Consider the following 62,568-nt stretch of genomic DNA (forward strand, 5'->3'; position numbering starts at 1 on the left):
AATAATAATAATAATAATAATAATAATAATAATTATTATTATTATTATTATTATTATTATCCCGCATTTCTCCCCATTGGGATTAAAAGCGCCTGACAGCCACACCACATATAAACATCTATCTATCTAGACATATAATAAATGTGAAAATGTGTATGTATCTGTGTGGCTGGGATGTCCACTTACAAAGACAGGCTCCTACTTCCACAGACAGCTATTAGCTCCCACTATTCATGAGACACCAATGGTCCTCCCGCCAATGACATTGCAGGTTATAGTGAGCACCATGAACATGTCCAAGAGCCCTGCCAACGTCCTCCACAAACACCATCCTGACCACCACCCAAGTGAAGGCATTCATACAGGAACAATTTCATCCTAGATTTTGTTTTTCCTCCACCACAGACATCCCAGTGTTCCTTTCTCTCTCCATTGGTGTGGAATTTGCATGACTCTGCCCACTGCCTCTCCCATAACCCTTTCCTACTCTTTTCTATGACACACAGCAAACAGAGGAATTGATCAGCAAATGAACATATTAAGGTTTGGTGAGAATTCACCATGATTTATAGGAGTTGTAGTCCTGGGATGTATAGTTCACCTGCAGTCTAAGAGCACTCTGAACTCCACCAATGATGAACCTGGAACTCACTTGGCACACAGAATCCCCACAACCAAGAAAAAATACTACAGGTCTTTGGAGGGATTGATAGGAGTTGTAGTTCACTTACATCCAGAGCGCACTATGAACCCAAACCATGATGGATCTGGACCAAACTTGTCATGCATACCCAATATGCCCCAATTTAAACACTGGTGGGTTTTGAGGTGAATTGGCCTGGACATTTTGGAGTTGTAGATACTGGGATTTACAGTTTTGTTTTTTATTTTATTTTTACTTTTTGATACATCATAACAATTAACTATTTTTGCCATACATAACTTATTTCAGTATACATTGTTCCAAAGGATTGTTAAACAATCCTTAGAAATGCATCACCACCCCCACCCTCCCCCCATACCCCCCACCCCCCTGGAACAGCCATTCAAAATTGTCAATACATCAATTTAATCGTGTGGAACGCCTGGTTCAAGGTGCGGTATCTTTCGTCTCCGTCTATTTTGTCGATTAGAACAGTCCATTTCCTTAACCAGACTTGATCTTTTAGGCTATTTGTATATATTTTTTTCTTTTGAATGATGAAATCGTTAATTATATATTCTGATATATAAGCCCACCAGGCTTCTACATCCCATTTTGTCTCATCCCTCCATCCTCGGGCTATCGTGGCTTGTATTGCGGCTGTCATATATTTTAGAATCTCTCTCCAATTATTGTTATCTTCCCTTACCTTTACTGTGAGAGACATGTATCTAGCTTTGTCCCATATTAATTCTTTCCCTATTATTTCTTCCATTATTTTTCTTATTTTTCTATAAAAGTGCTGAATTTTTCTACAGTCCCACCACATGTGGGAAAATGTACCTATTTCCCCACAGTTATGCCAACACTTATTTGAAGTATTTCCCGTTATATGTGCTACTTGGAGTGGGGTTCTATGCCATTTAGATATTATTTTCCTTTGGGTTTCCTTAATCCTTATATGTTTAATTTTATGAATATTTACAGTTTACTTGTAATCAATGAGCACTCTGAACGCCAACGAAGATGGAATTGGACCAAACCTGGCACACAGAGCCCCAAGACCAGGGGTCCCCAAACTTTTTAAACAGGGGGCCAGTTCACGATCCTTCAGACCGTTGGAGGGCCGGACTATAGTTGGCCACCGAGCAATAATTAATAATAATAATAATAATAATAATAATAATAATAATAATAATAAAGAGGGTTGGAAGAGACCCCTTGGGCCATTGAGTCCAATTCCCTTCTGCCTTTGTGCACCAAAATCACTAGCAAAGCACCCCCGACAGATGGCCTCCCGGCCTCAATGTTGTTGTTAATAATAATAATAATAATAATAATAATAATAATAATAATAATAATAAAGAGGGTTGGAAGAGACCCCTTGGGCCATTGAGTCCAACTCCCTTCTGCCTTTGTGCACCAAAATCACTAGCAAAGCACCCCCGACAGATGGCCTCCCAGTCTCAGTGTTGTTGTTAATAATAATAATAATAATAATAATAATAATAATAAAGAGGGTTGGAAGAGACCCCTTGGTCCATTTAGTCCAACCCCCTTCTGCCTTTGTGCACCAAAAGCACAAGCAAAGTATCCCTGACAGATGACCACCCAGCCTCAATGATGATGATGATAATAATAATAATAATAATAATAATAATAATAATAATAATAATAATAATAGGGGTTTTAAGAGAAGAAGAGACCTCTTGGGTCATTTAGCCCAACCCCCTTCTGCCCTTGTGCCGTAGGGGCCGGATAAATGGCTTCGATGGGCCACATCCGGCCCCCGGGCCTTAGTTTGGGGACCCCTGCCCAAGACCAGTAAAAAAATGCTGGAGGTCTTTGAGGGAAATTCACCTTGATTTGGGGGAGTTATAGTTCACCTACATCCAGAGAGCACCATGAACCCAAACCCTGATGGATCTAGACCAAACTTGGCACACATATCCCGAAATTTGATTATTGGAGTGGTTTGGAAGAGAAACTGACCTTCCTTTCTGGGAGTTGTAGTTCACCCACATCCAGGGAAACTGTGACCTCCACTGATGATGGACCTGGACCACAATTGGCACATAGATTCCCATGACTAACTCAACTTACTGGAGGGGTGTGCGGGGACTGACTCACCATAGTGGGAGTTGTAGTTCACCCTACAGCCAGAGAGCACTCCGAATCCCACTGATGATGCATCCAGAGCAAACTTGCCCAATATCATAAATTTAAATACTGATGGAGTTTCTTGAGGTTCACCTGGTATGATGTCAGTTGTAGCTAATCCACAACCTGATGCCTTTTGTACAATTTTGTACAATTAAAGCATTGACATTTTCTTTTCTTTTCTTTTTTTAAATATATATTTTTACTGAAGTTTTACCTTATAAGATAGAGTAAATTAACATCAAAAGAGTGAGAACATTTAATTGTATAGAAAGTAGAAAAACTGCGATATATATATATATACACACACACACACACACACACACACACACATACACATATACAGTAGAGTCTCATTTATCCAACACTCGCTTATCCAATGTTCTGGATTATCCAACACATTTTTGTAATCAATGTTTTCAATATAACGTGATATTTTGGTGCTAATTTTGCAAATACAGTAATTACAACATAACATTACTGCATATTGAACTACTTTTTCGGAGAGTAAATGTTCTATGCTACTCCCCCCCGATATTTATCCTCTAGACTGGTTCACTATCTGATGTCCCGTCCCTCGAGGTTTTATTCTGATCCCTTTCTCACCCAGAGTTTTAATTTTTAATCTAGTTTTTAAATGTAGTATTCATGCGGCCCGCTCGTGTTATATTGCTGTTTTGATCTTATGTTGTACTGTTTATTTTATGTAATGTATTATTTAATTGTATTATGTTATGGTTTATTGTATTGTCTTGGGCATGGCCCCATGTAAGCCGCCCCGAGTCCCCATTGGGGAGATGGTGGCGGAGTATAAATAAAGTTTTATTATTATTATTATTATTATTATTATTATTATTATTATTCTGTCCAATTTGTTGTATAACATGATGTTTTGGTGCTTAATTTGTAAAATCATAACCTATTTTGATGTTTAATAGGCTTTTTCTTAATCTCTCCTTATTATCCAACATATTCGCTTATCCAACGTTCTGCCGGCCCGTTTATGTTGGATAAGTGAGACTCTACTGTATATATATATGAACAAATGGCAATATAAAAATGCAAAAGTACTTGGCAAAGAAACACACCAAAAAGCAAAAGCAAAAAAGCATTAGCACTGGCATCAAACACTTCGAGTAAAATCGCTAGGTTAGAAGCAGTTGACATTGATAATGTTCTAACGAAGAACTGCCAAAAACTGTTAAACTAAATAGTCATTGTTGTTCCAGTACAACAGTTGGAAAATATATAATAATAATAATAATAATAATAATAATAATAGTCAGGATTTCCAAGAAGTATGTCATCATTTGGTTAACAGAGAGATATGATAACAGAGAGTTAACAGAGCATTTACGATAAGTCTATATTTCATTAAGGCTAGTAATAAATTATGTTCTTACTCCTAGAATGGTATATTTTTGCTTTTTAGTACATTAAAAATACTTTTTAATGTATTTCCTTAGATGGTAGAATATAAATGCCTGCAATTCAGGCAGAATTATCCTATGGTCTGTTGTATCACTTTTTTTAATTTTAGGAATGTTCTTTTATTATATAAAATAAAGCATAATAAATTATAACATGTAGGCAGCGAGTCAGAGCATTTCTACAAATATATAGACTAGGATGTCTTAATGAAAATACCAACGTTGAATCCAACCTGTTCTAAAAAGCATTGACATTTTCAATGCTGGGGACCCAAGCTAGTTTAAAATAAATTCAAGAAATTTTAAAAGCAAATGAAATATTAGTGCATAGATAAATAATATAAAAATGCAATTAAATTTACATTTAAAACTCACCTTAGGCATCCCGGCATCCCTCAATGCTGTGACCTTAGTACACTTACACTGTCATTTTTCAAGGTCTTTAGTATTCTCTAAAAGTCCCAGTGCTTCATTAAACTATAACTCACAGGACTTCACCGCACTGAGCCGTGGCAGTTAATGCGATGTCAACCTGCATCAATTCAACAGTGTAGATGCACTCTGAGACATTCATTCCTTTGTTCCTCTCTCAGAGATCCTGAATCTCCTTGAGCCTCGTGGCTTTATTTCACTGGCGGATTAAATGAATGCAAGCTATTAATCATTTATGGCTTCTAATAAAGGCATTCAAGTAAATGAGAGCTCTTCCATCCCTCTTGCATTGGGCACAATGAAACAAGGGTTAAGCTACACTGCAGTTTGACCCAGCTTTAATTGCTGTGGCTCAATCCTATGGAATCCTGGGAGTTGTAGTTTCACAAGCTGCAAATCCCAGGATGCCATAGCATTCAGCCATGCCAATTGAAGTGGGTCTGAACTGCATGAATCCTAGAGTGTAGATCAAGCCAGGGCCAACTTGGTCCCTCCAGGTGTTTTGGACTTCAACTCCCACAATTCCTAACAGCCGGTAGGCTGTTAGGAATTGTGGGAGTTGAAGTCCAAAACACCTGGAGGGACCAAGTTGGCCCAGGCCTGGTGTAGATAATAATGATGATGACAATAAAGTAATAAAAGTAAAAGTCTGGGAGTTGGTGCTCATCTCAATTTCCAAGCCAAAGAGCCGGCGTTGTCCATAGACACCTCCAAGGTCGTGTGGCCACTGGCATGACTGCATGGAGCGCCAATGTTACCTTCCCGCCGGAGCGGTACCTATTGATCTACTCACATTTGCATGTTTTCGAACTGCTAGGTTGGCCAAAGCTGGGGCTTACAGTGGGAGCTCACCTTGCCTCCTGGATTTGAACCGCTGACTTTTTGATCTAAGAGCACTCTGTTCAGCAGCTCAGCGGTTTTACCCGTTGTGCCTCACTATTATTATTACTTGAGACAGGGACACAAAATAGCCAAATGTTGACAATATAATGTTAATATATTACAGGGGTCCCCAAACTAAGGCCCGGGGGCCGGATGCGGCCCATCGAAGCCATTTATCCGTCCCCCAAGGCACAAGGGCATAAGGGGATTGGGCTAAATGACCCAAGGGGTATCTTCTTCTCTTACAACCCTTATTATTATTATTATTATTATTATTATTATTATTATTATTATTATTAAGGATAGGTGGCCATCTCTCAGGGGTGCTTTGCATCTGCTTTTGGTGCATAGAGGCAGAAGGGGGTTGGACTCAATGGCCCAAGAGGTCTCTTCCAACCCTCTTTATTATTATTATTAACATTGAGGCTGGGTGGCCATCTGTCAGGGGTGCTTTGCTTGTGCTTTTGGTGCACAAAGCAGAAGGGGATTGGACTCAATGGCCCAAAGGGTCTCTTCCAACCCTCTTTATTATTATTATTATTATTATTATTATTATTATTATTATTATTATTATTAAACATTGAGGCTGGGTGGCCATCTGTCAGGGGTGCTTTGCTTGTGTTTTCGGTACACAAAAGCAGAAGGGGATTGGACTCAATTGCCCAAAGGGTCTCTTCCAACTCTCTTTATTATTGTTGTTGTTGTTATTATTATTATTATTATTATTAAACATTGAGGCTGGGTGGCCATCTGTCAGGGGTGCTTCGCTTGTGCTTTTGGTGCACAAAGGCAAAAGGGGGTTGGACTTAATGGCCCAAGGGGTCTCGTCCAACCCTCTTTATTAATAATAATAATAATAATATTAATAATAATAAACATTGGGGCTGGGTGGCCATCTGTCAGGGGTGCTTTGCTTGTGCTTTCGGTGCACAAAGGCAGAAGGGGACAGGACTCAATGGACCAAAGGGTCTCTTCCAACACTCTTTTTATTATTATTATTATTGTTTTTGTTTATTATTATTATTATTATTATTATTATTATTATTATTGCTCGGTGGCCAACTATAGTCCGGCCCTCCAACGGTCCAAAGGATCATGAACTGGCCCCCTGTTTAAAAAGTTTGGGGACCCCTGCTATATTATATTGTATATACATATAATATCGATAATAGCATTGTAATGTAATACAATATAATAATAATAATAATAATAATAATAATAATAATAATAATAATAATACACTATTATAATTGTATGTTATATATTACATGTAATATTTCTAATAATATTGCAGTATAGTGGTATAGTACAATATAGTAATATATAATGCTGATATTATGCTATGCTAATAACACACGGTGGCACAGTGTGTTAAAGCGCTGACCTGCTGAACTTACAGACTGAAAGGTCGCAGGTTCAAATCTGGGGAGCAGGGTGAGCGCCCGCTGTTAGCCCCAGCTTCTGCCAACCTAGCCGTTCGAACACATGCAAATGTGAGTAGATCAATAGGTACTGCTCCGGCGGAAAGGTAACATTGGCGCTCCATGCAGTCATGCCAGTGGCCACACGACCTTGGAGGTGTCTATGGACAACGCCGGCTCTTGGGCTAAGAAATTGAGATGAGCACCAACCCCCAGAGTTGAACTCGACTAGACTAAATGTCAGGGGAAAACTTTTACCTTTACTAATAATATAATATATTCTATGCACATGTAACTTGTAAGCCACCTTCAGTCCCCTTCGGGGTGAGAAGGGTGGGATATAAATGTTGCAAATAAATAAATAACCACACCTATAAAACCAAATACACCTATAAAGCCAAATACACCATAAACATATCATGGGATTTAAATAGTCATAGTTACAAACGAACTGGGGAAAGCCTGCCACAAGATGTACCCTAATAATAATAATAATAATAATAATAATAATAATAATAACAACAACAACTGATGACCCAAAATGCAGACTCTGCAAGGAAACCGACGAAACCATTGATCATCTCCTCAGCTGCTGTAAGTAAATTGCACAGACAGACTACAAACAGAGGCACAACCATGTGGCCCAAATGATTAATTGGAACGTATGCCTCAAGTACCACCTCCCAACAGCAAAGAACTGGTGGGATCACAAACCTGCAAAAGTATTGGAAAATGAGCACACAAAGATATTGTGGGACTTCCGAATCCAGACTGACAAAGTTCTGGAACACAACACACCAGACATCACAGTTGTGGAAAAGAACAAGGTTTGGATCATTGATGTCACCATCCCAGGTGACAGTCGCATTGATGAAAAACAACAGGAAAAACTCAGCCGCTATCAGGACCTCAAGATTGAACTGCAAAGACTCTGGCAGAAACCAGTGCAGGTGGTCCCGGTGGTGATGGGCACACTGGGTGCCATGCCAAAAGATCTCAGCCGGCATTTGGAAACAACAGACATTGACAAAATTACGATCTGCCAACTGCAAAAGGCCACCCTACTGGGATCTGCACACATCATCCGAAAATATATCAAACAGTCCTAGACACTTGGGAAGTGTTCGACTTGGGATTTTGTGATACGAAATCCAGCATATCTATCTTGTTTGCTGTGTCATAATAATAATAATAATAATAATAATAATAATAATAATAATAATAATAATAATAATAATAATAATACATCACACAGTCCTAGACACTTGGGAAGTGTTCGACTTGTGGTTTTGTGATACGAAATCCAGCATATCTATCTTGTTTGCTGTGTCATAATAATAATAATAATAATAATAATAATAATAATAATAATGATAATACATCACACAGTCCTAGACACTTGGGAAGTGTTCAACTTGTGGTTTTGTGATATGAAATCCAGCATATCTATCTTGTTTGCTGTGTCATAATAATAATAATAATAATAATAATAATAATAATAATAATAATACTTCACACAGTCCTAGACACTTGGGAAGTGTTCGACTTGTGGTTTTGTGATATGAAATCCAGCATATCTATCTTGTTTGCTGTGTCATAATAATAATAATAATAATAATAATAATAATAATAATAATAATAATACATCACACAGTCCTAGACACTTGGGAAGTGTTCGACTTGTGGTTTTGTGATATGAAATCCAGCATATCTATCTTGTTTGCTGTGTCATAATAATAATAATAATAATAATAATAATAATAATAATAATACATCACACAGTCCTAGACACTTGGGAAGTGTTCGACTTGTGGTTTTGTGATACGAAATCCAGCATATCTATCTTGTTTGCTGTGTCATAAAATAATAATAATACTTTATTTGTATTCCACCACATCTCCCCAAGGGGACTATCTCTCCTTCTCATTTCCAATATTGGGGGGACTACATCTCCCATCATCCCTCTTGAGAGATACAGTTCCCAAATACAAATGTGCAGAGTTTATTTTGGGATGGGAGACCAAAGTGAAGTGGGAGCCAGAATAACATTGACACTTTCCAAGTTGCCAGCTGACTTTTTGGTTAGCCTTTTGGAAAATGTGCTCATGCCCTTCACACCTCTTTCTCCTTCCCCTGGGTCTCTCCAAAGCACATAAAAGTCATGCAGCCCAGGCTAGAAATAACCTCTGCAACCTACAACTCCGGGCGCCTTTCCCTTCTCATTCTGCAGCACTTCGGGGACAATGGGAGTGATGGGATTTAGAGTTGATTCTGACCTGTATGTTTATAGCATGGCTGTCCAGGTGTTTTGGACTGCAACTCCCACCATTCCTGGCCTCAGGCCCTTTCCTTTTGCGCCTCAGCCGCTTAAGCGGCTGAGGCGCAAAAGGAAAGGGCCTGAGGCCAGGAATGGTGGGAGTTGCAGTCCAAAACACCTGGAGAACCAACCTTTGCCCATGCCTGATCTTACTGTTTGTTGTCCAAAAGCTACCTTTTCCAAGGGCCTAAGTTAGCAACCCAGTTGGAGAAGGTAAACCGATCTGTCCGGCACGGGGCCCCTGGACAGTATTTTTAGCCGAAGTGACCATCGGTCACTGTCAAATGTCAGGCATTCGGGTGAGTCAGGCCCAGGCTAGAGGCATCCCAGATATCTACGGGAATGGGTTTAAAGCAGGGGTCCCCAAACTAAGGCCCGGGGGCCGGATGCGGCCCTCCAAGGTCATTGACCTGGCCCCTGCCCTCAGTTTTATAATATAATTTATAATATTTGTATATCAGTTTTAATAATATAATATTGTATATACATATAATGTTGACAGAAATATTATAATGTACCGTAATACAATGTAATATATTATATATTACATGTAATATTACTAATAATATTACAATATAGTGGTATAATTCAATATAGTAATATATAATGCTAATATTGTTCTATGCTAATAATATACCGTAATATATAATATATAGATATAAATTGTAAGCCGCTCTGAGTCCCCTTCGGCGTGAGAAGGACAGGATATAAATGTAGTAAATAAATAAATAATAAATAAATAAAAAATTTACTTAGGCTCGCCCAAATCTGAAATGACTTGAAGGCACACAACAACAATAATCCTAATTAACAATAATCCTATTCTTATTTCTTTCTCACCCCGAGTTTTAACTTTGTGTTCATGTGGCCTGCCCTGGTTTTTATTGCTTTTCTGATTTTGTGTTGTAATGTATATTATTATCTATTGTATTGTTTAATTGTGTTATGATGTGTTGTTTTTATATTTTGTTATATTGTATTGTTCTGGGCATGGCCCCATGTAAGCTGCCCTGAGTCCCCGTTGGGGAGATGGTGGCGGGGTATAAATAAAGTTTTATTATTATTATTATTATTATTATTATTATTATTATTATTATTATTAACTTGACTATCTTGTTGGCCAGAAGCAGGCCCACATTTCCCATTGAAATCCTGATAGGTTTATGTTGGTAACAATTGTTTTCATTTTAAAATATTGTATTGTTCTTTCATTGTTGTTGTTGTTTTGCACTACAAATAAGACATGTGCAGTGTGCATAGGAATTTGTTCATTTTTTCTTCTTCAAATGATAATTCGTCTCCTCCACAGTCTGAAGGATTGTGGACCGGCCCTCGGATTAAAAAGTTTGAGGACCCCTGGTTTAAAGCATGGAACTTCTCTGCCCACCACTTCCCTGTCTTTGGGAAAGGGACACAAGGACCCCAAGAATAATCCCAGTAAAGCCAGTCAGATAGTCTCCAGGACACTGGGTCCTTCTGTCTCCTTCAGCAAGGAAATCAATTCCAGAAATACGTGGGAAACATTGAGTCAAGCAATCTCCTGACTCCAAAATACAAAATAAACCTCCTTCTCTGGAGGTTTTTCAGCAGAGGCTGGATGGCCATCTGTCTGGAGGGCTTGGATTGTGCCTGCTGGGAGAAGGGGGTGGGACTGGATGGCTTTTGGGTGCCCCTTTGAACTCTATTATTAGTATTAGTATTATGGCATAAAGGGATTGGACTGGATGGCATTTGGGTGCCACTTTCAATTCTATGTTGTTGTTGTTGTTGTTGTTGTTATCATTATTGTTATTATTATGGCGGAAGGAGGTTCAACTGGATGGCCCTTGGGTGCCCATTTTAATTTTGCTATTATTATTATTATTATTATTATTATTATTATTATTATTATTATTATTATGACAGAAAGGGGTGGACTGAATGGCCTTTGGGTGCCACTTTCAATTCTATGTTGTTATTGTTGTTGTTGTTGTTGTTATTATTATTGTCATTATTCTTATTATTATGGCAGAAGGAGGTTGGACTGGATGGCCCTTGGGTGCCCATTTTAACTTTGCTATTATTATTATTATTATTATTATTATTATTATTATTATTATTATTATGACATAAAGGGGTTGGACTGGATGGCCTTTGGGTGACCCTTTCAGCTCTATGTTATTATTGTTATTATTAATGTCATTATTGTTGTTATTATGGCAGAAGGAGGTTGGACTGGATGGCCTTTGGGTTCCACTTTAAATTCTATGTTGTTATTGTTGTTGTCGTTGTTATTATTATTGTCGTTATTCTTGTTATTATGGCAGAAGGAGGTTGGACTGGATGGCCCTTGAGTGCCCATTTTAATTTTGCTATTATTATTATTATTATTATTATTATTATTATTATTATTATTATTATTATTATTACAGAAAGGGGTTGGACTGGATGGCCTTTGGGTGCCACTTTCAATTCTATGTTGTTGTTATTATTATTATTATTATTATTATTATTGTCGTTATTCTTATTATTATGGCAGAAGGAGATTGGATTGGATGACCTTTGGGTGCTCCTTTCAACTCTATGATGATGACAATGATGATGATGATGATTATTATTATTATTGTCATTATTATTGTGGCAATAGAGGGTTGAACAAGATGGCCTTTGGGTGTTCCTTTCCATTCTACGCTCTCATTATTGTTATTATGACTATTATTTATTATTGCTATTCCAGACAGCCAGGGCCAGCTAACACCTCCTAACAAATGATTCCCCCAAGCAGGAAGCAGCCAGGCTTCGAAGCTGCAAGGCCATTCAATGCTAAACAAGCTGGCCAGTTACAACATTCCCACTTGCCATATATACCTCACTTGCCTAGTTTCCAACAGATCTCACAACCTCTGAGGATGCCTGCCATAGAAGTGGGTGAAACGTCAGGAGAGAATGGTTCTGGGGCATGGCCAGACAGCCTGGAAAACTCACAGCAACGCAATGATTCCAGCCATGAAAGCCTTCGACAACACATTGCTATTATTATTATTATTATTATTATTATTATTATTATTATTATTATCAACACAACGACGTTGTATGGCACAGCAAACAAGATAGATATGCTGGATTTCGTTTCGCAAAACCACAAGTCGAACACTTCCCAAGTGTCTAGGACTGTGTGATGTATTTTCTGATGATGTGTGCAGATCCCAGTAGGGTGGCCTTTTGCAGTTGGCAGATGGTGATTTTGTCAATGTCTATTGTTTCCAAATGCCGGCTGAGATCTTTTGGCCAAGCACCCAGTGTGCCCATCACCACCGGGACCACCTGTACTGGTTTCTGCCAGAGTCTTTGAAGTTCAATCTTGAGGTCCTGATAGCGGCTGAATTAGGGTAATATTATTATTATTATTATTGTTATTATTATTATTGTTGTTATTATGCAAGGGGTTGGAATGGATGACCCTCGGGTGCCCCTTTCAACTCTATGCTGCTGCTGCTGATGATGATGATGATGATTGTTATTATTATTATTTTTATGACATAATAGTTATTATTATTGTCATTATTATTATTGTTGTTATGGCAGAAAGGGGTTGGATTGGATGGCTTTTGGGTGCCCCTTTAAACTCTATTATGATGATGATGATGATGATGATGACATAATCGGATTGGAATGGATGGCCCTTATGGCTTCCTCCAACTCTATGATTGTATAAAAATAAGTCCAGGTTCCGGCATGCCTCTGAGCATGTGTAGAGTGCTTTTTCTCTCTAGACCACCCAACTAGATAAAAGGATACCATTTACAACACCAGTAACCACTTACTATTATCATTCCCAGTTAATTGCATTTTGCATTTATCACTATTCCTAGCAACACCAAGACCTTGTCAAACTACAACTCCCAGGATTCCATAGCACGGAGCCATGGCGGTTAAGGTGGTGCCAAACTGCATTCATTCCTCAGTGTGGATGCATTCACAATACAAGGGAACTTGTATTGCTTCTGCACCCGAACAACATAACTGACCATCGTGAAGACCTGAAAAACCCGTATCCCATGATGCAGAGATTTGGAAATTTAGGGCAAGGGGTGCGATTTGCATCTTTCTGGATCCCTGCGATTGTGCAGACATGCTTTGCACCTGAGGCTTTCATAGCTTCAAGTTACCTGTTGATTCTATTAATTTCACAGGCAAGGAAAGGTGCATCTACACCAGGTATGGGCAAACTTGGGCTCTCCAGGTGTTTTGGACTACAACTCCCACCATTCCTGGCCTCAGGCCCTTTCCTTTTGCCCCTCAGCCGCTTAAGCGGCTGAGGGGCAAAAGGAAGGGGCCTGAGGCCAGGAATGGTGGGAGTTGTAGTCCAAAACACCTGGAGAGCCCATGTTTGCCCAAGCCAGGCCTTGGATTGCATATGCAATGGTATTTATTGCAGAAACTATAATGCCAAATGATTCGAAAGGGCCACATGGGAGTCCTAGTGGGCGTGTTATATGACCCATGAGCCACGTGTGGGGGATAATGTCATCTCTAATCCCTTTTCTTTCAAGCCCGAGGCTGGGAAAAGCACCTGTCCCAAACCTCTGAGCCTTTTAAAATAGGCCTTGCCAAAGCCCGACGGTCATTTAAAATAAAATTGAAATAAAAGGTCATCTCAGGACATGGTGTGTGTGTGAGACCCAAAGCCTGGCTCATCTCCCTAATGTCTTCCCCTGAGCACGTGCAAAGTGCTTTCGGGGTCCCAGTTTTATTTCTGACCATTCTTTCTCAGCAGGGTTGGCCCCGGTTGGGATTTGGATGGGAGTCCGCAATCAAGTACCTGGTCCTTTAAGAAGGTCTGTTTTAGATACAAGAACTACCAACATTTGCCATTCATTATCATTATCATTATATTTATTTATAAAACAAAAGTTCTGGGAAGGCTAAGCAGGGTCGGCCCCGGTTGGGATTTGGATGGGAGTCCACAATCAAGTACCTGGTCCTTTAAGAAGGTCTGTTTTAGATACAGGAACTACCAACATTTGTCATTCATTATCATTATTATTATTATATTTATTTATAAAATAAAACTGGGAAAGCTAAGCAGGGTGGGCCCTGGTTGGGATTTGGATGGGAGTCCGCAATCAAGTACCTGGTCCTTTAAGAAGGTCTGTTTTAGATACAAGAACTATAAACATTTGCCATTCATTATCATTATTATTATATGTATTTATAAAATAAATGTTCCAGGAAAGCTAAGCAGGGTGGGCCCTGGTTGGGATTTGGATGGGAGTCCGCAATCAAGTACCTGGTCCTTTAAGAAGGTCTGTTTTAGATACAGGAACTATCAACATTTGCCATTAATTATAATTATTATTATATTTATTTATAAAATAAAAGTTCTGGGAAAGCTAAGCAGGCCCTGGTTGGGATTTGGATGGGAGTACGCAATCAAATAACTGGTCCCTTAAGTAGGTTTGTTTCACATATAGGAACTACCAACATTTGCCATTCATTATCATTATTATTATATTTATTTATAAAATAAAAATTCCAGGAAAGCTAAGCAGGGTGGGCCCTGGTTGGGATTTGGATGGGAGTCTGCAATCAAATACCTGGTCCTTTAAGAGGTCTGTTTTAGATAAAGGAACTGCCAACATTTGCCATTCATTATTATTATAATATTTATTTATAAAATAAAAGTTCTGGAAACGCTAAGCAGGGTGGGCCCTGGTTGAGATTTGGATGGGAATCCGCAATCAAGTACCTGGTGCTTTAAGAAGGTGTATTTTATTATTAATAATAACAACAACAACAACAACAACAACAACAACTGCAATCTTGTACCCCACCTCCATCTCCCCGAAGGGACTCGGGATGACTTACATGGGAAAACAATCCAACCACAACATAAAATTAACATATAATCCATAAATTTAAAACACAGTGTAATAACATAATTATAAAACAACAACATAACATGACAATTATTAAAACCAAGACATAGATTTGATTGTTCTAGATAAAGGAACTACCAACATTTGATATTATTATTATTATTATTATTATTATTATTATTATTATTATTATTATTATTAGGACAGTGTGTATGCAACCCAATGTCTGGCTCACAAGTTCTTCTTCCATGGTGCATGTGCAAAGTGCTTTTGCTCCCCAATATTTATTACTAGTTTGGGTATCTAGTGATACCCCGGTTAATTGAAAAAGTCAGTGTTTTAATTGTCCAAAATGCATAAGGTTGTGGGTGAACTACATTTCCCATCATGCCAGGTTAACCCCCAAGAAACTCCAATACATAAAGTTTGCTTTGTTGGGCAAGTTTGCTCTGGGTGCATAATCGATGGGGTTCATTGTACTCTCTGGCTGTCGGGCAAACTACAACTCCCACTATGGTGAGTAATTCCCCTCAAACCCCTCCAGTAGGTTGAGTTCGTCATGTGGGTTCTGTGTGTCAAGCTTGGTCCAGATCCATCATTGGTGGAGGTCACAGTTTCTCTGGTGGTGGGTGAACTACAACTCCCAGAAAGGAAGGTCAGTTCCCCACAGACCCCTCCAGTAATCAGATTTCAGCATATCAGGTCTGTGTGCCAGGTTTGGTCCAGATCCATCGGTGTTTGCGTTCACAGTGCTCTCTGGATGTAGGTGAACTACAACTCCCTCAAATCAAGATGAATTTCCTCCAAAGATCTCCAGTAATTTTTGCTGGTCATGGGGTCTCTGTGTGCCAAGTTTGGTCCAATTCCACCTTTGGTGGAGTTCAGAGTGCTTATTGATTGCAGGTGAACTATATATCCCAGTATCTACAACTCCAAAATGTCCAGGCCAATTCCCCTCACAACCTACCAGTATTCAAGTTTGGGAATATCAGATATGCATGCCAAGTTTGGTCCAGATCCATTATTGTTTGGGTTCATATTGGATGTAGGTGAACTACAACTCCTATCAATCCCTCCAAAGACCTGCAGTATTTTTTCTTGGTTGTGCAGGTTCTGTGTGCCAAGTGAGTTCTAGGTCCATCATTGGTGGAGTTCAGAGTGCTCTTAGATTGCTGGTAAACTATACATCCCAGTACCTACAACTCCTATAAATCATGGTGAATTCTCCCCAAACCATAGTATGTTCAGTTGCTGATCAATTCCTCTGTTTGCTGTGTGCTGTAGAAAAGACTAGGAAAGGGTTATGGGAGAGGCAGTGGGCGGGGTTATGCAAATTTCACACCAATGGCGAGAGTCAGAAACACTGGGATGTCTGTGGTGAAGGAAAAACGGAAAATCTAGGAGGAAATTGTTCCTGAATGAAAGCCTTCACTTGGGTGGTGGGCTGTGTGGTGTTTGTGGAGAACATTGGCAGGGTCTTGGACATGTTCATGGCACTCGCCATAACCTGCAATGTCATTGGAGGGAGGGCCATTCGTGTCTCCTGAGTAGTGGGAGCTATAGTATTTGTGGAAGTGGGAGCTTGTCTGTGGAATTGGACACCCCAGCCACACACATACATACATATTTTCACTTTTAATATGTGTATAGATTTATTGATTTATTTATTTACAGTATTTATATTCCACCCTTCTTTCTCACCCGGAAGGGGACTCAGGGCGGATCACATTACACATATAAGGCAAACATTCAGTACCTTAACATAGAACAAAGACAGAGACAAACGCAGCTCCGAGCTGGCCTCGAACTCATGACCTCTTGGTCAGAGTGATTTGTTGCAGCTGGCTGCTCACCAGCTTGCGCCACAGCCCGGGCTGCGATTATTATTATTATTATTATTATTATTATTAAATACCCAACTTTATCTCTCCTGCAGGAGACTCAAAGCAGCTTAACATAAAAGCATCAGCATGCTCAGATGCCCAATTTAAAATATACAAATATGCAAACATTAAAACAGGATTAAATATAAACAGTATTTAAAAATTCCAAGTAAAATGTATTCAGTTAAAGTGAAAAGCATTTCAATACATCTTATACAAATATTAAAACAGAATTAAATATCAATAGTATTTAAAATAATTCAGTTAAAAAACATAAAAAAACATCCCAAACTAAAAAGTCACACGCACAAGAGAGTTTTCAGTATTACACTGTGAGAAGTCAAGGGTAAGTTCCATTATTTTGGACTACAAATTATATAATATTAATATAATATTACATTTAATATATAATATTAATTATATATTATATATTAAATGTAATATTACTAATAATATTACCACATAATGATATAGTACAATATAGTAATTTAATGCTTATATTGTGCTATGCTAATAATATATTGTATGTTCATTTGATTTGTAAGCCGCTCTGAGTCCCCTTCAGGGTGAGAAGAGCGGGATATAAATGTAAATAAATAATAAATAAATAATACAACAGCCAAGGCAATTATCTTTTTTGCAGTTTTCTGGGTAGAAGCTCTGGACCGCTGCAATAGCAACACCTAGTGGCCAATTGCCGAATTGCATCAAAAAGATCTGTCTCCCTGAATCGATTTATTAGAAATCCAGTCCGTGTTTTCTGAAATTTTATCCCAACCTGGTGAAAGAAACGTCGTGATCTGAGACAGCGGGTTATCAGGAAAACCTGGACTGGATTAATTCCCAATACTCAATATTCCTGCTAGGGTTAATGGGAATATACCTTAGATCAGGGGTCCCCAAACTTTTAAAGCAGAGGGCCGGTCCACAATCCTTCAGACTGTTGAGGGGCCGAATTATCATTTGAAATATATATATATAAACAAATTCCTATGCATACCTCACATGTCTTATTTGTAGTGCAACAACAACAACAACAAAAGAACAATACAATATTTAAAAATGAAAACAATTTTAACCAACATAAACCTATTAGGATTTCAGTGAGAAGTGTGGGCCTGCTACTGGCCAATGAGATAGTCAGGTTAATTAGGATTGTTGTTGTTGTTGTGTGCCTTCAAGTCATGTCAGACTTTGGCTGAGCCTAAGTCTAAAATTAATTATTTATTTACTAAATTTATTTACTACATTTATATCCCACCCTTCTCACCCCGAAGGGGACTCAGAGCAGCTGTATGTACATACGATATATTATATTATTAGCATAACACAATATTAGCATTATATATTACTATATTGAACTATACCACTATACTATTATATAATATGTAATATATAACATATAATTAATATTATTATATGGTATTACTATTAGTATTATATTGTATAACATAAGATTATTATCAATATTATATGTATATACAATATATTATTAAAACTGATATAAAAATATTATATTATAAAACTGAGGGCGGGGGCCAGGTAAATGACCTTGGAGGGCCGCATCCGGCCCCCGGGCCTTAGTTTGGGGACCCCTGCCTTAGATACTCGAATATAAGATGACCCGAATATAAGCTGAGGCGCCTAATTTTACCACAAACCATTGGGAAAACATTGACTCAAGTATAAGGTGAGAGTGGTAAATTTCAGAAATAAAAATTGATACCAATAAAATTAAATTAATTAGTAGATTAAATGCTTTTGAATATTTACATAAAACTGTAATTTAAGATAAGACTGTCCAACTCTGATGAAATCATTATTCTCATCTTCTTCAATGTAAATGTGCTTATGTAGCCTTTTAATAATAATAGAGTAAAATAATAAATGTAAGAATAACAATAGAGCAGAGGGTCTGGAGAACAAGCCCTATGAGGAGCGGCTTAAAGAGCTGGGCATCTTTAGCCTGCAGAAGAGAAGGCTGAGAGGAGACATGATGAGGCTTTGAAACAGAGACTGGATGGCCATCTGTCAGGGGTGCTTTGAATGTGATTTTCCTGCTTCTTGGCAGAATGGGGTTGGACTGGATGGTCCACGAGGTCTCTTCCAACTCTAGGATTCTATGATTCATTGGGACCCAAATTAGGCAATGACATTTATAACCCAGGAACAATGGGCCACCAAGTTGTTATGTTATGGGCCTCCCAGTTGACTCAGTCTTCAAAGGTTTTCTTGGCCAGATTTACTTTGAAGTTTGCTGTTACCTTTCCAGGAAAGAGTTGCCCAAGAGATTGGCAAGCTGGGACATGTTTGGGAGAAGGGAAACTAAATGGTCAAAGGTCTAGAGACTGGGACACAATGGAGCCATGGGTTCGCATGACAGGAAAAGAGATTCCACCTATACATTAGGATAAACTTCTTGATTGTAAGAAGTGCTGTTGAACAGTGGAACTCTCTGCCTCAGAGTCTGGTGGAGTCTCCTCTAGAGGCTTTTGAACTACAGCTGGGTGGCCATCTGCCGAGAGGGCTTGGATTGTTTCTTTCCTGCCTGACTGAAGGGGGTTGGACTGGATGGTCCTCATGTGTCTCTTCTAGCTCTAGGATCATCATCATCATCATCATCTGAATGGCCATCTGTCTGAAGGGCTTGGATTGTGTCTTCCTGCTGGTAGAAGAAGACGGGACTGGATGGCTTTTGGGTGCCAGCTTTCAGCTCTATTATTAGTATAAGTATTAGTATTGTGGTAAAATGGAGTTGGACTGGATAGCCCTTATGTACCCCTTTCAACTCTATGCTATAATAATAATAATAATAATAATAATAATAATAATAATAATAATAATAATAATATGATCCAAGGCTGGATGGCCATCTGTCAGGAGGGCTTGGATTATTCTTCCTGCCTGGCAGAAGGGAGTTGGACTGAATGGCCCTTGTGTGTCTCTTTCACCTCTAGCATTCTAATAATAATAATAGTAATAATAATAAGTATTCTGGTAATGATGATGATGATAATGATGATAGGTTGGACAGCCATCTGTCAGGAGGGCTTGGATTGTGTCTTCCTGGCAGAAAGGGGTTGGACTGGATGACTCTTGTGTGTCTCTTCCAGCTCTAGCATTCTAGTGATGATGATGATGATGATGATGATGATGATGATGATGATGATGATGATGATGATAGGTTGGATGGCCATCTGTCAGGAGGGCTTGTGCCTTCCTGGCAGAAATGGGTTGGGCTGGATGGCGCTTGTGTGTCTCTTCCAGCTCTAGCATTCTAATAATAATAATAGTAATAATAATAATAAGCATTCTGATGATGATGATGGTGATGATGATAATAGGTTGGACGGCCATCTGTCAGGAGGGCTTGGATTGTGTCTTGCTGTCTGGCAAAAGGGGGTTGGACTGAATGGCCCTTGTGTGTCTCTTCCAGCTCTAGCATTCTAATAATAATAATAATAATAATAATAATAATAATAATAATAATAATAATAAGCATTCTAGTGATGATGATGATGATGATAGATTGGATGGCCATCTGTCAGGAGGGCTTGGATTGTGTCTTCCTGGCAGAAAAGGGTTGGACTGGATGACTCTTGTGTGTCTCTTCCAGCTCTAGCATTCTAGTGATGATGATGATGATGATGATGATGATAGGTTGGATGGCCATCTGTCAGGAGGGCTTGTGCCTTCCTGGCAGAAAGGGGTTGGGCTGGATGGCGCTTGTGTGTCTCTTCCAGCTCTAGCATTCTAATAATAATAATAGTAATAATAATAATAAGCATTCTGATGATGATGATGGTGATGATGATAATAGGTTGGACGGCCATCTGTCAGGAGGGCTTGGATTGTGTCTTGCTGTCTGGCAAAAGGGGGTTGGACTGAATGGCCCTTGTGTGTCTCTTCCAGCTCTAGCATTCTAATAATAATAATAATAATAATAATAATAATAATAATAATAATAATAAGCATTCTAGTGATGATGATGATGATGATAGATTGGATGGCCATCTGTCAGGAGGGCTTGGATTGTGTCTTCCCGGCAGAAAGCAGTTGGACTGGGTGGCGCTTGTGTGTCTCTTCCTCTAGCATTCTAATAATAATAATAATAGTAATAATAATAATAAGCATTATAGTAATGATGATGATGATGATGATGATGATGATGATAGGTTGGATGGCCATCTATCAGGAGGGCTTGGATTGTGTCTTTCCTGCCTGGCAGAAGGGGGCTGGACTGGATGGCTCTCGTGTGTCTCTTCCAGCTCTAGCATTCTAGTGATAATGATGATGATGATGGTGATGGTGATGATGATGATGATGATAGGTTGGATGGCCATCTGTCAGAAGGGCTTGGATTGTGTCTTCCTGGCAGAAAGGAGTTGGACTGGATGGCTCTCGTGTGTCTCTTCCACCACTAGCATTCTAGTGGTGATGATGATGATGATGATGATAGGCTTGGAAGGCCATCTGTCAGGAGGGCTTGGATTGTGTCTTCCTGGCGGAAAGGGGTTGCATTGGATGACCCTTAATGTCTCTTCCAGCTTTAGCATTCTAGTGATGATGATGACAACGACGATAATAATAATAATAATAATAATTAAAAACTCAGCCACTCTCAGGACCTCAAGACTGAACTTGTGCAGGTGGTCCCGGCGGTGATGGGCACACTGGGTGCAGTGCCAAAGGATCTCAGCCGGCATTTGGAAACAATAGACATTGACAAAATCACGATCTGCCAGCTGCAAAAGGCCACCCGACTGGGATCTGCGCGCATCATCCAAAAATACATCACACAGTCCTAGACGCTTGGGAAGTGTTCGACTTGTGATTTTGTGATACGAAATCCAGCATATCTATCTTGTTTGCTGTGTCATAATAAAATAATAATAAGCATTCTAGTAATGATGATGATGATGATAGTAAGTTAGACGGCCACCTGTCAGGAGGGCTTGGATTGTGTCTTCCTGTCTGGCAGAAGGGGGTTGGACTGAATGGCTCATTCTAATAATAGTAGTAATAGTAATAATAAGCATTCTAATGATGATGATGATGATGATATTGATACTGTAATAACAATAATAATAGTAATAGGTTAGATGGTCATCTGCCGGGAGGGCTTAGATTGTGTCTTTCCTGCCTGGCAGAAGGGAGTTGGGACTGGATGGTTTTCGTGTGTTTCATCCAGCTCTAGCATACTAGAGATGATGATGATGATGATGATGATGATGATGATGATGATGATGATGATAATAATAATAATAATAATAATAATAATAATATGAGGTTGGATGGCCACCTGTTGGGAGGGTTTGGATTGTGTTTTTCCTGCCTGGCAGAAGGGAGTTGGACTGGATAGTTTTCGTGTGTTTCATCCAGCTCTAGCATTCTAGAGATGATGATGATGATGATGATGATAATAATAATAATAATAATAATAATATGAGGTTGGATGGCCACCTGTTGGGAGGGTTTGGATTGTGTCTTTCCTGCCTGGCAGAAGGGAGTTGGACTGGATAGTTTTCGTGTGTTTCATCCAGCTCTAGCATTCTAGAGATGATGATGATGATGATGATGATGATGATGATGATGATGATAATAATAATAATAATAATAATAATATGAGGTTGGATGGCCACCTGTTGGGAGGGTTTGGATTGTGTCTTTCCTGCCTGGCAGAAGGGAGTTGGACTGGATAGTTTTCGTGTGTTTCATCCAGCTCTAGCATTCTAGAGATGATGATGATGATGATGATGATGATGATGATGATGATGATAATAATAATAATAATAATAATATGAGGTTGGATGGCCACCTGTTGGGAGGGTTTGGATTGTGTCTTTCCTGCCTGGCAGAAGGGAGTTGGACTGGATAGTTTTCGTGTGTTTCATCCAGCTCTAGCATTCTAGGGATGATGATGATGATGATGATAATAATAATAATAATAATAATAATAATAATAATAATAATATGAGGTTGGATGGCCACCTGTTGGGAGGGTTTGGATTGTGTCTTTCCTGCCTGGCAGAAGGGAGTTGGGACTGGATGGTTTTCGTGTGTTTCATCCAGCTCTAGCATTCTAGAGATGATGATGATGATGATAATGATGATAATGATGATGATAATAATAATACTAATAATACTAATAATACTAATAATACTAATAATAATAATAATATGAGGTTGGATGGCCACCTGTTGGGAGGGTTTGGATTGTGTCTTTCCTGCCTGGCAGAAGGGAGTTGGACTGGATAGTTTTCGTGTGTTTCATCCAGCTCTAGCATTCTAGAGATGATGATGATGATGATAATAATAATAATAATAATAATAATAATAATAATAATAATAATAATAATATGAGGTTGGATGGCCACCTGTTGGGAGGGTTTGGATTGTGTCTTTCCTGCCTGGCAGAAGGGAGTTGGACTGGATAGTTTTCGTGTGTTTCATCCAGCTCTAGCATTCTAGAGATGATGATGATGATGATGATAATAATAATAATAATAATAATAATAATAATAATAATAATAATAATATGAGGTTGGATGGCCACCTGTTGGGAGGGTTTGGATTGTGTCTTTCCTGCCTGGCAGAAGGGAGTTGGACTGGATAGTTTTCGTGTGTTTCATCCAGCTCTAGCATTCTAGAGATGATGATGATGATGATGATGATGATAATAATAATAATAATAATAATAATAATAATAATAATAATAATAATAATGATCCATTGGAACTTATGCATCAAGTACCACCTGCCAGCAGCAAAGAACTGGTGGGATCACAAACCAGCAAAAGTCGTGGAAAATGAACACGCAAAGATACTGTGGGACTTCCGAATCCAGGCTGACAAAGTTCTGGAACACAACACACCAGACATCACAGTTGTGGAAAAGAACAAGGTTTGGATAATTGATGTCGCCATCCCAGGTGACAGTCGCATTGATGAAAAACAACAGGAAAAACTCAGCCGCTATCTGGACCTCAAGATTGAACTTCAAAGACTCTGGCAGAAACCAGTGCAGGTGGTCCCGGTGGTGATCGGCACACTGGGTGCCGTGCCAAAAGATCTCAGCCGGCATTTGGAAACAATAGACATTGACAAAATTACGATCTGCCAACTGCAAAAGGCCACCCTGCTGGGATCTGCACGCATCATCCGAAAATACATCACACAGTCCTAGACACTTGGGAAGTGTTCGACTTGTGGTTTTGCGAAACGAAATCCAGCATATCTATCTTGTTTGCTGTGCCATACAACGTCGTTGTGTTGATAATAATAATAATAATAATAATAATAATAATAATAATAATAATAATAATATGAGGTTGGATGGCCACCTGTTGGGAGGGTTTGGATTGTGTTTTTCCTGCCTGGCAGAAGGGAGTTGGATGGAATGGCCTTTGTGTCTCTCTTCCAAACCTAGGATTCTATGACAGAGCTGGCAAACTGGTGTGTCACTTTGCTCTGTTTCACCTTTGGCAGCAGAAAGTAAGTCAGAGAAGGCCATAAAAGCGAGTTTTGATGACTAGAAGCTGCTGCCCGGGGAGAGAGAAAGGCCTTGCGGATGGACGGACGCGCCACCCAGGCAGGGCGGGACAGGAGCCCATGGCTTGGCCTGCTCTCTGACTCTACCTGCAGGGAGTGGCAGGAAGCCTGGCCCTTATATGGACACACCTGGGCAACCAGCCGCATTCAATGCACCTGCTTTATGCACCACGAAAACCAGGTGACTTTGGAGGAAGTAGTGCTCCTGATCATGTGCAAAGAGCTCGCACTCTTAGTCTTCTTGGACTGAATTCCTAGGGGAAGATGAGAGCATGATATATGTACGGGGCTATTGAATGATATAATGTGGGATTATCATATTTTCTTTGGACAACCATACCCAGAATCTTCCAACTGGAAGGATGATGGGTGCTGTTGCCCTTCAAAGTAGTACAGTCATCTGTTTGCATTGGATTTGGATTTTGAGCAAGAGAGTAAAGTGGGGTAATAATAATAATAATAATAATAATAATATTTTACTGACACAAAAACATAGTATGACACAGCAAATGAGATGTATATGCTGGATTTCGTATCACAAAACCACAAGTTGAACACTTCCCAAGCATGGAAGTAATAATGTGATATTAATAATGAAGATAATAATGAAGATAATGAAAATAATAATGTGATATTATTATTGTTGTTGTTGTTGTTGTTGTTGTATGACACAGCAAACAAGATAGATATGCTGGATTTCGTATCACAAAATCACAAGTCGAACACTTCCCAAGTGTCTAGGACTGTGTGATGTATTTTCGGATGATGCGCGCAGATCCCAGTAAGGTGGCCTTTTGCAGTTGGCAGATCATAATTTTGTCAATGTCTATTGTTTCCAAATGCCGGCTGAGATCTTTTGGCATGGCACCCAGTGTGCCGATCACCACCGGGACCACCTGCACTGGTTTCTGCCAGAGTCTTTGCAGTTCAATCTTGAGGTCCTGATAGCGGCTGAGTTTTTCCTGTTGTTTTTCGTCAATGCGACTGTCACCTGGGATGGCAACATCAATGACCCAAACCTTTTTCTTTTCCACAACCGTGATGTCTGGTGTGTTGTGTTCCAGAACTTTGTCAGTCTGGATTCTGGATTCGGAAGTGCCACAGTATCTTTGTGTGCTCATTCTCCAATACTTTTGCAGGTTTGTGATCCCACCAGTTCTTTGCTGCTGGGAGGTGGTACTTGAGGCATAAGTTCCAATGAATCATTTGGGCCACATAGTTGTGCCTCTGTTTGTAGTCTGTCTGTGCGATTTTCTTACAGCATATTATTATTATTATTATTATTATTATTATTATTATTATTATTATTATTTTACTGACACAAAAACACAGTATGACACAGCAAACGAGATGTATATGCTGGATTTCGTATCACAAAATCACAAGTTGAACACTTCCCAAGCCTTTAGGACTGTGTGATATTATTACTATTATTATTATTATTATTATTATTATTATTATTATTATTATTATTTATTGCAATTCACTGGAGCTGAAGGGTCCTCTCTGCTGAACTACAATTCCCATGAGTCATAGCCAGGGATCGTGTGTGTTGTGATCCAATGATGACCAATGCAGTCTGCATCATTTCTATTCCTGTTGTGAATAAACCGAAAGTTTGTTTCTCTTGTCGGTTTCAAATCCATATTCTTCGGTTGAAGAAGCAAACAGCATGTCATTGTGCCAGTGAGTCACACTTTCGCCGGACAAAATGTACAGCATTTCTTCATGGAACCTTCTTGGGCTGCAACTGACTCATGCTATCATAAAAGCATAAACAAACAAGCAGCGAATGGGGAGATCGGCACTCTGTGCATGCCCAGATTCCCACTTCTTCCCTGGTAGATAAGAGTATACCATATATAGAGTATAAGACGACCCAAGTATAAGCCGAGGCACCTAATTTTACCACAAGAAAACTGGGAAATCATTGACTCAAGTATAAGCTGAGAGGTAAATTTCAGAAATAAAAATAGAAACCAATAAAATTAAATTACCGTATATACTCGAATATAAGCCGACCCAAATATAAGCTGAGGCATCTAATTTTGCCACAAGAAAACTGGGAAAACATTGACTCCAGTATAAGCCGAGGGTGGTAAATTTCAGAAATAAAAATAGATACCAATAAAATTACATTAACTGAGGCATCAGTAGGTTAAATGTTTTTGAATATTTACATAAAGCTTAAATTTAAGACTGTCCAACTCGGATCAAATCATGATTCTCATCTTCTTCAATGTAAATGTGCTTATGTATCCTTTTAATAATAATAGAGTAAAATAATAAATGTAATAATAATAATAATAATAAATACAGGAAAATAATACAAGTAATAATAAATAGAGTAAAATAATAAATGCAATAATAATAATAAGATCAGAGTGAAATAATAAATGTATTATTATTAATAATAAAAATAGAGTAAAATAAATGTAATAGTAGCAACAATGATTAATAATAATAATTAGAAGGAGCCCCGGTGGCAAAGTGTGTTAAAGTACTGAGTTGCTGAACTTGCAGACTGAAAGGTCCCAGGTTCAAACCCCAGGAGCAGCGTGAGCGGCCACTGTTAGCTCCAGCTTCTGCCAATCTAGCAGTCTGAAAACATTGTGAGTAGATCAATAGGTACTGCTCCGGCGGGAAGGTAATGGAGTTCCATGCAGTCATGCCGGCCACATGACCTTGGAGGAGTCTATGGAAAACGCCGGCTCTTCGGCTTAGAAATGGAGATGAGCACCAGCCTCCAGAGTAAGACATGACTGGACTTATTGTCAGGGGAAACCTTTACCTTTTTTTTTTAGCAACAATAATAGAGAAAAATAATAAATGTAATAATACCAATAATAATAGAGAAAAATAATAAATGTACCATATATTCTCGAGTATAAGCTGACCCAAATATAAGCTAACCAGGACCCTCACCCGAGTATTATTTATTTATTTATTTATTTACAGCATTTATATTCCGCCCTTCTCACCCCGAAGGGGACTCAGGGCGGATCACATTACACATATAGGCAAACATTCAATGCCTTTTTTTAACATAGAACAAAGACAAGACAAACATAGGTTCCGAGCGGGCCTCGAACTCATGACCTCCTGGTCAGAGAGATTCATTGCAGCTGGTTGCAGCTGGCTTGCTCTCCCGCCTGCGCCACAGCCCGAGTATAAGCCGAGGGGGGCTTTTTCAGTCTTAAAAAAAGGGCTGAAAAACTAGGCTTATACTCAAGCATATACAGTAATAATAATAATAATAATAATAATAATAATAATAATAATAATAATAAAACTTTATTTATACCCCGCCACCATCTCCCCAATGGGGACTCGGGGCGGCTTACATGGGGCCATGCCCAAGACAATACAATATAACCATAACATAATACAATTACATAATACATTACATAGAATAAACAGTACAACATAAGATCGAAACAGCAATATAACAAGAGCGGGCCGCATGAACACTACATTTAAAAACTAGATTAAAAATTAAAACTCTGGGTGAGAAAGGGATCAGAATAAAAACCTCGAGGGACGGGACATCAGATAGTGAACCAGTCTACAGTATTTTATGTCCCGGCATGGAGTGCTTACCGTATATGTGTTGACTACCCTTTGGGGTGAGAAGGGCAGAATATAAATGTTTTAAATAAATAAGTAAATAATGTCAAAGTCTTTTCGGATTTTCCCCCAAAATTTCTTGCACCTGTATGGAGTTAGTTGGGACTCAAAGGCCAGCAGAAACCTGTTGACCTCTTTGTGGCCTCCTTTCCCTTCTTCCCTTTCTGAGGAACCTTCTTCATTTCCTCCGAAGAGACTCTTCCCCAAGGCAGGTATCACCTGGCCACACCCCACCTATGCAATCCAAAGCGCTTGTGCGTGTGTATATGTGTGTATATATATATAGGGCTGTAGTTATACTTTAAAATGTCCCTGTTCCTACAGAACCAACCTTGTTCATAACTTGGAGATTGCCTGTACTTCATTAGCTACATTAGATACATATAAGAAGAATAAAACTTTATTTACTGTATATACTTGAGTATAACTCTAGTTTTTCAGCCCTTTTTAAGACTGAAAAAGCCCCCCTCGGCTTATACTCGGGTGAGGGTCCTGGTTGGCTTATATTTGGGTCAGCTTATACTCGAGAATATATGGTACATTTATTATTTTTCTCTATTATGATTGGTATTATTACATTTATTATTTTTCTCTATTATTGTTGCTACTATTACATTTATTTTACTCTATTTTTATTATTATTAATAATACATTTATTATTTCACTCTGATCTTATTATTATTGCATTTATTATTTTACTCTATTTATTATTACACGTATTATTTTCCTGTATTTATTATTGTTATTATTACATGTATTATTTTACTCTATTATTATTAAAAGGATACATAAGCACATTTACATGGAAGAAGATGAGAATAATGATTTAATCAGAGTTGGACCGTCTTATCTTAAATTTGAGCTTTATGTAAATATTCAAAAACATTTCACCTACTGATGCTTCAATTAATGTAATTTTATTGGTATCTATTTCTTGTTCTGAAATGTACCACCCTCGGCTTATACTGGAGTCAATGTTTTCCCAGGTTTTTTGTGGTAAAATTAGGTGCCTCAGCTTATATTCGGGTCGGCTTATACTCGAGTATATACGGTATATCCCGCTACCATCTCCTAAAAAGGACTCCGGGCAGCTTACAAAAGCACGTAACAGTGCAGTAAAATACACAAAGTACAAAAAAAATGACCATATACATAAAGCATCATATAAAACTCCTACTAATTAAATAAAATACTCAATAAAATGCAGCATTGACTGCGGATTTAAAATAAGCCCTATAGATATCTATCATATAAAGTACCAGAATGAAACTATTGACTTTATCCCCAAATTCTAACATTTGAAAATTTAATCATGTTTAAAGGCCTGCGTAAAGAGCCTGCCCGACAGATTTTAGAGCCCGGGCTGGTTGATATGGGATGTAGTCCCAAAGATAGGATAAGCTTGAACCATGTAAGGCTTTGTAGGTAATGGCCTGCACTTTGAATTGGGGCTGGAAATTCATAGCCAGTGATGCTGCTTATAGCCGCTTTGGGTCCCATGAGGGAGAAAAGCGGGACATAAATAAAGATTTATTATTGTTTTATTGTTATTATTAATAATAGGGGCAAAGTATGCTCCCTATAGCTAGCCACAGTTACTAATCTGGCTGCCAAGCTTTGCACTAACTACAGTTTCCAAACAGTCTTCAAAGGCAGCTCCACGTAGAGTTCATTGCAGCAGTCTATTCTGGATCTAACTAAGATGTGGACCACCGTGGCCAAGTCAGGTTTTTTGAGATACAGTAGAGTCTCACTTATCCAACACTCGCTTATCCAACGTTCTGGATTATCCAACGCATTTTTGTAGTCAATGTTTTCAATATATCATGATATTTTGGTGCTAAATTTGTAAATACAGTAATTACTACATACTGTGTATTGAACTACTTTTTCTGTCAAATTTGTTGTAAAACATTATGTTTTGGTGCTTAATTTGTAAAATCATGATCTAAATTGACTTTTCCTTAATCTCTCCTTATTATCTAACATATTCACTTATCCAACGTTCTGCTGGCCCGTTTATGTTGGATAAGCGAGACTCTACTGTATGGTTTTTTGAGCTGGTGCACAATTTTTAGCTGTGCAAAGGCCCCACCAGCCACCGTTGACGTGAGCTTCAAGAATCAGCACTGAGTCCAGGAGGACCACCAGACTATGGACATGTGAGTGTAACCATTGAGCACAGGTTGCCACCCTATACTCCAATCGGCCTCGCGACTGACCAGGAGGACCTCTGTCTTGTCAGGATTAAGCCTCAGCTTGTTGGCCCTCATCCAGTCCATCATAGCTACCAGGTCCAGGATCTGGGGAGCTTCCTTGGATTTCTGTGGAAAGGAGTAGTAGAGTTGGGTGTCATCTGCGTAGAGATAGCACCCAATTCCAAAACTCTGGATGACCTCACCCAACGGTTTCATGTAGATGTTGAAAAGCATGGGAGAACGAATGGAACCTTGTGGGACCACACAGTCAATGGCCAGGAGTTTGAGAAGGTGTCCTCCAGCATCATCATCTGGGAACGATTCTCCAGGAAGGAGCGGAGCCACTGCATAGAGATGGCACCCAACTCCAAAACTCCAGATGACCTCACCCAGTGTTTTCATGTAGATGTTGGAAAGCATGGGAGAAAGAATGGAACCTTGTGGAACCCCATAGGTCAATGGCCAGGAGTTCGAGGAGATCTCCCTCAGCATCATCATCTGGGAATGATCTTCCAGGAAGGAGCGGAGCCACTGCATAGAGATGGCACTCAACTCCAAAACTCTGGATGACCTCACTCAACGGTTTCATGTAGATATTGAAAAGCATGAGAGAAAGAATGGAACCTTGTGGGACCCCACAGGTCAATGGCCAGGGGTTTGAGGAGATGTTCTCCAGCATCATCATCTGAGTCTGAGGAGTGGAGTGCCCCCAAGACCCATTCTGGAGAGCCAACTCAGAAGGACACCATGGTTGATGGTATCGAAGGCTGCTGAGATCTGGGTCCAATCTTCCAGGAAGGAGCAGAGCCACTGCATAGAGATGGCACCCAACTCCAAAACTCCAGATGGCCTCACCCAGCAGTTTCATGTAGATGTTGAAAAGCATGGGAGAAAGAACCGGACCTTGTGGGACCAAACAGGTCAGTGCCCAGGAGTTTGAGATGGTGTCCCTCAGCATCATCATCTGGGTACGATCCTCCAAAAAGAAGTGGAGTGCCCCCAAGATCCATTCCAGAGAGAAGACCCAGAAGGACACCATGGTTGATGGTATCGAAAGCCTCTGAGATGTCCAAGAGGACCAACAAAGACACACTCCCCCTGTCTAGCTCTCTATGGAGGTCATCCACAATAGTCCCACCAAATTATGATCAGGGGGGCTTGTTCAGTAGCTTCATGGGGAGAAGGATGCTCAGTACAAGTGGCTAGTCCTCATGGCTGAAGGTTTACAGACAAGTTAATCCTCATGGCTGAAGGTTTACAGAAGTCAAGCTAGTCTTCATGGCTGAAGGTTTACAGACAAGTCAAGCTAGTCCTCATGGCTGAGGGTTTACAGACAAGTCAAGCTAGTCCTCATGGCTGAAGGTTTACAGACAAGTCAAGCTAGTCCTCATGGCTGAAAAGAAGGTTTGCTGACAAGTCAAGCTTGATAATGTCAAAGAGATAAGCAAAGACTATAAAGGTTCAAAACACAAAAAGAGATGTGTATATTAGAGCATCTTGCAAAGGCCACAGAAATAGTCAGGCCTCTCTGAGTATAGAGCTATCTTCCTTCTATGTAAAAAGGATAAGCGAATACTATAAATTGATGTTTAAATAGTGGAGACTACTTGATATGTTTTGACTTTAGTCCACATTTAAGCCTTGATAATTACAGTTTCCTTTAAACATTACAGTCTGGAAGATACTACTGTGGATTATAACCGTTGACTGTACTTATTATTTTCATTATTGTTGTTAACTCTCAGGTAAATATTGTATGTATATGGTGCTCTAAATTACATAGTGCAACTTATGTTTTGAAACTTTATAGTATTTGCTTATCTTTTTGACATAGAAGGAAGATAGCTCTATACTCAGAGAGGCCTGACTATTTCTGTGGCCTTTGCAAGATGCTCTAATATACACATCTCTTTTTATGTTTTGAACCTTGATAGTGTTTGCTTATCTCTTCGACATTGTCTAGTATAGACATTTGTGTGTATTTATTTATCATTAAGTCAAGCTTGATGTCTAGATTAAGGATGGCCCTACAGGTGTTTTGGACTTCAACTCTGGCAATTCCTAACAGTGTCACGGCTGAAACTATAACAGGCATGGGCCAACTTAGGCCCTCCAGGTGTTTTGGACTGCAACTCCCACCATTCCTCACAGCCTCAGGCCCCTTCCTTTCCCCCCTCCGCCGCTTAAGCGGCGGAGGGGGGAAAGGAAGGGGCCTGAGGCTGTGAGGAATGGTGGGAGTTGCAGTCCAAAACACCTGGAAGGAGGACCCAAGTTGGCCCATATATCTCCCCTGACCCAGGTGTTTGCTTCCTTTCACACCTGTGTGGAGTTAAGTAGGACTCAGAAAAGCCAGCAGCAACCTGTTGCCTTCTTCCAACCCTCCCTTTCCTTTCCCATTCCCTCCAGACTCGAGGAAAGTAGGTCTCGGATGTCCCGGTCACCTGGCGACGCCTCACCTGTGGGATTTCCGCCTGGAAGAGGGCGAAAGGGGAGGGGGCTGGAGGGTGGCCTTGGGTCTCGGTTTCTGGTGACACTCCTCCTCCTCCTCCTCCGGCGCTGACGTCACGCGCCCCTTCCTTCCCTCCCTCCCTCCTTCCCTGGGCGCCAAAGGCATAAATACAGGTGCGCTCACCTGGCGCGCAGGTAAGCGCCTCCCGCCGCCTCCTTTGCGCGTTTCCTTGGGGTTGTTTGCTGCTCGGACGCCTCTCCTCCCGGGCTCTCATGGCCAACTCGGGCTTGCAGCTGCTGGGCTTCGCCTTGGCCCTCCTGGGCTGGATCGCCACCTTGGTGGCCACCATCATGCCCCAGTGGCAGATGTCCTCCTACGCCGGGGACAACATCATCACGGCCCAGGCCATCTACAAGGGCCTCTGGATGAACTGCGTCTGGCAGAGCACCGGGCAGATCGCCTGCAAGGTCTACGACTCCGTCCTGACCCTCGACAGTGAGTCTTTGGGGGGCATTTGGGGAGGAAAAGGGGGGTCTCCGGGAAGTGGGGCTTGGGAAAGGCGAGGGAGGGGCTCCAGGACCCTCGCAGAGTAATCTCACCCTTGGGCGTCGCCTTGGAGAGCAACAAAGCACAGTTTTCCCCAAGTCGGGGGCTTCAACGACTCAAAATTGAGCCACTAAGAGAGCAAAAAAAGCCCAGAATTCCCAGTTCAGGGGCGTTAATTACTCAGAATCCCTTTGAGCAAACAGGACCACCCCTTTGGGGAGCAACAAAGCCCAGAACCCTCAGTTCAGGGGATTTAATCACTCAGAATCCCTTTTGGGGAGCAACAAAGCCCAGTTTCCCCCAAGTCGGGGGCTTCAAAGACTCAGCCGTGAGCAACTAGGAGAACAAAAAAGCCCCAAATCCCCAGTTCAGGGGCGTTAATTACTCTGAATCCCTTTGAGCAAACAGGACCACCCCTTTGGGGAGCAACAAAGTCCAGAAACTCCAGTTCAGGGGCTTCAGATATACAGAATAACCCTTTTGAGGGACAACAAAGCCCAGAACTCCCAGTTTAGAAGCTTTAAAGTTTCCAAATCCCTTTGAGCAAACAGGATAACCCTTTTGGGAGAGCAATAAAGCACAGAATCCCCAGTTCAAGGGCTTTAAATGCTCAGAATATCTTTGAGCAAACAGGATAACCCTTTTGGGGGAGCAACAAAGCCCAGAATCCCCATTTCAAGGGCTTTAAATGGTCAGAATTCCTTTAGCAAATAGGACCACCCTTTTGGGGGGAGCAACAAAGCCCAGAACCCCCAGTTTAGAGGCTTCAAAGACTAAGATAAGAAAAACAAAGCCCAGAATCCCCAGTTCAAGGGCTTTAAATGCTCAGAATTTCTGAGCAAACAGGACAACCCTTTTAGAGGAGCAACCCCCAGTTTAGAGGCTTCAAAGACTAAGATAAGAATCCTTTTGAGCAAACAGGATAACCCTTTTGGGGAGCAACAAAGCCCAGAATCCGCAGTTCAAGGGCTTTAAATGTTCAGAATCTCTTTGAGCAAACAGGATAACCCTTTTGAGAGAGCAACAAATCCCAGAACCCCCAGTTCAGAGGTTTTAAATACTCCAAATCATTTTGGGGAAAATAAACTCCCGAGACCCCCATTTTCTGGACAAACAAACTCTCCTTAGTTTTACTGTATTTTCCCAGCTGTAAACTTTCCAGGACCCCAATGTTTTGATTCCCAGAAGCCCAATTTCAGGACTAGAACCTCCCAGAAACTAAACTTTTCAGGCTACTCACTTTCCACACTTCTTTTTGGACGACAAACTTCCCGAATCCTTGGATCAAATATTCCCAGAATCCACTTCCTTCTACTTCATGCTCCCAAAATCCTTATTTTTGGGACTTAGAAGCATCCAAAATCTACATTTGGGATTATATACTCCCTAAAATCTCTATTTCTCAAACTATTTGCTCCCCAAATCTGTTTTTTGGGGCTATGCACAACCCACTTTCTGGACTGCAAATGTACAGATTTCTAATTTAGGGGGATATATACTGCCAGGATCCCTAATTTTTGGTATAAAAGCCCCATTTTTTGGACTACAGACACCCAGAATCCTCATATTTTGGACTACAAACACCCAGAATCCCCATATTTTGGACTACAAACACCCAGAATCCCAATTTTTTGGACTACAAACACCCAGAATCCCCATATTTTGGATTACAAACATCCAGAATCCCCATATTTTGGACTACAAACACTCAGAATCCCCATATTTTGGACTACAGACACCCAGAATCCCCATATTTTGGATCACCCCACCTAGAACCCTCAATTTCCAGGCAATAGACTCGTAGAACTCCAATTTCTCAAGCTACATACACCCGAAATCCACATTTTGAGGGCCACAAACTCCCAGAATCCCCCTTTTTGGCACTGCAAACCCCACCCTTTTTTGTCTGCGGTCTGCTTTCATTTCTATTTCCTTTTGACTACAACCCCTATAAGCCCCATTTTCATGCCGTATTTGCCAATAAATTTCCTATTTTCCCTTCCACTTTCCCTTTTGAGGGACTATAACTCCCAGCATCCACCCAAAGTTGAATTTCCCCAAGTTTTGCTCCAAGGACTCAAATTCAGGTCTACAGGCCTGGGCAAACTTGGGCCCTCCCAGTGTTTTGGACTACAACTCCCACAATTCCTAACAGCCGGTAGGCTGTTAGGAATTGTGGGAGTTGTAGTCCAAAACACCGGGAGGGTCCAAGTTGGCCCAGGCCTGTAGACCTGAATTTGAGTCCTTGTTTTCCCCCTTCCTCCTTCTCTTCTTCTTCTCTTGGCCTTTGGCCCTTTCTTTACTGATTAACGAAGTTTCCTCCTAACGATGATTTTTCAACAGTTTTACTCCTTGTCTGCAAAAGGAAGCCAGTCATCCCACCCGAATACACACACCCTGTCATAAACACGCCTTTTCTCTACTATCGTTTCGAGTCGAGAGTTAAAGCAGAACTAGATAAAAGATAGACATCAAATTATGGGAAAAAATGAGAAAAAAATCCACCTTAAATTTAGATTATTTTGGCCAAACTGGCCTTTAATTGGAACAGAGAGAAAAGAGTGAGTAGTACATAGGATATCATCATACAAGGAACTATACTGGTCAGATATCTATGTTAATAGATATATATGTATGTTAATAGATAACATGGATGATCTTAAAACTCCTTGAAAATATATTTTTAAAGCTGTTGTAATGGGACTCAATAATTTTTGATTGGACAGATACATAATTAAATAGAATTAATCGTGGTGTTGAAAAAGATGCCAAGGGGTATCCAGTCCAAGATCCAGATATATAATAAATAGATTATGGATCAATAGATAGATAGATAGAATAAATCATGGATTTAAAAGAGACACTCAAAGGTCATCCAGCCCAAACTCCAAAATACAGGTAGGTAGGTAGATAGATAGATAGAATAATGGCTTTAAAAGGGACACTCAAAGGTCATCCAGTCCAACCCCCAAAATATAGATAGATAGATAGATAGATAGATAGATAGATAGATAGAGATAGATAGATAGCTTTAGAGGGGACCCCCAGAGGCCATCCAGTCCAACCCCTATTACAGATAGATTAGATAGGCAGGCAGGTAGGTAGAAGGCTTTAAAGGAGACCCCAAAGGCCATCCAGTCCCATACTTGAAATACAGATAGATTAGATACATAGAATCATGGCTTTAGAAGAGATCCCCAGTCTAACCCCCGAAATACAGATAGATTAGATATATAGAATTGTGGCTTTATAAGGGCCCCCCAAAAGCCATCCAGTCCAACCCCCAAAACACAGATAAATAGAATCATGGCTTTAGAAGGGATCCCCAAAGGCCATCCAGTCCAACCCCCAAAATACAGGTAGATTAGATAGGTAGGTAGATAGAATCGGGCTTTAAAAGCGACTCCCCAAAGACCATCCAGTACTGCTCTCCAAATACAGAGAGATAAATAAATAGATAGCTTTAGAAGGGACCCCCAAAGGCAATCCAGCCCAACCCCCAAAATACAGGTAGATTAGATAGATAGATAGACAGATAGATAAAATCATGGCTTTAAAAAGGGACCCCCAACGGTCATCCAATCCATCCACTGAAATACAGATAGATATGATAGATAGCTAGAATTGTGGCTTTAAAAGGGATCCACAAAGGACATCCACTCCAACCCCCCAAATGCACATAGATTAGATAGATAGATAGATAGATAGATAGATAGATAGATACTAGATAGAGAGATACTAGATAGATAGATAGATAGATAGATAGATAGATAGATAGAATCATGGCTTTAAAAGGGACACCCAAAGGTCATCCAGCCCAACCCCCCAATGCACATAAATTAGATAGATAGATAGGAAGAAAGAAAGAAAGAATGAATCATGGCTTTAAAAAGGGACACCCAAAGGACATCCAGCCCAACCCCCAAATGCACATAGATTAGATAGATAGATAGATAGATAGATAGATAGATAGATAGATAGATAGATAGACAGTCAGACAGAATGAATCATGGCTTTAAAAGGGACACCCAAAGGTCATCCAGTACAACCCCCAAAAGAAAGAAAGAAAGAAAGATAGATAGATAGATAGATAGATAGATAGATAGATAGATAGATAGATAGATGGAATAAATCATGGCTATAAAAGAGACACTCAAAGGTCATCCAGTCCAACCCCTGAAATACAGATAGATTAATTTAGAGGGGACACCCAAAGGCTATCCAGTCCAATCCCCCAAATAAATAGATAGATAGATAGCTTTAGAAGGGACACCCAAAGACCATCCAGTCCAACCCCTCAAATACAGAAATAGTGATACAGTAGAGTCTCGCTTATCCAACGTAAATGGGCCGGCAGAACGTTGGATAAGTGAATATGTTGGATAATAAGGAGAGATTAAGAAAAAGCCTATTAAACATCAAATTAGGTTATGATTTTACAAATTAAGCACCAAAACATCATTTTATACAACAAATTTGATAGAAAAGGTAGTTCAGTACGCAGTAATGCTATGTAGTAATTACTGTATTTACGAATTTAGCACCAAAATATCACAATGCATTGAAAACATTGACTACAAAAATGCGTTGGATAATCCAGAATGTTGGATAAGCGAGTGTTGGATAAGTGAGACTCTACTGTAGATAGATAAATAAATAGATAGTTTTAGAAGGGACTCCCAAAAGCCATCCAGTCCATCCACTGAAATATAGATAGATATGATAGATAGAAGGAATCATGGCTTTAAAAAGGGACACCCAAAGGTCATCCAGTCCAACCCCCAAAATATAGATAGATAGAAAGATAGATAGCTTTAGAGGGGACCCCAGAGGCCATCCAGTCTAACCCCCAAAATATAGATAGAGAGAGAGAGAGAGAGAAGAGAGAATCATGGCTTTAGAAGGGACACCCAAAGGCCATCCAGTCCAACCCCCAAAATACTGATAGACAGACAGACAGACAGATAGAATCTTGGCTTTAGAAGGGACACCCAAAGGCCATCCAGTCCAATCCCTCAAATACAGAAATAAATAGATAGAGATACTAATAAATAGTCTTAAAATCCTTTGAAAATATATTTCAAAAGGGACTCAGTTGGGTTACTTTCCTCTCCAGTTTTGAAGAGACAAAATAGGGGGCACTGGGGTATGCATCTGTACCCTTCCCACCTCTGTGGGGCTAGTTATAGTTAACCAGCCAGAGACTGCTCTCTGCACATGCCCAGAGGCTACCTCGCTGGCTGCTTCTCATGACATGCCAAAGAGGAGCTGCTTCTAATTAAAGCTTGCCCCGAGGGAGTTGGAGAGATCCAGTACAACAGGGCTGTGTGGGAGGGAGTGCTTTGAAACACCCACAAGTTTGCTCTGGTTTAAAAGTTCAAAGAATATGGGCAAACTTGGGCCCTCCAGGTTTTTTGGACTGCAACTCCCACAATTCCTAACAGCCGGTAGGCTGTTAGGAATTGTGGGAGTTGTAGTCCAAAACACCTGGAGGGCCCAAGTTTGCCCAAGTTCTCCATCCTGATCCCCTTCATATGCAGAACTACAATTCCCATCATCCCCATCCAACTCCTCCAAAGGTGTTGCTAGTCGTACATCTTCCCAAAGCCTTTTATGGCGGCGGCTTTCCCTTCGGAAACGATGGCTTTGGGGTTTCTCACCAGGATCTCAATCCTTTCCAAACCTTCAGGAATTTAAATGGCCCATAAATGGCATTTTGGGTGCTGATTTTGGGGATTAGGGGCAAATCCTGCTCCTTAAGGCTCTGTTTAGACAACAGCTTCAAAGCCACCGCCTGCCGCCTTTCCTTCTGGGAAAGGGCCCAAAGTCTTTTAATTAAATCTATATATAATAATAATATTGGGGGCTATGGAAAGGCCAGCTTGAAATGGCTTAGATGGAGACCCTCTTATGTATTTTTTCCCTGGCCATTTCCTCCTCCTCCTCCTCTTCCAAGGCCAAAGTTTGAGGCAACTTTGGTGGGACTCAAACTTTGCATTTCCGGCTCCCTTTGTGGAGTCTCCCTCCCTGAAAGTGCCTTGCTTGGCCGGTTGGGTCAGTTCCCCAAGGTTTTTCTTTTCTTCTTTCTCTTCTCTTTCTTCTTCCTTTCTTTCTCTCTCTCTTCATGGGTCACACCTTTCCGCAGTCTCAGCAAGACAAAGGAGCAAAGGAGTTGGCTCGACCGCATTTGTTTGTTTTCCACCATTAGAACCAGCTCATCCTGGGGCCATTTTAGACTAGAGAGGGGAGAAAAAGAGAATTATTTTACGCATCTAATAATAATAATAATAATAATAATAATAATAATAATAATAATAATAATGTGACGGTGGGGTAGGGGAAAAGAACAGATTTATTCTATGCAACACTTGCAAGATATGGCACATTGATGATGATGATGATGATAATAATAATAATAATATGACGGTGGGGTAGAGGAAAATAATGGATTTATTCTGTGCAACACCTGCACGATATGGCACATTGATGATGATGATGATGATAATAATAAGACTGTGAGTTAGAGGAAAAGAACAGATTTATTCTATGCAATACTTGCAAGATATGGCACATTGATGATGATGAATGATGATGATGATAATAATACGGTGGGGTAGAGGAAAATAATGGATTTATTCTATGCAACATTGATAATAAATATAAATAATAATAATAGGTAAAGGTAAAGGTTTTCCTCTGACGTTGTCCAGTCGTGACCATAATAATAATAATAATAATAATAATAATAATAATAATTGACAGTGGGGTAGAGGAAAATAATGGATTTATTCTATGCAACACCTGCAAGATATGGCACAATGATGATGATGATGATGATGATGATGATGATACAGTGGGGTAGAAGAAAAGAACGGATTTATTCTATGCAGCACCTGCAAGATATGGCACAATAGTAATGATACGGTGGGGTAGAGGAAAATAATGGATTTATTCTATGCAACACCTGCATGATATGGCTCATTGATGATGATGATGATGATGATAATAAAATTGGGTGAGTAAGGTGTGAGTAAGGAGCCTCCCGTGGCGCAGAGGGTTAAACCACTGAGCTGCTGAACTCGCTGATTGAAAGCTCAGCAGTTCGAATCTGGGGAGCAAGGTGAGCTCCTGCTGTTAGCCCCAGCTTCTGCCAACCTAGCAGTTTGAAAACATGCAAATGTGAGTAGATCAATAGGTACCGCTCCAGCGGGAAGGTCACCGTGCTCCATGCAGTCATGCCAGTGGCCACATGACCTGGAGGTGTCTACGGATCACTTCAGCTTAGTAATGGAGGTGAGCACCAACCCCCAGAGTCAGACACTTATGTGAGCAATAAGTGCAATATCTCTTTGATTGATGCATTCCAGTATGATGTAATACTGGAATAGATTCTGGTCCAAAACTATATTCTCTTTTCCAGACTAGCGGGATAATTTAGCTCCACTTCTTTCTGACTTAGGGTGTCCCTACACTGCGGGATTAATGCATTTTGACACTGCTTTAACTGCTATGGCCCTGGAAGTTGTAGTTTGGTGGAACGAGCCTCAGCAGGCTTGTAAAACTGCAACTCCCATTCAAACTGCTTTGATTAAACCGTGTAGAGCTTTTAAGATCCTTTCCCACTTTGTCTGCGTTCGGCTGACCCTATAAGGACCCCTCCTTCCCAATATATTGTGCTTTGTATGGAAACATCAGATCTCAAGGATGGATGGGGACCCCAAAGGTCGTCTAGACACACCCATCTGGACAATACAGGTGGCTCAATCCAATTGAAAATACTTTTGGGCTGCCTTGGTGTTGATTTTGCAGAGATTCTTTCCCATCATGGACCCTGCCAAGGTGCTGGACTACAACACCCATCACCCCCTGGGCAGCAAAGCTACCATGAATCCTCAGTTAGATAAAGACTAGAAATGATAGATTGGGAGAAGATGCTGACAGACTTTAGTTGGAGCTCTTTGGTTTATATGTGAGCCGTGTATTATCTTTGCAAGCCGAGAAGTTCCTCTTTGGACTATAACTCCCAGAATCCCAAGCTAAGGAAAGAGCAAAGTCGGATTTGGGGGGATTGTGGGTGTTGTAGTCCGGCATGTTGGCAGGTTATGAAAAATTACCTTTAGGATCTTCTGATCCAAATTATAACAAGTCTCTCTCTCTCTATATATATATATCTATATATATAAAAGAGTAATGAAATTTTGGCCTAGGACAAAACAACAAAACTACACATCCCAGAAACACTAAACTTGGCAGCACAACCCCTCATCCATGCCTCTACGTTCATACAACAAAAAGGAAAGAAAAATAAAGTCCTAATTAGAGGGAGAGGAATTATTGTTTTTATCCAATTGCTGCCAGTTAGAAGGCTAAGCTTCGCCCACTTGGTCTCCTAGCAACCCACTCAGCTCAGGGAACAGGCAGAGTTAGGCCTCACTTAGGCCTCTTCCACACTGCCTATAAAATACAGATTATCTGATTTTTAACTGGATTATATGATAGTGTAGACTCAAGGCCCTTCCACACAGCTATATAACCCATTTATAATGGACTTAATGTAAGGTAAAACCTTTACCCTTTACATTAACTACCACCAATTCCTCAATACTTTATTTCCCAGACCACCAGACTTTGCCACAGCAACGCGCGGCCGGGCACAGCTAGTATATATATAGTATGTATTTTGTCGCTCTTGTTTTCTGTTTTCTCCTAAAGTCTGCCCGAAGGTATGTTGCTTTGAAAGAGCAGGGCGAGGCTTTTTAGGTGCGGCTTGATGGACTGTCCGTAGCGAGGGAAAAAATACCAGCGGCGAGGCTCTGTTTTTAGTACTTTCCTCTTGTTTGATTTTCCTCTGAGGCTGAGAGAGTGCGACTTGCCTTCAATTGCCCAATGGGATTCGAACACAGTTCCGCTCGAGCTATGGATGCATTTACACTGTAGAATGAATGCAGTTCGATAACCATTTGAACTTGCCGTGACTCAAATGCGATGGGGATCCTGGGATTTGTAGTTTGCACCTTTGGGCAGGGAAGGCTTTGAAGCCCTTGCAAAACTACAACTCCCAGGACTCCATGATCAATGGCTATTAAAGGGATGTTTGGAGGAAGATTTGGCATACTTAGAAGAGAAATGCCTCCCTTTTATGGTCCCCGGCAGGCAATGTGTGCTGTGCTTAGATAGCTAAGAGACTACAACACCCATCAGTCTGAGTCACTGCCTAGAAATGAGCCTCGTTTCTAGTCAGTGACTCAGACTGATGGGTGTTGTAGTCTGTAACTTTCCAGTTTTGTGCTCTTTGGGGAGTTTTGGCTGACGATCCTCATCTACCATAATGGAAGGAAGCAATATCAGGGGATGATGGGTGCTGCAATCCAAAAATTTTGAGAAGGCAGCAAATTGAGGACATAGCTGCCGAAGGAAGAAAAGGAAGGAGGGGAAATTGACCACTGAGGTCTGCCGTTGGTCAAGATGAATGCTTACCTTTTGGACTACAACTCCCAAAATCCCCAGCTAACTAAAGGCTACAGCTTGGAGAATAATTGTAGATTGACAGACCTTTGAGCTAAGCTACTTCATTGGAACTCATTGGTTTCTAAGGCTTTGTTGAGTCTCTGGATGGATGGGAAAGGTTTCCCTTTGGACTACAACTCCCCAAATCCCCAGCTAACTAAAGGCTACAGCTTGGAGAATAATTGTAGATTGACAGACCTTTGAGCTAAGCTACTTCATTGGAACTCTTTGGTTTCTAAGGCTTTGTTGAGTCTCTGGATGGATGGGAAAAGTTTCCTTGTGGACTACAACTCCCAGAACTCCTTTGCTGGCTAGTTGGGGATACTGGGCATTGCAATCCACACTAAATTCTGCTTTTCTTGGGGATTCTAGATGATTATGAGACCAGGATTTCCTGGCTCTGTTTATAAAACCCAAGGCCTCCCTATCTTATCGGTCTTTGTTCTCTGTGAAAACAAACTTGCTCCTTCTGCGGCTGAAACTTGACCGCAAGGGTCAGGAGGAGGCAAAAGGCCTTGCAACAGGTATGGGCCAGCTTGGGCCCTCCAGGGGTTTTGGACTGCAACTCCCAGCATTCCTAACAGCCTCAGGCCCCTTCCTTTTGCCCCTCAGCCGCTTAAGCAGTTTTGGACTGCAACTCCCATGGACATTTGTAAAGTGTGTCCCATTATCGGATTATATTTCCTGGTGTAAACCATGGTGTTTTGGACTTCAACTCCCAGCATTCCTAACAGCCTCAGGCCCCTTCCTTTTGCCCCTCAGCCCCTTAAGCGGCTGAGGGGCAAAAGGAAAGGGCCTGAGGCTGTTAGGAATGCTGGGAGTTGCAGTCCAAAACACCTGGACGGAGGGCCCAAGCTGGCCCATACCTGTTGCAAGGCCTTATTCCTTTCTCTCCACTTCAGTTTCAGTGAAACTATGATTGATTTGTGACTGGCGTTGGTTGGGCTTCATTGCCTTTGCGTGAACACCTGTCCATGGGAGTCAGTGATGTCACCTGTCTCTCACCTGTGGCAGCGGAAGAGCCTTGGGCGGGGCCGGATGGGACCGGATCCCGATTCAGCATTCGGCCAAGTGAGAAGTGAGTCTCTTTTTCAGGCTCACGAAGCTCCCATTTTCTATTTTTACCTGTAGTGGTTTAATTCCTTACCTGCCACCTAGGTCTCAGGTGTTGAACTAAAATGGCCACTGAGTTGTGCCGAAATGGCTACCGAGTTGGACTCAAAGGACTGGCAAGTTGGATCAAAGGGCCACTGAGTTCAACCAAAGCGGCTACTGAATTGGACCCAAAGTTCTATCAGTTTGGCCCAAAATGGCTACTGAATTGGACTCAAAAGGCCACTCTGATCAAATCATTACTGTCATCTTCTTCCATGTAAATGTGCTTATGTATCCTTTTAATAATAATAGAGTAAAATAATACATGTAATAATAATAATAAATACAGGAAAATAATACATGTAATCATAAATAGAGTAAAATAATAAATGCAATAATAATAAGATCAGAGTGAAATAATAAATGTATTATAATAATACTAAAATAGAGTAAAATAAATGTAACAGTAGCAACAATAATAGAGAAAAATAATAAATGCAATAATTCCAATAATAATAGAGAAAAATAATAAATGTACCATATATTCTCGAGTATAAGCTGACCCAAATATAAGCCAACCCCTCACCCGAGTATAAGTCGAGGGGGAATTTTTCAGTCTTAAAAAAAGGGCTAAAAACTAGGCTTATACTTGAGTATATACAGTAAATTTTGGCTTTATTCTATTTATACACTGATTTGGGCCAAAATGCCTACTGAATGGGACATAGGGCCACAGATTTGGGCCAAAATGGCTATCAAGTTATGCCCAAAGGGCTACAAAGTTGGGTTAATATAGCTACTGAATTGGACCCAAAGGGCAACTGAGTAGCCAAAATGGCTACTGGATTGGATTCAAAAGGGCCATTGATTTGGGCCGCAATGGCTATCAAGTTGTGCCCAAAGAGCCACAAAGTTGGGGCAAAACAGCTACTGAATTGGACTCAAAAAGCAACCAATTCAGCTCAAAATGGCTACTGAATTGGATCCAAAAGGCCACCAATTTGGACCAAAACAGCTACTGAATTGGACCCCAAACGGCTACCTTTTAGGGCCAAAATGGCAACTGAATTGGACCCAAAAGGGCCACCTATTAGAGCCAAAATGCCTACTGAGTTGGACTCAAAGGGCTACCAAATTGGACCAAAATGGCCACTGAATTGTATCCAAAAGACCACCAATTTGGACTAAAATGGCTACAGAATTGGAGACTCAAAGGGCTACTAAGTTGGTCCCAAAGGGCCACCGATCCAGCCCAAAATGGCTACTGAATTAGACCTAAAAGACTACTGAGTTGGGCCAAAACAGCTACCAAATTGCTGACATTTCCGATAGAAATAAGAGATAGTTTTTCATCCTAGCCTTAGCCGAAGGAGCATAAATTCCATGCTTTCAGTAACAATACCTTCCCTATCTTTGTACAACCCGCTTAAAGCAAGTATCTTAAAAGGCTGAGCATAACATTCAAAGACATGATGACCCCCATATCCACGGGGCCAGTGCCGTGGTTTCATTGACCTGCAAAATATACCCCGTCTAGGTATTTGGTGCAGGATTCTTGGGTCATTTCAATAGGGTTTGCTCTCATCCACGGTTTGTGCTGGATTTGACTTTGCTGCTTTCCGAGGCCGTCCAAATTCCATGGTCACGCAGTGTTTACTATCAGGAAGTTATTGCTCAGGCTTGAGTCCAAACCGCCTTTTCCTTATCATTTGAATTTGGAACGGCAATGTCACACAACCCGTAACTGACAACTGGGTTTTGTCAAATCTATATTTCAACGTTTATTGATTGGTGGGAAAAGGAGCAAAGCCGGTTTGAGTTTGTGTTGTAAAATTATAAAATGTGCTTCCTCTATATGTGTGTCCTTTAAGGAAAGGATGCTTATATTTCCCATAGAAATTCAAAGAAAAGTGGAAACGCCCTTAAAATCACCCCCTATATGTGTATGTCCATATATGTGTATATATGTGTGTGTGTGTGTGTGTGTGTGTGTGTGTGTGTGTATATATATATATATATATATATATATATATATATATACATATACAGTATATAAATTTACATACATATATATACATACACACACACACACACACATATACTGTGTGTGTGTATATATATATATATATGTCTCTGTGTGTGTATATATATACATTTACATACATACACACACACGTGTGTGTGTGTATGTGTGTATGTGTATGTGTATATATATATATAGATGGTATATCAGGTTCAAACAGGATCTGTCTTCCATCAGCTATGGAAGCATTATTAGAGTCTCAATTTGGCAAACACAGGGTTGCATCTACACTGTGGACTTAATGCAGTTTGATACCGCTTTAACTACCATGACTTGTTGCTATGGAAACCGGGGAGGTGTAGTTTAGCAAAGCACTAAAGGCATCTACACTGTGAATGCAGTTTGATACCGCTTTAACTGACATGACTTGTTGCTATGGAAACCGGGCAGGTGTAGTTTAGCAAAGCACTAAAGGCATCTACACTGTGGACTTAATGCAGTTTGATACTGCTTTAACTGCCATGACTCATTGCTATGGAAACCGGGGAGGTGTAGTTCAGCAAAGCACTAAAGGCATCTACACTGTGGACTTAATGCAATTTGAAACCGTTTTAATTGCCATAACTCGTTGCTATGGAAACCGAGGAGGTGTAGTTTAGCGAAGCACTGAAGGCTAAAGACCTTGCAAAACTACATCTCCCAGGATCCCATTGCGTTGAGCCAGGGCAGTAAAAGTGGTACCAAACCGCATTAAGTCCACCGTGTAGATGCACCCTTAGATTGGATCTCCTTCATTAATGACATTTGTACTTTCTGGGTTTTTTTTTGTATTATATGGAAGGAAAAAGGGAAATTTCGGCTCCTCGTTTCATGGCTCCGAACCGCAAAGAGTTAAGCGAGGCGTGTGTTTTATGGCCCTCTGTTCACAAAAGGGCCCCTTTTAGACTTTGTCTCCTTTCCACCTGCAGAAACTCTACCTTTCGAGAGGCCAAAGGTGCGGAACCGAACACAGGTGTCCTCCCGTGTGTCCTCCCGTGTGTCCTATTTGCACCGTCCCTCCTTGTGTGACACAACTGTTGTGCAAAACTCACAAGCGCCGCTCTCCTCATTGAGCCCTTCCCAAAGTCTTGATTCTTCTCCCTGGCTTGGACAGGCTTCTCCATTTTCCCCGAGAAATTGATAAAAATATCAACAAGTTTACTCCAAATCCCCAAAGCTGATGGGAATTTAGGGATTTGTAGTTCTCCAAAGTACCTTTTTCAAGGGATTTTGGGTTGGCTGTGTAGTTCCTAATGTAGTTTAAGTTTTTTTTTATATTGAAGGATTTAATGACACAAAGGGCCGTTTTAATTTTCTACTTATTCTGCTTATTATTTTAGTTATAATTATATTACTATTATTATCACTATTATGGTTAAATGACTTAAAGGATTTCGTTATTTAGTAATTTTCTTCTCCTCACTAGTATTATTATGGCTTAATGACCCAAATGGCTTTTTCTTTTAACTTCCTTCTATCATTACTACTATTATTATGGATTATTATTATTATTATTATTATTATTGTATATAACTATTATCACTATTATGGCTGAATGACATAAAGGACTTCATTGTTTAGTAATTTTTCTTCTCACTATTATTATTGCTATTATTATGGCTTAATGACTCAAATGGCTTTTTGTTTTAACTTTCTTCTATCATTACTACTATTATTATGGTTTATTATTATTGTTATTATATTACTATTATTATCACTATTATGGTAGAATGACATAAAGGACTTCGTTGTTTAGTAATTTTTCTTCTTCTCACTATTATTATTGCTTTTATTATGGCTTAATGACCCAAATGGCTTTTTGTTTTAACTTCCTTCTTTCTATCACTACTATTATTATGGTTTATTATTATTATTATATTACTATTATCACTATTATGGTTGAATGACGTAAACGACTTTGTTGTTTGGTAATTGTTCTTTTTCGCACTATTATTACTGCTATTATTATGGCTTAACGATCCAAATGGCTTTTTGTTTTAACTTCCTTCTTTCTATCACTACTATTATTATGGTTTAATGACAGACGTGGTTTAATTGTTTTCTAACCTTCTTTTCTTCCTCTTTTTTTCATTTTATTCTGCTTTTATCCCTTTGCAACACAATATTTTGCAAAAGCAATACTTTAATGCATTTAGACAGTCTTAATTTGCATTGTAGGCATCTTTGTGGTTACTGGGTTGCTGTGAGTTTTCTGGGCAGTCTGGCCGTGTTCCAGAAGCATTCTCTCCTGACGTTTTGCCCACATCTATGACAGTAGTTGTGAGGTCTGCTGGAAACTAGGCAAGTGGGATTTATATATCTGTGGAAGGATGTCCAGGGTAGGAGAAAGAACTCTTGTCTGTTGGAGGCAAGTGTGAATGTTGCTGTTGGCCACTTTGATTAGCATTGAATAGCCTTGCAATTTCAAAGCCTGTTTGCTTCCTGCCTGAGGGAATCGTTTGTTGGAAGGTGTTGGCTGGCCCTGATTGTTTCCTGTCTTTGTTGGAAGGTGTTGGCTGGCCCTGATTGTTTCCTCTCCTGTTTTAGAGTTTTTAAATAGCCAGATTTAAGTAGCCAGATTTTTTGGACAATTTCAATAGAAAGGAGAAAACTATGAAAATGAATGAAATCTGGCTACCAGTATTTAAAAACTCTAAAATTAAGACAGTAAATAAAGAACAGGACTCAGAAAACAGTGGAATTCCAGACAGGGCCAGCTAACACCTCCCAACAAAGGATTCCCCCAGGCAGGAAGCAGCCAGTTTTTGAAGCTTGTAAGGCCATTCATTGCTAATTAAGCTGGCCCATGACAACATTCACACTTGCCTCCAACAGACGAAAGTTGTTTCTCCCACCCTGGACTTATTCCACAGGTATATACAGTAGAGTCTCACTTACCCAACACTCGCTTATCCAACGTTCTGGATTATCCAACATATTTTTGTTGTCAATGTTTTCAATACATCATGATATTTTGGTGCTAAATTTGTAAATTCAGTAATTACTACATAGCATTACTGCGTATTGAACTACTTTTTCAGTCCAATTGATTGTATAACATGATGTTTTGGTGCTTAATTTGTAAAATCATAACCTAATTTGATGTTTAATAGGCTTTTCCTTAATCCCTCCTTATTATCCAACATATTTGCTTATCCAACATTCTGCAGGCCCGTTTATGTTGGATAAGTGAGATTCTATTGTATATAAACCCCATTTGCCTAGTTTCCAACAGACCTCACAACCTCTGAGGATGGCTGCCATAGATGTGGGTGAAACGTCAGGAGAGAATGCTACTGGAACATGGCCAGACAGTCCAGAAAACTTACAGCAACCCAGTGATTCTGGCCATGGAATCCTTTGGCAACATATTTATGTTTAGCTTCCTTGGATCCCTATACTGTATAGTGTGAAAAATCAAGTAAATATATGAATCCAAATAAGATTGGACAAATTGGATAATCGAGGAAAAAGACATTCAGTTTCTTGATTGGGTGTATTGGCTGTGGATTCATTAGCAGAGGGCTGGACTAGATGGCCTTTGGGGAGCCCCTTCTCCCAATTCTGCGTTATACCTCTTATAGGAAATTAAAAGTCAAAGTGCATTGCTTTATGTACAGTATAGGCCAGGCCTGGGCAAACCTGGGCCCTCCGGGTGTTTTGGACTACAACTCCCACCATTCCTAACAGCCGGCAGGCTGTTAGGAATGGTGGGAGTTGTAGTCCAAAACACCCGGAGGGCCCAAGTTTGCCCAGGCCAGTAGACCTGAATTCGAATCCTTGCAACGAAAGCTGCTTCTTCTTCAAGAAACTCTTTCAAGGGTGTCGAGATGGTGATTCATTTCTCCTTATTTGCTCTGCTCTTCGTTCTGCAAACATATTTTCCTTGCCTTGCTTGGTCCCCACCCTGTTCCCAGGGAGCTTCCCTCTTTCGTGTTGACAACTGCGTTTTCTTTTCACTCGTCTTAAAAAAAAAAAACACACGAAACTGTCCGCATGACATCAAATTTGTTGGGTGTTGACCCTTTTTGCAACATTTCTTTCCTTGCAAACCATAGAAAAATGCAACTAAAGGTATGTCTAAAGCAGGCCTGGGCGAACTTGGGCTCTCCGGGTGTTTTGGACTGCAACTCCCACCATTCCTGACAGCCTCAGGCCCTTTCCTTTTGCCCCACGGCAGCTTAAGCAGTTTTGGACTGCAACTCCCATGGATATTTGTAAAGTGTGTCCCATTATCGGATTATATTTCCTGGTGTAAACCATGGTGTTTTGGACTTCAACTCCCTCCATTCCTATCAGCCTCAGGCCCTTTCCTTTTGCTCCTCAGCCGCTTAAGCGGCTGAGGAGCAAAAGGAAGGGGCCTGAGGCTGTTAGGAATGATGGAAGTTGCAGTCCAAAACACCCGGAGAGTCCAAGTTCGCCCAGACCTGCTTTAAACCATTTACAATCTATTGACATGCACCTGTTCTGGCTCTCTGCTTCATCTAAAGCCTGGCTTATACAGATATTATGTAATTTATCTGCAATCCTGGATACATGTAACTTTTGAGTGACTAAAGGAGGCAGAAACAGGAAGCTTTTGTTAGTACTGTATACAAATCATTCCAATTGTTACTTTAGACAATATACCGTATATACTCGAGTATAAGCCGACCCGAATATAAGCCGAGACAGCTAACTTTACCACGAAAAACTGGGAAAACATTGACTCCAGTATAAGCCGAGGGTGGAAAATTTCTGAACTAAAAATAGATAAAATTACATGAATTGAGGCATCAGTAGGTTAAATGTTTTTGAATATTTACATAAAGCTTATATTTAAGATAAGACTGTCCAACTCTGATCAAATCATTATTGTCATCTTCAATGTCAATGTGCTTATGTATCCTTTTAATAATAGAGTAAAATAATACATGTAATAATAATAATATTCATAAATAATAAATACAGTAAAATAATACATGTAATAATAGAGTAAAATAATAAATGCAATAATAATAAGATCAGAGTGAAATAATAAATGTATTATTACTGATAATAAAAATAGAGTAAAATAAATGTAATAGTAGCAACAATAATAGATAAAAATAATAAATGTAATAATACCAATAAATGTAATAATAATAATAATAAGATCAGAGTGAAATAATAAATGTATTATTAATAATAATGAAAAATAGAGCAAAATAAATGTAATAGTAACAACAATAATATAGAAAAATAATAAATGTAATAATACCAATAATAATAGAGAAAAATAATAAGTTTACCATATATTCTGGAGTATAAGCTGACCCAAATATAAGCCAACCAGGACCCTCACCCGAGTATAAGCCGAGGGGGGCTTTTTCAATCTTAAAAAAAGGGCTGAAAAACTAGGCTTATACTCGAGTATATACAGTATGTAAACATAAACAACACACAGCCCAAGCTTGCTGCCTACATATTGCATTTTCTTAAAGGTTGTGAGCTGCTTTGGGCCTTGATCCAGAAAGAATATCAACAACAATAATAATGGGTCGCTGTGAGTTTTCTAAGCTGTATAATAATAATAGGATCTCCTCATAATAGGATCTATTGATCTACTCACATTTGCATGTTTTCGAACTGCTAGGTTGGCAGAAGCTGGGGCTAACAGCGGTTGCTCACCCCATTCGCGGATTCGAACCTGCAACTTTTTGGTCCGCAAGTTAAGCAGCTCAGCGCTTTAACATGCTGCGCCATCGGGCTATCTTTGCTTACAATTTAAAAATCATGCTTTGATGTGGATTGGATAGGCCAGCCACATGTAACCCACTTTGCTCTCTGGAAACATTTTTGTTGATGCTTCTGCTGTTGTTATTACAATGAAATAATGTCTGTTATATTATTCCTAAAATAAATTATTATCATCATCATCAAAGCTGGGATGTAGGTTCCCAAATGTGTTGTACTGCAATATCTAGTAGTCCCAATTATAATGTTAATTATGATTGATTACAATAAAATAATAATCATTATTTATATTGCATTATTGCTAAAATAAGGTATTATTATTATTATTATTATTATCATTGTCATCACCATCTTTTCACACAGCTATAGAGCTGGGATGTAGGCGCCGAAATGTGCTGGACTGTAATATACAATAATCTCAATTATTATTATTATCATCGTCATCACCACCACCATCATTTCACAATGCTATAGAGCTGGGATATAGGCAATATCCAATAGTCCCAATTATTATTATTTCTCATAGCTATAGATCTGGGATATAGGCTCACAAGTGTTCGGGGCTGCAATATCCAATAGTTCTGAATTATTATTTTACACAGCAATAGAGCTGGGATGCAGGCTCCCAAATGTGCTGGACTGCAATATCCAGTAGTCCCAAATTATTATTATTTTACACAACAATAGAGCTGGGATGCAGGCTTCCAAATGTGCTGGACTGCAATATCCAGTAGTCCCAAATTATTATTATTTTACACAACAATAGAGCTGGGATGTAGGCTCCCAAATGTACTAGACTGCAATATCCAGTAGTCCCAAATTATCATGATTGCTCCCAAATGTTGAATATTGAAGAATGCTGGGAGTTGTAGTCCAACGGAACTCCAACGTAGTAATTTGGTAGCCACAACCGGATAGCCAGTAGTCCCAATTCATCATCATGATTGCTCCCAAATGTTGAATATTGAAGAATGCTGGGAGTTGTAGTCCAACGGAACTCCAACATAGTAATTTGGTAGCCACAACCGGATAGCCAGTAGTCCCAATTCATCATCATGATTGCTCCCAAATGTTGAATATTGAAGAATGCTGGGAGTTGTAGTCCAACGGAACTCCAACGTAGTAATTTGGTAGCCACAACCGGATAGCCAGTAGTCCCAATTCATCATCATGATTGCTCCCAGATGTTGAATATTGAAGAATGCTGGGAGTTGTAGTCCAACGGAACTCCAACGTAGTAATTTGGTAGCCACAACCGGATAGCCAGTAGTCCCAATTCATCATCATGATTGCTCCCAAATGTTGAATATTGAAGAATGCTGGGAGTTGTAGTCCAACGGAACTCCAACGTAGTAATTTGGTAGCCACAACCGGATAGCCAGTAGTCCCAATTCATCATCATGATTGCTCCCAAATGTTGAATATTGAAGAATGCTGGGAGTTGTAGTCCAACGGAACTCCAACATAGTAATTTGGTAGCCACAACCGGATAGCCAGTAGTCCTAATTCATCATCATGATTGCTCCCAAATGTTGAATATTGAAGAATGCTGGGAGTTGTAGTCCAACGGAACTCCAACGTAGTAATTTGGTAGCCACAACCGGATAGCCAGTAGTCCTAATTCATCATCATGATTGCTCCCAAATGTTGAATATTGAAGAATGCTGGGAGTTGTAGTCCAACGGAACTCCAACATAGTAATTTGGTAGCCACAACCGGATAGCCAGTAGTCCCAATTCATCATCATGATTGCTCCCAGATGTTGAATATTGAAGAATGCTGGGAGTTGTAGTCCAACGGAACTCCAACGTAGTAATTTGGTAGCCACAACCGGATAGCCAGTAGTCCCAATTCATCATCATGATTGCTCCCAGATGTTGAATATTGAAGAATGCTGGGAGTTGTAGTCCAACGGAACTCCAACGTTGTAAGTTGGTAGCCACAACCGGATAGCCAGTAGTCCCAATTCATCATCATGATTGCTCCCAGATGTTGAATATTGAAGAATGCTGGGAGTTGTAGTCCAACGGAACTCCAACGTTGTAAGTTGGTAGCCACAACCGGATAGCCAGTAGTCCCAATTCATCATCATGATTGCTCCCAGATGTTGAATATTGAAGAATGCTGGGAGTTGTAGTCCAACGGAACTCCAACGTTGTAAGTTGGTAGCCACAACCGGATAGCTAGCAGTCCCAATTAATAATAATAATCATCATCATCATCATTGCTTCCAAATGTTGAATATTGAAGAATGCTGGGAGTTGTAGTCCAATGGAAATCCAACGTATTAAGTTTGTAGGCACTACCAGATAGCCAACATTTCTGGGCAGGCTTTTTGGAGGACTATTTCCCAGCATACCACGGACCTATGCTGGCTGGGGATGATGGGCATTGTTGTCCAACAAGTAATGCATGCTCTGAAGTCCACGTGTGGCTTGCAATGGTGCAGAAGGATTGCTGACCTCTCTCCGCTTGTCCTGCCTTTCTCCCCAGCTGCCATGCAAGCCACCCGGGCCCTGATGGTGGTCTCGCTGGTCCTGGGGGTCCTGGCCATGGCCATTGCCATCATGGGCATGAAGTGCACCCGCTGCGGAGGAGACGACAAGACCAGGAAGGCCCGCATCGCCATGGGTGGAGGCATTGTCTTCCTCGTCTCCGGTAAGCTCCCAAAGCCTTGGAATGTTGTTTTTTTAAATTTGTACTTCCATTCTTCTTCTTTGCAGTACAATAGTGTATTTTAGAGTTCTTGCTTGTATTTAAGTTATGTATATGTCTTCGCCCCTTTTCTTCAATCTACTGTATATACTCAAGTATAAGCCTAGTTTTTCAGCCTTTTTTTAGGACTGAAAAAAAAAACCCTCCTCAGCTTATACTCGGGTGAGGGTCCTGGTGGGCTTATATTCAGGTCAGTTTATACTCAAGTATATATGGTATATTTATTTATTTTTCTCTATTATTATTGGTATTGTTACAATTATTATTTTACTCTATTTATTATTGTTACATTTATTTTATTCTATTATTGTTACTTTTACATTTTTTTAACTCTATTTTTGTTATTAATACATTTATTACTTTACTCTATTATTACATTTATTATTTTACTGCATTTTATTATTATTATTGCATTTATCATTTTACTCTATTATTATTAAAAGTCTTATCCTCATGTATATACAGTAATTGGTCTTCCTATATTTGCTGCCCAATTTATCATGCAAGTTTTTACTAATTCTGATTCGGTAGACCATTCCAATAATTTTCTATATAGTCTTGTTATATTCTTCTTATCTGTGGGAATCAGTTTTTCCCAAAAGGTTTCTTTGTCACTGAAGCCTATCTTCTTACCAAGATTACTGCATATACTGTGTATATATTGTTTGCCTTTGGATGGGTTTATCTTACACACACACACACACACACACACACACACACACACACACACACACACACAGAGTAGAGTCTCACTTATCCAAGCTAAACGGGCCGGCATAAGCTTGGATAAGTGAATATCTTGGATAATAAGGAGGGATTAAGGAAAAGCCTATTAAACATCAAATTAGGTTGTGATTTTACAAATTAAGCACCAAAATATCATGTTTTATAGCAAACTTGACAGAAAAAGCAGTTCAATACGCGGTAATGTTATGCTGTAATTACTGTATTTACGAATTTAGCACCAAAATATCACGATATATTGAAAACATTGACGACAAAAATGCCTTGGATAATCCAGAACCTTGGATAAGCGAGGCTTGGATAAGTGAGACTCTACTGTGTGTGTGTGTGTGTGTGTGTGTGTGTGTGTGTGTATATATATATATATATATAGAGAGAGAGAGAGAGAGACAAAGTGGTGTCTAGCACTTTGAACCTGGGTTCAAATCCCTTCCAAAGCCATATATTGTTTGCCTTATCTTAATTATATCACAGCCACCAGATTGTGAAAAAGCAAAGCCTTGCAAGACCTTTTATTTTGGCTTTAAGGCTGCACAGTGGAGGCCATATCCTGCTTTTTCCTCCTCTTCAGACTTTGCCATTTGTACAGAGATCAATCTATTGTTCAAATGGATTCCCCGCAGTCCTTTCCAGCCTCTGTCAATATCATAAATGGCTCTAGAAGGGAGTAAATGTTTCAGTTTGTCCAGAGTTAGAGCAAGCTATAGACTTGGAAGGGTCTCCCAGAGATCATCCGGTCTAACCCAATGGCTGTCGAGAGAGGCACAATCGAAACCCTCACGACAGACTTTTGATCAAACCGGGCTGTGGCGCAGCTGGCTAGTAACCAGCTGCAATAAATCACTACTGACCGAGAGGTCATGAGTTCGAAGCCCGGGTTGGGTTAAGCCCCCGACCATTAAATAGCCCGGCTTGCTGTTGACCTATGCAGCCCCGAAAGACAGTTGCATCTGTCAAGTAGGGAAATTTAGGTATGCTTTATGCGGGAGGCTATTTTAACTAATTTACAACATCATAAAAACTGCCAGCAAAACACGAGGAAAGGAATGAGGAAGTACAGCCACTAGTGGGCGGTGAAGCAACAGCTCCCCCTGTGGCCGGAATCGTGAAGCTGGAAAAAAATGTTAAATGCCTCTGTGTCTGTCTATATATATTGTTTGTCTGTTGGCATTGAATGTTTGCCATATATGTGTTCATTGTAATCCGCCCTGAGTCCCCTTCGGGGTGAGAAAGAAGGGCGGAATATAAATACTGTAAATAAATAAACCCATCTCTCCTTGGATCCAGGTTTGTGCTGCCTCGTCGCTTGCTCCTGGATCGGAAACCAGACTGTGCAGAACTTCTACAATAGCTTGGTGCCCATCAATTCAAAGTGAGTTCTCCTTTAAGAACAACCTTCGATGGGGATGGATGGGGAAAGTAATGGGAGGCGCAACACTTTAGACCAGGCATGGGCCAACTTGGGCCCTCCGGGTGTTTTGGACTTCAACTCCCACCATTCCTAACAGCCTACCGGCTGTTAGGAATGGTGGGAGTTGAAGTCCAAAACACCCGGAGGGCCCAAGTTGGCCCATGCCTGGTTTAGACTGAGAAACACCTTTGGAAAGGACTACAAAGCCCAGAATCCCCCGGGCCAGGGTGCGGATTATAATGTGGCCCATGCACCACAACATCCAGACCTTGGACTGTTTTGCTCTCATAATGTACTCGTTGAACCTTCTAACGAATGCCCATGCGCTCCAGCATTTTCCATGTGCTGTATTAATATACCCAGAAGTGGCTAAGAGTATTGGTCATTTTACTTTTTGGACCTTCTAATGCACATGTGCTCAGGACAAGAGCATTTTTCATAGCCCAACTGTATCTATGTGTTACCCAGAAGGCGAAAATCTGATATTTTACTTTTTGAATCTTCTAATGCACATGTGCTCAGGACAAGAGCATTTTTCATAGCCCAATTGTATCTATGTGTTACCCAGAAGGCAAAATCTGATAGTTTACTTTTTGAATCTTCTAATGCACATGTGCTCAGGACAAGAGCATTTTTCATAGCCCAATTGTATCTATGTGTTACCCAGAAGGCGAAAATCTGATATTTTACTTTTTGAACCTTCTAATGCACATGTGCTCAGGACAAGAGCATTTTTCACAGCCCAACTGTATCTATGTGTTACCCAGAAGGCGAAAATCTGATATTTTACTTTTTGAACCTTCTAATGCACATGTGCTCAGGACAAGAGCATTTTTCACAGCCCAACTGTATCTATGTGTGTTACCCAGAAGGCGAAAATCTGATATTTTACTTTTTGAACCTTCTAATGCACATGTGCTCAGGACAAGAGCATTTTTCATAGCCCAACTGTATCTATGTGTGTTACCCAGAAGGCGAAAATCTGATATTTTACTTTTTGAACCTTCTAATGCACACATGCTCAGGACAAGAGCATTTTTCATAGCCCAACTGTATCTATGTGTTACTGTTGTAGATGACGGGAGAGATAACGCAAGAGAGATCCTTTGAGAGGCCAAAAAGTCCGGTTTATTATATTCAGCCGAGTCTCTGGAAGTGGAATCTCTTCCAAAAAGCAAACCAGAGCCCCGATCAAGGCGTTGACTTGCCTTTTATACATTTTCAGACAAAGAACATGCTTCTACATACATCTCATCATTAGTACGTCACTTCACATGCTTACATACATGGGCATAAATATGCACAATAAGCATTTTTCATAGCCCAACTGTATCTATGTGTTACCCAGAAGGCAAAAATCTGATATTTTAATTTTTGAACTTTTGAATGCACATGTGCTTTGGCCAAAAGGGTAGTCTACAAAAGCATGTGCTCCAAATGCAAATATTTCATCATAGTTAGCTTCCATATACTGTATACCTAAAAGAAGGTCCTTTACATGCGCTATGCATGAAAGCATTTTTCATAGCCTAACTTGCTCCATTGATGTAACTAGAAGTCTAAAGCTTCCTTATTAATGTGCCGTATATACTCGAGTATAAGCCAACCCGAATATAAGCCGAGGCACCTAATTTTACCACACAAAAAAACTGGGAAAATGTTGACTCAAGTATAAGCCGAGAGCGGTAAATCTCACAAATGAAAATAAATCATAATAAAATTACATTTTTGAATATTTACATAAAACTGTAATTTAAGATAACACTGTCCAACTCTGATTAAATCATTATTCTCAACTTCTTCAATGTAAATGTGCTTATGTATCCTTTTAATAATAATAATAATAATAATAATAATAATAAAGTAAAACAATAAATGTAATAATAATAAATACAGTAAAATAATAAATGTAATAATAGAGTAAATTAATAAATGTAATAACAATAATAAATAGAGTAAAATAATAAATGCAATAACAATAATATCAGAACTAAATAATAAATGTTTTAATAATAATAATAAAGAATAGATTAAAATAAATGTAACAGTAGCAAAATAATAAGAGTAAAATGATAAATGTAATAATAATAATAATAGAGTAAAACAACTGTAATAATAATAATAAATACAGTAAAATAAATAAATGTAATAATAGAGTAAATTAATAAATGTAATAACAATAATAAATAGAGTAAAATAATAAATGCAATAACAATATCAGAACCAAATAATAAATGTATTAATAATAATAAAGAATAGATTAAAATAAATGTAACAGTAGCAATAATAATAAGAGTAAAATGATAAATGTAATAATAATAGAGTACAATAATAAATCTAATGTCAATAATAATAGTAGAAAATAATAAATGTACCATATATATACTTGTGTATAAGATGACTATTTGTTAGACTGACGCTCGATCTACATTGCCCTATATCCCAGGATCTGATCCCAGATTATCTGGCAGCATGGATTCATATAATCCAGTGCAAAGCAGATAATCTGGGATCAAATCCTGGGATATAGAGTAGTGTAGATCCAGCTTGATACTTCTCAAGGACACACCTCTTTCTCTGAACTCATGGCAAGCCTTTGTTCTTCTCCCGTAAGCATGGAGAGAGGCAAGATGTCTGCTGCAAGTTTGTTTGTTTGTTAGATAGCTGGGTGTCGGGTTCTCTTCTCCCAGTTGTGCTGTGGGTCAGTCTTCCACCAGAAAAAGCACCAAGACACACGCTGGTAGATTCCAACAGGTTTTAGTGTACAGAATACCAGAACCATCTCTTTGGCCCATTTATATAGGGGCTCTCACATACCAGAGGGTCATTGAGGTTTTATGGCTGGCCCGTTTTATGGCTGGCATCTGTTCTTTGTCAGCGCTTGCTCTGTTTCTGGAGATGTCAAAAATCGGAGATCATGACATCATTATTGTACAGAATACCAGAACCTTCTCTTTGGCCCATTTATATAGGGGCTCTCACATACCAGAGGGTAATTGAGGTTTTATGGCTGGCCCGTTGTTATGGCTGCCATCTGTTCTTTGTCAGCCGACCGGAAATGTCAAAGATCGGAGATCATGACATCATTATTGTACAGAATACCAGAACCTTCTCTTTGGCCCATTTATATAGGGGCTCTCACATACCAGAGGGTAATTGAGGTTTTATGGCTGGCCCGTTGTTATGGCTGCCATCTGTTCTTTGTCAGCCGACCGGAAATGTCAAAGATCGGAGATCATGACATCATTATTGTACAGAATACCAGAACCTTCTCTTTGGCCCATTTATATAGGGGCTCTCACATACCAGAGGGTAATTGAGGTTTTATGGCTGGCCCGTTGTTATGGCTGCCATCTGTTCTTTGTCAGCCGACCGGAAATGTCAAAGATCGGAGATCATGACATCATTATTGTACAGAATACCAGAACCTTCTCTTTGGCCCATTTATATAGGGGCTCTCACATACCAGAGGGTAATTGAGGTTTTATGGCTGGCCCGTTGTTATGGCTGGCATCTGCTCTTTGTCAGCCGACCGGAGGTGTCAAAGATTGGAGATCATGACATCGGGCCCTGTATTAACTAGTAGTGTAGATCTTTGAGTCAAGTCTTTTATTTTGTCAGAGCTGACCTGTGTGTTCCCTTTCCCAGGTACGAATTTGGGGCGGCCAATTTCATTGGCTGGGCGGGGTCGTGCCTGCTGCTCCTGGGCGGGGGGCTCCTCTCCTGCTCCTGCCCCTCCAAAGAAGGCTACAGCGGGCGCTCCTACCCGCAAGGCAAGCCCATCTCCAAGCCCGGCAGCAGCAGCAGGGAATACGTCTGAGAGAGAGTCCCGCCCCCGACACACCTGCCCCAGGCACACCTGGAAGACACACCTGGACTCTGCCCGGTGCCACACACACACACACCTGGCGGATCTTGAACCTCGGCCCCCTCGGAGTGCCTTTTTAACGTTCTGCATTTCATAACGCGGTTTTTTAAGAAACTTAATTGTACTACTTTTTGAAAAAAATAAACTGGCTTTGTAATTACTTAGGGGTTAGCCACATCTATCCATCTATCCAGCCATCCATTGATTGATTGATCGATTGATCTATCCATCTATAGATAGATATGTGGGCATTGGAGAGAGATAGTGAGAGATAGATCAACGGAGGCTTTGTCATTGTTTAGGAGATACAGTAGAGTCTCACTTATCCAACATAAACGGGCCAGCACAACGTTGGATAAGCAAATATGTTGGATAATAAGGAGGGATTAAGGAAAATCCTATTAAACCTCAAATTAGGTTATGATTTTACAAATTAAGCACCAAAACATCATGTTGAACAACAAATTTGACAGAAAAAGTAGTTCAATACGCAGTAATGCTATGTTTTTACGAATGTATTTACGAATTTAGCACCAAAATATCACGATGTATTTAAAACATTGACTACAAAAAAGCGTTGGATAAACCAGAACGTTGGATAAGCGAGTGTTGGATAAGTGAGACTCTACTGTACTTCTATTGATCGATCTATCCATTCGTCCACTTTTGCATTTGTCCATCAATTGACCAATCTAGCCACTTATATTTATAGATAGATATATAGGTAGATGGATTGATAGATCAATCAATTTAGCCTTCTATATCTATAGATATATGGGTACTACAGATGGATAGATGCATAGATAAAAGGAGGCTTTGTAATTATTTAGGACATACTCCTATCTATCTATCTATCTATCTATCTATCTATCTATCTATCTATCCGTCTGTCTGTCTGTCTCAATCAGTGCATCCATCTATCTACCTATCCATTGATTGATCTATCAATCTATCTTTCTAGATCTATAGATATGGGTACGATAGATAGATAGATAGATAGATAGATAGATAGATAGATAGATAGATAGATAGAAGGGGGCTTTAATTATTTAGGAGATACTCGTATCTATCTATGTATCTATCTATCTCTCTGTCCATTCATCTATCCATCTGTATCTATAGATATATGAGTACTATCGATTGATTGATTGATCGATTGATCAATGAAAGTAGGCTTTGTAATTATTTAGGAGATACTCATATCTATCAATCCATCCGTCTATCTGTGCATCCATGTGTCTACTCTTTCATTGATCTATCTGTCCATCTATATATCTATAAATGATATATATCTATAAATCTATATAAATGTTATAGATATATGGGTACTATAGATAGATATATAGATAGATCAATTGATCGATAAAAGGAGGCTTTGAAATTATTTAGGAGATACGCCTATCTATCTATATCTCTTAATTCATGCATCCATCGATCTACCCATCCATTGATCGAGCTATTGATCGATCCTTCTATATCTATATATCTATATATATATATGGGTACTATAGATAGATATATAGATAGATCAATTGATCGATAAAAGGAGGCTTTGAATTATTTAGGAGATACACCTATCTATCTATATCTCTTAATTCATGCATCCATCAATCTACCCATCCATTGATCGAGCTATTGATCGATCCTTCTATATCTATATATATATGGGTACTATAGATAGATGGAGGGATAGATAAAAGGAAATTTTAATTATTTAGGAGATACTCCTATATATCCATCTCTATAGATATATGGGTACTATAGATAGATGGATTGATCGATTGATCGACAAAAGGAAGCTTTGTAATTATTTAGGAAATACTCATATCTATTTGTCCATCAATCTATGTGTCTACTAATTCATTGATCTACCTATCCATCTATATATCTATAAAAAATAGATATATGGGTACTATAGATAGATGGATCGATCGATTGATCGATAAAAGGAAGCTTTGTAATTATTTAGGAAATACTCATATCTATGTATCCATCTATCTATGTGTCTATTCATTCCTTGATCTTTCTATCTATCTGTAGATCTATAAGTCGAT

At 39.8% G+C, this 62,568-nt stretch overlaps 1 protein-coding gene across 1 annotated transcript; it reads left to right on the forward strand.

The window, feature by feature from the left end:
• The first annotated feature begins 32,733 nt into the window (after positions 1 to 32,733).
• Positions 32,734 to 60,674, forward strand: cldn7 (claudin 7). Its single transcript, XM_062984570.1, has 4 exons — positions 32,734 to 33,346; positions 54,270 to 54,434; positions 56,523 to 56,607; positions 60,295 to 60,674. Exons 1-4 carry the CDS (start codon positions 33,124 to 33,126, stop codon positions 60,464 to 60,466), a joined length of 645 nt encoding a protein of 214 aa, XP_062840640.1. The 5' UTR covers positions 32,734 to 33,123; the 3' UTR covers positions 60,467 to 60,674.
• The last annotated feature ends 1,894 nt before the right edge of the window (positions 60,675 to 62,568 follow it).

This window comes from Anolis carolinensis, chromosome 6 (genome assembly GCF_035594765.1).
Source record: "Anolis carolinensis isolate JA03-04 chromosome 6, rAnoCar3.1.pri, whole genome shotgun sequence".
NCBI classification, from domain to species: Eukaryota; Metazoa; Chordata; class Lepidosauria; order Squamata; family Dactyloidae; genus Anolis; species Anolis carolinensis.

What these genes read in the sequence shown, in the direction of transcription:
- cldn7 (XM_062984570.1), top strand. Translation starts at nt 33,124, where the DNA reads ATGGCCAACTCGGGCTTGCAGCTGCTGGGCTTCGCCTTGGCCCTCCTG. An exon ending in CTCCGTCCTGACCCTCGACA is followed by an intron (nt 33,347 to 54,269) that starts GTGAGTCTTTGG and finishes CTTTCTCCCCAG; the next exon opens with CTGCCATGCAAGCCACCCGG. An exon ending in TTGGTGCCCATCAATTCAAA is followed by an intron (nt 56,608 to 60,294) that starts GTGAGTTCTCCT and finishes TCCCTTTCCCAG; the next exon opens with GTACGAATTTGGGGCGGCCA.